The following is a 60,948-nucleotide window of genomic DNA, read 5'->3' on the forward strand; positions in this document are numbered from 1 at the left end:
GCCTATGTACTGCATGCTTCCATATGTGTTTTACATATTACTTGTTCTGTTATATTTCTGGTAGTTTTTGATGCATTTTTACAATACCAGGAAATGAGTTTACACAAGGAGGAATGTTATACGAGTGGCTTTGTACATGTTGTTAACCACATGACAAATGCAGGGAAATGATAAAAAGCATTTTTTTTCTTCAAAATAGTCTTGGACTGATTTTTGAAAGAAAAAAAAATGGAAATGGCAGTAACTTCAGCGAGCTTTACAGGCTCCCTCAGGTTTGTTTGACCCTCATATATCCTGTCTTGTAAAACGTTTAAACGCTCTACCAGTGGAGCCCAGCCCAAGCTCACCACAATGTGACCTGCCCACGTGCAGAGCAACCTCGTGAGTAACGATCGAATAGTTTAACAGCACGAGACTAAAAGAACATCAGAGAAATATTAAATTTTCCCAAATACAACTGTCAGCAGCAGCAGAACACGCGTGCCAACAAGGACACTCAATTGATTTTGATAATGTTGAAGTTCTGTGCAAAACTAACTACTACTAGCCAAGACTAATTAGATAATCTATCGATAATGAAAGAAAAAAAATACCTTAACCGTTCGGATAGCTACCGCCTTAGTGCTGCATGGAAGCGAATCATGAAATAATACATTGTTTAAATGCATGTCTACCAAGGGCAGCTTACTTCAATAGGGATTACCTTTGGTACGGCTATTTTAATACACACAATAGACAGGAAGGACAAGTTCAAAAGGCTTGCATAATGCACTTGCATAATGTACGTTGCCACCATAACCCCCCCCCCCCTCCTACGTGGCACAAGAGCGCAGAATTGTGGTCACCACATCTACGCCTCTATATAAGGAACGAAATAGTTAGACTTCTCCACAAATCTGGCTGTCGCCTGATGAAGCTAGTTGTAATTACTGGCGAAACGTCGTACTCAGTAAATGTTGTGGCTTGGCTCTCCAACACACCGGTGTGCTGTACTAGTGACGAATTGGCCACGTTCTGTTTACGTGACAAACCTTGCTAGTTGGCTGTGTCGGGTGGTGGCGGGTTTTAACGACACATTTATATATTTACGTGATCTAACCCAAAAACCAATATACTGAACGATCGAATAGCTACCTACAGGACCTTGCCATGGTCTCGGGCAGCACCGATGGGGGTTTATTGAATGTGCAATGTAGGATTGCCGACGCAGGGACCAAATTAGGCGCTGAGTGAGAAGGAGCATCAAAGGTCGTGAGTAATGGCGGGTGGCGGAGTTGCCGCTGGGCGAGGTCATTCATCACGGCGTGCGTCTTGGTGCGGAGAGGCTGCGGCCCTTGCGCTCGCTCATGCATGCGCCCGGGTATAGCTACGAGGCGGCAAAAGGAGCCGGCCACTGGAACTCAGCTAATTGAGACGTATAGCCATCGGATGCCCACGCCACCGTTTCGTATTCGCAGGCGTCGAGCGTGCTTGTTTTGGTGCGAGGAGTCACTTGTTTCACAAGCTGTGGTCGGTTGTTTGATAGCAAGAGTAAACGACCCTGCCGCTTGTTCTGCCACTGATTTCTGGACGTGTGAATGCCGCGTCACAGCAAGTTGCTGTGTCACGATTTTAAGATATTAACTCAATACTGCTAGTGATAATAATAACGCTGTAATAACAGACAGTTTGGTTAGATTTTTACATCGAATTCAACATCAGGACAAGTACTAAATATATTTGTATTTCAAAAGTATTCTAATTAAATATATATAGACACAAAGCATATTTTATAACTTAGTCATCATGGGCGACATCTCTTTATTTTGATTCATCCAAGTACTGTATAGGTTTTTTTCTATGCATACAGTATGTGAGCAGTGAGCCCACATGTAGGCTGGGAAGTGTATGGGGGGAAGGCTGGAAATCACTTGACAGTGATGAAAATCTTGGGACATTAATCCTCATCTGCCTAAAGAGCTGTCATCTCCTTTAAGTCGGTAAATGGGCGGTCGGGGCTAAGCTGTGACGGTGAAGTTGAGTGCAACTGCAGTCACTTTTTGTGAAGGAAATACAGAATATAACAGCAGAAATGTCCCTTTTTATAGGTTTCTGCTTTACCGTAATGCACTGTGGAAATCCACAGTTCATTCTCTATTATTTACTCTTCATGATGTTATGCATTGTTAATCAAGTACTGATCGAACAAGAAGATGCTATTTCTGTCCTTGATAAAGTGTGAAAATATGCACTGTATAAGGGCAGGGAGATTTTTTCAGCAACAATCTTCTTCTGTATATATAAAAGTCAAAAATTGTGTGTGGGTTTGTGTTTGGGTTTGTGTGTGGTCGCGCACTTGGCTCTCCAACGATGGGGTTAACGGAGACAACAAAATAGCCAGGCACCACGCCGTAAGCCCCGCGGTGAGCAAGCGCTATTCCTTTTTCACATCCGTCAACTTTTAATTAGTTTAATTAGCGATTTTGTGCGCTTCCATTTTATTTAGTTACTTATGATGTGGCGGGCCGGAGGCTGTCTCCTTGCGCGCCGTCTGCCAGCGGCGCACAGGAGCGAGTAGCGTGAGCGAGCCGTGCGCGGAACAAACAACAACTTACGTCTTGGAACGAGATGGAGCGGTGTTGATGTCAGGAGAACGTGGAGCTGTCCAGCCATCGAGAAATTTCCATATATATGTAGGGGTGTCAGGGGAAGGATTCCCACCAATAGGAGGGTTAGTGGGAGGGGTGATCGAGGAGATATAAGGGGAGAACGGGCGGGAAGAGGGGGCCTTTGGCGGGGACGAGATTGGGATGGCTGGGGACAGGTGTGGATGGGAGAAAAGGATTAAAAGACGATACTCCTGCTCTCCTTTACATATGTAAAAGTCAAAGTTGTGAATGTGTGTCTGTTCAAAATGTTTAGCGTACTTCCCGACATGCAACAAACTTGAAATTTGCTATGTGGGTACTTTCCAGACTGTCCACCATGCAAAAATTATGAAAATACACATTTTTGGGGGGGGGGGAGCTCAATAATGCATACATTTTTTGCACGGCAAGTGAGCTGTGACGTCAAATCTGTCATGTGACCCGCGCATTTGGAAGCGTATTGCATTATAGTGTAGTGGTTAGCGAGCCGCGCTACGAACCCGGCAACCCGAGTTCGATTTCCGCTCACGGCCACCACCGGTGACGATTATTTCAACCGGTCCTGGGCCTCCCCTAGGTCGACTCAGCCTCAAAACGAGTCACTGCTGTGGTGTGTGAACATCATCACTGGGGAGACAATGGCGGCCGGGCGTGGTGGATCCTAGTCCCGGGCGAAGCCAGATAGTACAGCTAGTAAGTAGTAAAGAAGACACAAACTACAGATCGTCGTCGAAGTGCTTTATTAAAAGTGGCATCAGAATGACTCTTGGAATCGGACGAAGCAGGCGCTACGACAATGTCCAAGCATCTCAAGAAAAAGAACCCACCTGCGCCGTCTTCTGACGACGATGACGATTCGCTCAACCAAGACCTACCGACCCCGGGTGCTGCGGACCTGGTTACTGTAACCGCGGCTGGCTCAGGCAAGGACGTCGGAGCGGAGACATCTTCGCCTCCAGCCACGGACGATGGCAGATCGATTCTTTCCGCGCGGTTCTACTCAACCTCGTGACGCTGGTCGCCTTGTCTGCGGCGCCGGGTCGGCCACAGGAAATGCTGCCGAGTGGAGACGAGCAGGGTCCCCTTTCGGGGGGTCTCGGAGGGTCCCTTCGTGCAAAGCCGCCATCTTGGGCGCGGCTGCGGGTGTGCAGTCAGAGCCCGCCATTTCGCCAGAGCCTCGTGGCGCGCGGACGGCGGAGGCAGCATCGAGTAAGGATAGCGGCGCGGGACGCAGCCATCGCATTCCCAACATAAAGGATTTTGTCGCGGGCGGCGACTGGAGTGCTTTTACTTGGCGGTTCGAATCCGCTTTTCGTTCATTGCGGTGGACGGAGGAGGAGGCGTTGGACGCCTTGCCTACTTCCGTGTCAGGGATTCTGTCTTGCCACTTGATCCTCAGCAGTTTCCTCAGACAGCTCAAGTGGAGATGGTTCAATTTCTTGGCATGGCGCTGGTAGACTGTCCAGGCTTCGCACCCATACAGAAGATTTGGTAAGACAACAGCCTGGTAGACCTTCAGTTTTGTCTCCTGCTTGATACCAGTCCTTTCCCATACCGAGTCACGTAGACGTCCAAAGGCTGCACTGGCCTTGACAATCCTGATGTTAACTTCATCATCTATGTGCACAGCATGAGCAGAGTACTGCCAAGGTAAGTAAACTTGTCAACGGCTGAAAGCTTTTGCCCATTCACAAATATGGTGGGCTCAGTGTAGGGTTTCCCAGGAGCAGGTTGGTATACGACTTTAGTCTTATTTGTGCTGATTGTTAGGGCGAAGTTGTTACAAGCTGAGGATAAGTGCTGATGTTGCTAGCTGGCATCTTAGCGTTTTGTGAGGGTTGCAGAGATTTCAGATCTTGCTACGTCTGTAGCGATGTGACTCAGGCCCTTGAGAGCCACATCTACTCGGGCAATGATATCATTAACTGATATCATTAAATAGTCGCTCCAAGCCTGGAGTGTGCCATTCAGACTCTGTCTACTCGACAGACCTGCTCTCCACCTGAGGACGGCTGCTTGTGTTGTGGCCAAAACGTCGTGAGAATAATTTTATTATGTTTTATTTTTATTATTTTATTATTTCCATTCTACGTGACTTTACCGAAAGAACCAAAGTTTTAAATCGAAATTTATACGGCATGTTGTTCAACACCATGTCTGGTGTGTTACTTCCCATGCTGGGAGCTTCTTCACGAAATCTATTGAAGCTCCCAGCACATAGAGCGATTTATTTCCTTCCCCCGCACCTCTGATTAGCACGATTGGTTACGTATGGTGCCAAAGAAGTTCAATATACATACAAACAACACGAAATATCAGCTGAAAACACATTGGAGAGCCATGATTTAAAAAAGTCAGCACAGTCACAAAAACCTACATAGTAGTACTGTGCAGAGTTAATGAACAAACCTTTTAACACACGTTTCACAGTCTACGTTTTGTATAAACTGCCGTGTCGTGTAAACAAGATATAGTGGATTCGCATTACACTCTTAGGCAGTGCCGACACCTGATATGATTTTTTAAAACAAAAACACAAAAATAGAGTACAGAATAAAATTGGGCTATTTCACAACAAAATTAAGCTGTCCTTCTAATTGCCTATAATAATTTACCTACGTGACTTTACCGAAAGAGTATGGATTCCTGCAGTCACGAAAGCTTCAAATCTAGAATAATTACCCCCTAGGAAATTAGGAGCAAAATATGCTGAATCATCAAATAATACATTATTCTAATGCATGCCTACAAAGGGCAGCGTACTTCAATAGGGATTACCGTTGGTAGGGCTATTTTAATAAACACAATAGACAGGAAAAACAAGTTAAAGGGCTCGCATAATGCATAATATACGTTGCCTCAGTTATCCCCCTCTATCACTTGTGCAAGAGCGCAGAAGGGTGGTCAACACATCTACGCCTCTATATAAGGAACGAAACAGTAAGACTTCTCCACAAATCTGGATGTCGCCTGATAAAGCTAGTTGTAATTACTGGCGAAATGTACTCAGTTTGTAAATGTTGTGGCTTGGCTCTCCAACACATCGGTGTGCTGTACTAGTGACGAATTGGAATGTTTTGTTTACGCGACAACCCTTACTAGTTGTCTGTGTCGGGTGGTGGCGGGTTTTAACAACACATTTATATATTTACGCGATCTAACCCAAAAACGTCTATTATGGATGATATTGGTCGCGAAAGCCTACTACGTGTTAAACTGGCTCTCTGTATTGTAAGCTTAACCCCTCGAAAAGGTATCAGTGTTCCAGTCGAGTTCATGAAGTTCATGCCGCATCTAAATACATCTCGCATCTATACCTACTTTAATCACCCAGGAATGTCTGTCCTTAACGCTCATGACGTCACTCCACATCGACCAGCCCCCCTCATTAATATTCATGAGCAAGTGACGTCACCCAGCATCGACAGCCCCCCTCATTAATAATCATGAGCAGATGACGTCCTCCAAATGGACACCCCCCTCATTACTATTACCTCCTATAATGAGCCAAGAATGTCTGTGTGTAACGCTTGTGACGTCACTCCACGTCGACCAGCCCCCCTCATTAATAATCATGAACAGGTTACGTCCTCCACATGGACCCCCCTCATTAAGAATCATGAGCAGTTGACGTCACTCCACATTGAACAGCCCCCCTCATTAATACTCATTATAAGGTGATATCCTCCAAATGGACACCCCCCCTCCATTCATAATAATTAGCGGCTGACGTCACTCCACATGGGGGGCCGAGGCGCCTCATCCCCCCCTCCTCAGCATCAACTTACAACCCTCACTACAAAGGCAGAACCCTCACATCACGCGATCTCCGTAACGCTATTGAGACATCAAAGTAAAAAGGACGTCATGATGAACAAGAGATTATGACCTTAAAATGAAATAGGTCTGTGTCACCGCGCCCTTACAAATTTCACACGCATTAATGCAATGAATATCACGTCGCGGTCTGCTTTTTGCTTGCAAGTTTAAGATTTACTGCAATACATCCGTCCTTAGACGGGCAAAGGCTAGTTTCCTATATTGTTTTGCGGGAAAGTGTGTCGTCTGACAAGTTGTAATCTGCAAATGCACCCCCCATAAACCAGACTGCTTAAATAAGTGTGTACTTCACATGCGAATTACTGACAACGTTTGACTACAGTGTAAATACAGATGTAATAAACTGGCTTAGGTGCACACTAACCGTTGAATTTCTGCTAAGTTTAAATGCTATCAAACCCATTGGCACTTTTCACCATTGTTTATTCAGCCACAGATACTAGCGGCACTTTGCTTTGCTGAGCTAAACTGATGGACAGCATAAAAGTTAAACAGCTGGGGCCGATTACTAACACTTTCCAAGATAAAAGTAAGGCGAAAAGCCTGTTTACATTCAAAATTGCTGTTTGGCCAAATGTTGGCATACCTTTAAAGAAAATGGACCACATGCATTGAGTGCGCAAGCATTCATGCAGGATGTTCAAAATGAACTCGTAGGCAGTGACAATCGGAGCAAAAAACCATAATTTTAATTTTAGTCTTTTTGGGAAATGTTATTCTATATTAGTCCGAGTTTGAACATCTTTCAGAAGCAAACTCCTTAGGAATTGCTCGGTTTTTTTTGCATATGGATGAACATAGGTGCTTAATGCCATCTGGATCGGCTTTAGGGCCAGGTTTCTGCATTGCTGACTTCCCTCTTGAGGCCATCTCCATCTGTATACATGAGCCACTCTTATTGTTCCACAATGACTGACTTGTGGGCAACTGGTGCTGTGTATGGGATTGGCTGACCTCCCACCCAACACTCCTTCTTAGTCATTAGAGTTCCAGTAAAATACACTTATCAAGCATTCATGCATGCATGTGTGAGTTGCTTTTATTAAGTTTTTATCATACATTATAAGCAAATTATTTTCTCCACAAGCAGTGGCATTGTGTGTTTTTATTCGTGATCATTGTCAGACATACTGGATAGGCAGATTTGTAATTTGAAGTAAAATATACTAAATAATCCAACTATTACATGTGAACATGAAAAACTGTGCTAATTGATCTGACAAGTCACGTGAACCTTATGGTTCTCGCATAAAGTCCGTGATGCAGTCATTTTTAGTCTGTTGATGGTCGGCGATGCGGCAATCAACTTATCTCGACGAGATGTACATGGTGCACAATGGTGCATACAGGCGTTCAGGGTTCCAGCGCAATCGTCCTCGCTGCGTTTCGACATCGCGAAGTAGCACTGATTTCGGATTGATTGGTATCCCAGTCGCGGAGTTAAATGCACCCCTGGAAAAAATAGTGCCCCAGAAATAAAGTATTTAATTGTCTCGGCCATTTTGTATTATTTGGTACCCCGGGGTACCGCCATAGGGATTACATGTAAATTACGATGCTACAATAATGTAAAATTTCATATCTTAATGCATTTAAAATAACCGTAGTGATTCAACATCGTAATTTAAACAATTTTTAAAGAAGTATTTTACTTTTTTCGTAGCTAAAAGAACGTATTTAAAGTGGTAAAACCATGGACTTTATGAGAACTCCTTTACCAGCGGCAAAATATAGTAATAGGTTTTTACCCTTTCAACTGGTACAAAAACTGACACCTTTATACAAGGCATCATGTTTGCAATAACCACAACACAAGCAATCAAAATGCAAACAAAAAGAAACAACTCTGATTATGATAATGATATGCACTGTCCTTGAAGTTGATTGGTCCACACACGAGACAGCTTTTCTTAGAGCCTAGTCTCCATTGGTGTTGGACCAGATGACGCCAAAAGGCGTACAACTCAAAGACAGCGCACTATCAGAGTATTGAGAGCTCGGGGTAAGCATTTACACTACGAGAACTCCTTTACCAGTGGCAAAATATAGTAATAGGTTTTTACCCTTTCAACTGGTACAAAAACTGACACCTTTATACAAGGCATCATGTTTGCAATAACCACAATACAAGCAGTCAAAATGCAAACAAAAAGAAACAACTCTGATGATGATAATGATATGCACTTGATGCCTTGTATAAAGGTGTCAGTTTTTGTACCAGTTGAAAGGGTAAAAACCCATTGCTACCATGGACTTTGTTGAACAAATTAGCAAGTCAATCGAAGACTTGTTCACATTGTTGCTGCAGGAAACTAGATAGCTGCCAATGCACTTAAAAAAAACATACATTTTATTAAATGGCCAAATTAAATTTGTGCATTATTATTTTGTCCACATCATAATGACAAGAAGTTGTTCAGTTTAAGGTTATGTCATACTAATTAAGCTTTTTGATTGACTTTTTTACTTCATGGAAAATCGGTAACTAAATATGAGAAAAATAATATTTCAAAACAGCTATGTGAAACATATTATCAGACCCTTGAAAATGGGACATTTACAACGAGAGCAAAGTTACATAAAATGACCAGCTCTGAAAATATGTCATCCAATGGGGCTAAGTTAAAGCATAATTTAAACAAACTTGGCTCTTTTCATTGCAAAATCGACTAGCAGCGACATCAACAGACCAATGATTGGGCCAGGGTTTGAGTCAGTGAGTTTAATCTAGCTTTAAAAAAAACCTCTGTTACCCTCATGAATATATATTCTTAAGTATTAAAGCCAGTCACGTTCCCAAATTAAGGTGAACATGCAAAAGGTCCATCTACAGTAATATGTGATACTTTGCTTACTACACATTTTGCCTCTTTAAAATGTTCGTCAGCTATACCAGATATGAATTACTGTATCTGTATTCTATTTAACGTTAGTGTCTATTTATGATCATAAACTTAAGAACAGCTGTTACAATACCCCAGATTTGGCTAAAAGTTCAGTCTTGATATAGTCATGGTCGTGTGTAGTCACGAGTGCGACTACAGAATAACTTTGCTGTAGTCTCTACCGTGACTTTAGATGTTACAGCACAACTCGTTTTTCAGAACTGTATGAAAGTGTAGAGTTTTGAGATTAATATGTGCCGCATTGTACTACGACATTTTTGTAAAAAAAAATCTGCCTGATATACTTAAACAAAGAGAATTCAAATTTCAATGGATATTTGATCAATTAGAGCAATTTAAGGCCATGGATGTTTTTATTTACAAGGAATTCTTATTAAAAATGCTTTGCATTGAATTAAACAAAAGTGGGTTTGACCTGCAAATTGAAATAAATCAACACTGTGCTTTATAACAAAAAGAGCTGATTAAAATATGGATATTAAAGAATAGAATATTTGGGGATAAGCCAACGATGAACAATACATTGTATTATCCTTGGTCTCCAGTCACTGTGGTAAGCAGAGGCCCTCTTTATGGTGTGGGCCGTTTCGGGTCAAGAGAGCTTTCTCAGCCCAGATGGAAAAAATCTATAAAAATATATACATCTTGCATGGAATTTTTTCCAGTGTGTCTAACTTTAGAGTATTAAAACCACCGTGCTTTATTCATATGCTGACCCCAATATGTCCTGATCAAGGAGCATTTGCCAACCACAACACGATGTTATATCGTCAATGTGCCAGTCGGAGAGAGAGTGCAATGGTCTCCTTTAAAGATTTTCTGTTTGGCCGTCAGGTTGTAATTAAAAACCACTAGCTGCCACTGTTGCATTTAATATCACCAGCGGCAAACGTGTCACCACAAAACTGTGCTGTCGGATTAATTTTGAGAAAATTAGCAATATGCAAGAATATTTCCGGATATGCATTACGCATAGTTCGGGTCTCTCGGTAGAAGTGCAAGGAGATCTGAGCTCGCCGCCTTTTCCAGTGCTGGAGCTTTAGCATTTGACATGACAAGCAGAAAATGCTTGCGGCAGTTCTCAATAAAGCCAGAGGTCAACCCGAACCCAACTAAGTCAAATAAATTAAGCTACACATGTGATATTAGTAAAATTACGTGCTATAAATGGAATTGCATACCTGTGCATTCTTATGCAGGAAAAACGCGGAATTCCTTTAATTAATGCAGCATGTGAATGGTTAAGTGTCTTTTTTACTTGCACAAATACAGTATTTGACACACTTGCTGACAGCTATAATTACATTAGTGCATTTTTTTAAGAAGGCATTATTTTAATATGCACTGTGACAATCCACTACCTTGTTTTTAGTCTCTGCTTTGCTGTGACAAGCATACCTCCTTAAATCTAGTTGGCATCTCATGAGCTCTCGAATTATTTTATTTCTGGGAACTGTAAATCTTTGAATTTCATGTCGGCAGGCTTGCCTTTATTGTGTTTCAGTCCTCTGTGGAAGCCTGAGTGCTTTGGATCCACACCTTGGACAGGCAATTGGAAAAATGTGAACTGTTAATTTCATCAAACATATTGCTATACTGTACAGTAAAAAATAACTGGGGATTGTATGTATGACTGTTTAATGCTCTTGGAATGCCTTTTAAAATATATATTTCTTAAAATTCGAAATTGTGTTTTACATACGAATCAATACATTTGTTTGTACGCTCAAAAGGGGACAAAAATACAATTTGCAATCCGAATGAAAGACCACTGATATTTTTGATGAAATACAAACATAAGGACAAGTCTGAACTTTTTTTTAAAATATTAGTGTTCATCGTCTGTTGGCTTTGCCAATGATGGTATAGTTATCATGAATCGTATGTCTTTAACGTTGTCAACATCAAAGGCCTGTGTTGTTATGGAAGCCGCCAGCCCCAATGATGCCAGATTGTAAGGGCCCCGGTAATTAGCTTTAATCACAGCTCATTGAGCGAAATAACACAGGACTTAGCTACCCATGCATCATCTGGAGGCAGCAAGCTGGTGAATCTGTGTCTCAGCTAGTTTCATGGTGTTTCTCATCAAAGTATTCCAAGTGTGATTTTGAGTTGAGCCAATATAAATATCCCATGCCATCCTCCTGCCAAACAATGGAATGTATTTCCTCTGGCAATGAGTTAAATGCATACTGTTTTGTTTGTATTGAGTTCTAAACCAGCCAAAAGAGTTGCATTCAATATCAACAAGCTTAAATGCTATTAAATTTGCTAATCATCAGCAGAAGTTCTGACATTCTTCTGATGATCAGTGTAGCTTGTTTACATATGGAGATGTATGTTATTTTTGTTGGAAAGCAAATTTCAAAGTGTATTGTGTGTATATGTATACAGAGGCATTTCTAATGAGGTGTATACATTTTTTTTCCCAAAAGCATGCCTTCAAAGAATATATGCTTCTTTGAAGACTCTTAAAGTTGGCTTTATTATCGTGAAAATTCCACTTGGCCACTCAGCTTGGCATAGCAGCCACAGATATATCATGATATAAGGAAGTGTATATAAAACATTCTTTAAAACACCAAGATTAAAGTTAAAATGTTCTCATTGGTATATATAGCCCTCATACTTTAACAGAAAGGCTGTAGGCATTCCGCAAGATGAGAACATGGACATGCCCAGTGAACCATACCGAGCTGCAGACAGTCCTGCAACACCCAGGGAGGTATATGGGTAAGGAAAGCACAGGTAAACTGTGGACTTGCTAAAAGATGCATAAACATACATAATGTAAATATTTTTTTAAAATCACAATTTGTTAAGAGTCATAATACCAACTGGTATGGCGGCGCACATCTGTAATCCAGAACTTTGGAGTCAATGGTTGTTGGATCACATGGATTTCATCATGTGAGGGAGACTCCCAAACATACTGGATTGTGAGATGGCCAAGTAATGGCAGTACAGCAAGTGGGATCTTGAACCCATATATGCAGACGTTTGATTGTTATCCTCTCGTATATGTGTGTGGTACTTTGGTTTCCTCTCCAATGCAAACGCTGATTAAACGGAAGTTGGCTCAACGTCATGTACGTTCGCAAAACCATGGAAGGTATATTTTGGAGGAACAGCTGAAAAAGCACCAGAGTACAGTATGTATATCTACGTATAACTTTTGGGAAAATGAACTAGATATTAAAAAACACCATAACAATGTAAATCGAGATTTTTTTTATTAGGGTATGTTACTTGAACTGACATATGGATCAGAAACATGCATGCTGGACAACATTTTTTTACATTGCGTGTTTGCTATGTATGTGGTAATCCGATACCTTGGACACCCTTGCAAATGAGATGGTCCATCTCAAGAAAGTTTCCTGATGAAACATTTTAATAAACACAAAAAGGCACAAATGATGATGCAAATATGCATGCTTGGAGATCTGCTTGGGCAAGATACATCGCTCATACCGGTGATGGCAGGTGGTCAAAATTAACGACATAGTGGTAGTCAAAGGACAGAAAAAACAAGAGGACAACCATGTTGGAGAAGGAGTCACGAGATCAGCTCATATGTAAGAGCAAAATCGATTGTTGTATCACAAGACCGGGAGGGATGGTAATGGCTCATGGAGGCTTTCATCCATCAGCATATAAAACAAGGTTGATTATGAGTATGGAAAAATATCGGAATTAAATACGCTTATCGAAACTTGCCTGACTAAATAAATATAGATTTAGATTTCAAACGAATTAACCCATTTGTTTGAAGGTAACAGTGGATTATTTTGTGAGTTTATCAGTATTTAAGTGTATCTTGGGTGCATTACAAATTAATTTGTCGCTCTTGCAACTACCATTGCAATAACTACCGTTGAAATAGCGACCACATACCACACCACTTTAACTCTGCCTGGATGAAACGGCAGGCATCACTAACAGTGGTCGCCCAAGCGTACATTTCATTCATTCCACCCCCTATCTCCCATCTCCTGTTCACTCGGGATCCATATAGCCTCACGGGCTTGTCAAGTTGGAGGGAGATTTGCCAGGGCACGGAGGACACGAGGGCACTGGGTTAGACAAGGATGCCCGCTGACGACTGGTGGGGGTAGTGCATCCCAGTGACAAACATTTAACGTGGCCTGAGAGGCCTGAGATGCAATCTGCAGATGTTTTTCCCCAAGCGTATAATTACAGGCTCAAAACGTTTACAGTGCTGGGCCAGAATACAGGGAAACAATTCTCACAATTATCACAAACAAGCTGGTGAATAGCTACCGTAGCTCCAACACATTGTAACTCTATAATAGAGTTTTTTTGGTTAGATCGCGGACTAACCCAAAACACCTCTATTATGGATGATATTGGTCGCGAAAGCCTACGTATTAAACATTATAACTCTACCAACTGTTACAGCATCCTCTAGTGGATGTGTTTGTAATCCACGTTAAGTTTGTAATAAACCTTCTTGAGACGGCTTCCGGAATCAGTCCTTTTTATTTTCAACTTCCACCGTTACACTTCACACACACTCTCCATTGCTAACAGACAACGGAGAGAGGGCAGACTTCCCGCCAAGTCCCCACCGCGCACGTGACTCCTGCTCTTCTCGTTCCCAAGTCTGCTCACGACTGCTCTCTCCCTCTCTCTCTTAATCCCTTCGTCACGTGGTACCCCCCAGCCAATCCTCCATAGACAGCGTTGACCGTTCCCGATGGTTCCCTGTCAATCCCGGGACCACGCCTCTGATCCGGCTCCCCATTAGCTGAGGCCCCGATTGGCCAGGCCAATCACCCCTGCTAACATGCGGTGATTACGCCGAGGCCATGCTCCCTGGCTCATCCCTTATTGGCTACAAAGCAGGACCGGCAAGCCAATCCCCACGTGAACCCTCTATGGCTGTTATTACAAGTTTATGATTTCTATCCAGTATGTTTCTAAACATAATCAAGTTTGCAAAAATAATTTAAATCCATTGTGGTCATATACATATGCAGACACATGCACACACAAACAATAAAATAATAATATTACATTGCATCTGCAGTGTTGTTGGTCTCCCTTCTGCAAAGTGGCATATTTAATGCTAATTCGCAAGATGTATTTTTTTCTTTAAATCTATTTTGGCAGCCTATCTTAACAAAGGAAAGTTTCCTGAAAGATCAAATGAATAACATAAATTCCTAGATTTTTACGCCATCAACCTAAGTCAGAATAAGCTGTCTGAGCTTTCACGGTTGTAATTGACGGCAAGACAGCAGAGCCTTTCATCAGCGGTTTGGAGTGTCGGTCGAGCTTAGGATGTTTTGGCATGTACGATATTCCAAGGCTGAATTTTTTGACACATCTACTGTAAATGGACCAGCCGGAGCACAAAGGTGTTCTGACCACTTTGAAAGAGGTTTTTTTCCTTCCAGTTGTATTCCAGACAATTAATATCCACTAGCTTGTTTGCCTGTCCTAGGACAGAAGCTGTAATATTTACGAAAACATTGAGCAGAGTATAATTGTACCTTGTGTACATTTAATGGCAGTGAATCTTGCACTAAAGTATGTCTTCAAACACTTCACTACATTTCACTGTAGCACTGTATTAATTGCAGTGAATCTGGCACAAAACGAAGTCATACAACACTTCACTGTAGTTCACTGTAGCACTGTATTAATGGCAGTGATTCTTGCACAAAACTACGTCAAAAACACCTCACTTCATGTCACTGTAGCACTGTATTTAACTGACCTTCAATTTATTCAAATCCACTGCTCTGATACTTTATTCTCTTCTACTTTCGGTCGCTGTAGTTGAGATAAATTGGAATTCCATACAATATCTGTAAAATCACCGAGAAATGTCTATTTTACCATAATGTAGAACCATAAATTAGACTTCCCTTTTATCTCAAGTGCTGAAGAAATAAATAAAGACACCAAATCCACTTTGTTGCTGCGTAGAATTATTTATTAGATTCACTTTCAATAAAGAAACGTGAAACTTAAAGCGAATTTGCGAAAAAAAATATTTCTGCTCGACCTTCTTTTGCGTGAGTGTAAAAATCCACCCGCTCATGAATATTAATGACAGGGGGGGCTGAGGCATGTGGAGTGACGTCACGCACGTTACACACAAACAGACATTCATGGCTCATTATAGTAGGGTGGTGCTGTGGTAAAAAATACTTACACAATAAAAATATATATTATGGATAAAACATTTTATCCAGCCCCATAATCAAATATGTACACTGAAAGGCAGAAACCAGTTCATTACAATACATTTATTTTGCAAGCAATTTTTATTTGGTTTCTGGAAGTGCTTTTTGTGTGGCAGTTTAAGAAACTGTAACGACAGTGTTGCTTTCTAGTAAAACGAACGTTGTCCAGCATGTTGTGTGTAATATGGAATAGTTTCTCAATCGAGGCGACAAGGGTTGTTTAAAATAATCAGTGATTTATTTTGTTTGTAATTACTATTTTACATTTTTGTAGTGCTGTCAAAACACATGAATTATGCTTGAGCAAATTCCCACATGTGGATATGTGACTCCAGGTTGCAGGGGCTGAGCAGGCACTGCTGTGTGTAGCACATGTGTGCACATGTCCAGGGAATTAAGACACACGATAGATCAGGGCTGGCAAATAATTATGTTTGCCTTGGATTATTTCATTTAATCCTGCTTTTTTTTCTGGTCCAGCGAAAATAATCTCTTATCATTGGCTCAAGTTACCAAAAGACCATGATAAAGTGACGTGGTTTCCTAAAGTAATAATTATTTTCACATGTTGAACTCCCCCCCCCCCTTATCCAGGGGCACTGTAGTGTCACGTATAGAATTCATATGGAGGTGTATTTGCATTATGATATTATCAGCGTATAAATACCCCTGCAAGCAAACGTAGAATATGTTTATGAAGTAACTTTGCACTGCTTTTTAAAATAACTGTCGAAAAATGTGTGTGTTGTTTTAACTCCATGCAAATAAATCAATATATTAAAATAATTCCTCAATTGCCTGAGGATTTTACAAACAAATAATATTTTGTGAGAAGCAAGTCAAGCTATTAAACACTGTGCTTGTGAAAAGTGACTTCACAATTGGCTTTAACTGTTATCTTAACTGTTTCACATTCTCACCATCTCAGGTTCATTATCTCTACGTAGACATGTAATTATCTGACATGTCACTGGATACAAAGTGAATTTAGACCAACGTATTTCCCCTCAGAAAAAATCGTATTTACACTAAGTGAGGAGGGGGTTCAAGGCATTCAATGGTGAGGGTGAAGAGTCGTAGGTGAATGCGACAGTTAGGCACGAGGAGTCCTGAACTATTTAAGCACAACAAATTAGCAATGTGGTGAATATTTGGTCGGGGCATGCGACAAGATGCCTTATACTTCATCAAGGCCAAATCATTTTGTAATTGTAGTGAGTCCAACTGAGTCACAGACGTTGTCTTGGGAGCAACACTATTTATTACATCAACTCAACATAACATAACCTACACTCGGGTGTTGAACGCCCATCTCACCACGCTACGGCAGAACTAGACACGGTCTCGCTATCCCGGTCCGGACCACGAGCTGGGTCCCGGACCGCGTGGTTAGAGGCTTCTTCAACCCGACGTGGATCTTCTTCACCAACAACCCGAAGAACCCCGAGCCCCTCACGGGGCCCCCGTTATATCGGCCCGGGCTGGGGCTGGCTCAGCCCCCTTCTAGATCCCTCTCACTCTTTCCCGAAGGCTCCCGAGAGCTCCTCTATACCACGTGATCACCCAGCGGCCCCCGTCCACTGGTGGGTCCCCCTCCAATATCATCCGGTCACGTGTAGGCAGGAGGTCAACCAGCGTATCATGCCCCTGGATGGCTAATACTCTCTCTCGCTCCCTCACCGGGAGCCCGTACCGCACACTATACGTGGTGCCTCTGCGCTAACCAGCACTCACCTAAGCCCCGCTATGGCCGGTACTACGCCCAGTAACCGGGCTGCACATAATTACACCATATAATCCGCCATGGCCTCGCAAGCCCGGCACCACACACTGACATTCAGTCACTACATAATCATTACAATGTGTATTTAACACAAACCAATGGGCAAAGATTGAAGTTATATTTCCACAACAGCATTGATTTGCAGCAAGTAATACATTGTACGGTATTAAACCAAATCAACTGCTTAAACACATTTTTCTAACAAAACCAGTATGTATTGTATAATATGATGATACTCATAATAATGGAGTAGCAGCCAAGGCATGAAATGTGTCTTTGAGGACATCCACCGAGGATCACGTGAGGTGGCGGCAGCTTGGTGAAGGCCTTCATCCAGCAGTGGATTAACTGTAGCTGATTATTAGATGATATGTTGATAGTGAACACAAGTAAATGGCTTCTCGAATTACTGTAAAGACCCTCTGCACAGAACTCATACGTATGTGATTTCTCAGAGTGGGTTACTGGGTTACATGTGATGGCTTATTTCACGGGCATTCTGCCAGGCATCTGTGCGTGTGACACAAAACGGTCGAACCTGATGACGTAATTCAGCACTAATATAAAGAACAGCCTATATCAGCTTCTGAAATTACTTGAGGGAATAGGCTGAATCTTGCTTCTTGTAAAAAAAAAATTGGCTGAACAGATGGTAAAACCGCAATTCTGATATCTAAAAAGCTTCAAAAAGTAGTAGTTGAGATCTCCATATGTTCTATAATTCACGCTGACAAGAAGCTGCTCTTCATTACGTATTGTCAATTAGATGTAGGCCTCTTATGAAATATGAACACTGAACCCTACATGCCATAAATATAATGTCCATGCGATTCGTTGTGTGTGGCATTTAGCACAATTCGTAATTGTTACACGTGTTACAAGGAGCAGTATTTTGCCACACGCTGCAAAGGATCCACCAAGTTCCTGATTTTTTATCCAAAATATATGTTTTACAGAACTTCTGGAAAGATGCCATTGGTGTTACTTGTTTTAAAAACACTTCAACGATTTTAATTTAAATTGGTATTAAAATAAGTCCACAAAGATGGCTTCAGAATTGGTTTGTTTTGGGTTAGGTCCTGTTAACAACTTGATTATGCTGGATGTAATCTCCAGCGAAACATCATACCCATTTAAATGTTGTGAGGTTACTCTGCAAGACATCGATTGTGTTGCTGAGCAGTCATGTATTTAGCGCGTTTGATTCACGTAACACTTTTATTAATTGGCTGTGTTGGATGGACGTGGGTTTATGACACTCATGTTTACACGACTTAACCCCCAAATACCCCAATTATAAATCATATTAGTCATGAAGGCCTACGTACAAAGTTGACTTTAAAAAACTATACTTTCAGACTTACCTGTATATATTATGCTTAGAACTACTGCACTCACAATGTAATTGCAGCTTTAGAGGAAGCCGTCAAAAGTCAGCGATTTCTTGCTCAAATAAACATTGAGGTGGCACTGATCTCCTGTATACTGCCATGAGCGATTGGTATAAATTCCACATTCCTATGCTGGGGGCGAGCATATCATAGGACAACCACTTGACTTCCCCACAAAGTGATACTCATTGGTAGTATTAAACGCAAACAAATATCATTGTTGCTCTTTCTCCATTTCGGCATGCATACATACTTAACTTGTGTGTCTGCTCGCCTGCTCTATGTGAAGCTGTGCGATGGAGCAGACCACAAATGAATCGTTTCCTACAGGCACCGCTGACACGTGTGTCAACAGAGGTCCTGAAAGCTTGGCTTGTCAGGAACTTGTGGGGCCGGGCATTTCGTTACTAGCTAGACCCCCGACCTGGACCTAACGTGATCCTACAATGCCTCCTCTGTCACGCGCGCAGCAAGCTCCTTATACCTGTAAATCAGTTTGTTCCCTCCGAGCTTGGGCTTTTGTGTGCTGCCCTATTCATTTTGTGTTATTGTGAAGACGAAGAAGAAAAAGTGAGGTTCAAGTTGTGCACAGCCGTTACGTTTCATTCATCACCAAACTTCCATGCTTTACTCTTTGGTTCTTTCGGTAAAGTCACGTAGAAAGAAAATAAATTAAATAATAGAATACGACATTTCGATTGCAATGCAAGCAGTCGTCATCAGGTAGAATTAAATTTGAGAGAGAGACAAAAACAGACACGGACACACAGAGACAGACACACAAGCAGAGAAAGACAACACAGAGGCACATAGAGAGAGACACACAACATAGACACACAGAGACCCAATGCCTCTGTGTCGTGGCCTTAAATAGAGAGAGAGGGGGGGGAGCAGAGAGAGAGGTGGGTCTGCTGTAGCAGAGAAATTAGCATGTCGATGAGAGAGCTGTGTGGAAATCCACCCCGCAGCGGCAGGGGAAGAGAAAGACCCAGCAAGTATGGTAAAATATTTTTTTAGAGAGAGTTGTGTTGAAATCCACCAAGCGGCCGGGGGAGAGAAAGAGCGAATGGACCTATGAGAACCTGGTAAATATTAGAGAGAGAAATAGGCAATTTGAGAAGACAAACAATTCACCCCGCCGCGGGGTATATATGTGTGTATATTAGTTTTCAGTTTCATTTATTAGGTATAACCCTGTGAGCCATGCGGCTCTTGACTCGGGTGCAACCGCAACAAAGCAAAAACATGAACAAGAAACATCTTAAAGTGACTACACGCAACAGAAAAATCCAGGAAAAAACAGCGAAGTCTTCCAGCAAAAACACCGTATTTCAAAGCTGTGTGCAAAAATCCCAGTGGGATGCAAGTCAAACAATAACAACCATAAGAAAATGTAGATCACAGTTATCAGGCTAACTCTGTACTACAACAAACAAACATGGCTAAACCTTAACGTGTTCAAAATCACCAATATAAAGCTATAAAAACAATGTAACAGTGATTCAAATTTAACAATAAACGATATACATAACATGTACGACCAAACTTTGCAGCCATAGCTGGCTGCATGAGTCAATACATAACAGCAGGAGTGTCAGTAGCAGAATCAAAAATTCTCAATACACCTTTAAAGATCAGCACACTATAATCAAAACTCAAGATCATACTTTGCAGTGGTCATCCGGAACGATACAATTGATTTCAGGCCATTCTGAATAGCAGTGGCAGCCAGGAGTGTACAACTCCTCTAGATCAGTTTTGAGTGAAGATCTCACAGGTAGTGATCCAAGTTGAAGTTTATTGGCGATAGCATTCCAAATCCTGGGGGCATCAATAGTAAGGCCCTTCCTCCAGTATTTGTACGGCAATAAAGAGTGTGAAGCTGGTAAATGAACGAAGACCTTAGGTCACATTTGTTCTTCAAAACAGTGAGGCGTCCAGCAGGTAGTCTGATTATATTTTTGTTAGTACATCGTGAATAAATAAGATCTGATGCACAGGCCGTTGATCATTAAGAGAAGTTTGACCTAATGTAGAGATCGCTGTGGTGGGTCCTATATGGGTAGTTCAATGCAAATCTTAAGGCCGAGTGATAAATTGAGTCAAGCTTCTTCAGTATAGTAGTGGGGGCTGATTTATATACGATGTCACAGTAATCAAGTAGAGGCAGTAAGGTAGCTTTTATCAATTCCAAGCGGAACATAGGGGTGAAGCAGTGCTTGTGTCGATATAGAAAACCAATGATAAATTTTGTCTCTTTACCAAAATAATCAATGTGATCTCATAACATATGTGGAAAGTGAAGTTTCAGATTTCATGGATTACACCCTCTTTTAAATTTTCTACTTTTGGGGTAAAAGTCAACTTCTGAAAATGTCATTCTAATTTGTTCATTACTGGTTGCTCAAGATTCCCTTCTCTTATTTTCTGTATAAACGACTATACTATGACTGTATATGTATTGACTGTAATGATTTTTTCCATTAAACAACTGGTGAATATTGAGGGATTGCCTTCAAGCTTGCAGTGCTTTAGTTGAACGGGAAATGAATAAAACAAGGCGGACTAAACCTTAAAAATAACAAACTTGAATGTTGAATGGGACTCGAATATATACTCTGTTTTCCCCAGTTATATCCATCCTGCAAGTATTATACATTGTTTGTGAATTTGTTTTACGTGACTTTAGCCATACGTTGTAAAATTATTAATTGTTATGTTTACACTATGAGACCTCCTTTACCAGTGGCAAAATATAGTAGTAGGTTTTTAACCTTTAAACTGGTACAAAACTGACACCTTTATACAAGGTATCATGTTTGCAATAACCACAACACAAGTAGTCAAAATGCAAACAAAAATAAGCAACTCTGATGATGATAATAATATGCACTGTCCTTGAAGTTGATTGGTCCACACCCGAGACAGCTTTCCTTAGAGCCTAGTCTCCATTGGTGTTGGACCAGATGACACCAGAAGGCGTACAACTCAAAAAACAGTGCACTATCAGAGTATTCTGACAGTGCACTATCAGAGTATTCTGATAGTGCACTGTTTTTTGAGTTGTACGCCTTCTGGTGTCATCTGGTCCAACACCAATGGAGACTAGGCTCTAAGGAAAGCTGTCTCGGGTGTGGACCAATCAACTTCAAGGACAGTGCATATTATTATCATCATCAGAGTTGCTTATTTTTGTTTGCATTTTGACTACTTGTGTTGTGGTTATTGCAAACATGATGCCTTGTATAAAGGTGTCAGTTTTGTACCAGTTTAAAGGGTAAAAACCTACTACTAAATTGTTATGTTTTTAGTAATTTCCTGTAGTTTACTTGTATTGGTTGTTATGACTGTCATTAGCAAGTCAGAGACGGTTAATATTTTTGGCAATACTGTTTATAGTTTTTAATTCCCCAATCCACTTTTTTTCAAAAATGCTTCCGATATCCTTGTGAATAACTGGTGAGAGCATATATCTTTGTCCGATTCATCAACTGATACGCATTATTACTGTCATCATGAAATGTCAGTGCATCTGTTTAGAATTGGAAACATGAACATTGGATGCATCCATAGAAGAGGGAACATGCCTGAGATGATCACCGCGGAGATGAAATGATCAGTTCACATGTAGGAGCAAATGGATTGTTACATCATGAAAACATGAAGGATGACGCCGTCCTAACTTATGGAGGCCTTCATTCAAACGTGGATAGAGCTTGTATAATGATGCTGTCGTCATTCAGAATTTGAATGCATTTTTAGCACATTGTATTTCAGAAAATGTAAGTGCAAACATTTTTAATTTAAAGTGTTGGAACTTAGTATTTCCAAGAGAAAGCTTTGAATGCGTTATGAAACAAATAGAATGCAGATTACGATATATGGGACAGCAATGTCATCCCATCCAATAATCTGTAATTACACCGCTGGCACATGTAACTAAAACAAATAAAGATAAATATATTCACGTTTATGGCACCAGCTTTGAAAATTTAGTTTTTAAATGTTTATTAAGGTATGCAAAACAAATCTCGATAAAAGTATCACTCATAGTACTGTTTTGAAACTATTGTACATTATCTTCTTGGTTCTTTCGGTAAAGTCACATAGAATGGAAATAATAAAATAATAATATTATTTCCATTCTACGTGACGTGACTTTACCGAAAGAACCAAGAAGATGAATCCCTGCAGTCACGAAAGCTTTAAATCGAAATTTATTGTACATTATATTATACATTGAGGCTGAAACGTAGAGTTGTGGAGTGGACATGTAACTGCGAATATCAGAGCACAAAGCAATCGAAGAGAGCCCTCTGCTGTATATTGTGTATATAAGTCGGTGCAGGTTCATCAATTTATAGATACCCCTATGATTTGGAATGTCCCTCTGTTAACTTTTTTTTTACATAGGCCAACTGTTGGACACAGTGTATCAGGTGAGTGTTAAAATATTTAATAAAAATAATTGAGATTGGTGAGAGATGTGTAGAGGCTTTGCAATACTTGTCTATATAGTACTGAATGTTTTCTCTATTTTAGTGGGGCACCTATAAATGGATCACCATGCATTTGAAGGGCCCTAATATGGAATTGCACGCCAATATTTCTGAAAGCAGTGTGCAAGTTAACATATTTTAATGCTGTTTAAAAAATGTGATTGGTACAAAGTCAACGTTACACTATATAACCCAGATTACAGTATCCAATGAACAAAGACAATGTACAAACCCAAATATTACAGCTTGTATACGATGACAAGATCACTAATGGAGACTTGATATAACATTGTTAATGCGTCGAAGCATCAAATATAACCTAAAAAGCATATATAGCATTCCAATACTCTTAGTTCTTTCGGTAAAGTCACGTAGGTAAAAAATGAAATAAAAATGAATAAATAAAAAATAAAATAAAAAATAACGTTTCGGAGGCAACACAAGTCTCCGTCATCAGGTGGGACCGTCACAGCCAGATTTTCTGCATCAAGTGAGGCAGGGATTCAAGATGCAAGCTCTTAAATACAAGTTAAGGGGGAGGAGAGGGGGGGGGGAGCTTATCAGAATGTGGTAGCCAATGAATGGAATGCATCGGGAGGGGGGGGGGCTAAAAGAAGGCACGAAGTGCTACGTAGAACGTATCGGGAGGGGGGGGGCTAAAAGAACGACAAAAACCAACAAGATCATCACGAGTTCGACTTCCCTAATCGAACCAACCAAACGTCCCTCTCTAAAACCCTCGGCGGCTAGACCTCCCAGACTCTATGGTCTTCCCAAGATCCATAAGGAAGGCACCCCGCTACGACCCATCGTGTCACCGATTAACTCCCTTCTTACAAACTAGCCCGTTTTCTATCAGATACTCTGCTCCCCTTCACAGGCAAGACCTCTTCGGCAGTACTCAACTCAACCCAATTAGTAAACAAACATAAGATCCAAGTCCGATTCAGTACAGTACATAAAATCCGTGATCTAATTCCATCCGTGAAGGATGTCATCCCTGACTTGCAATACCCTGGAGTCTATAAAATGAGTTGCAGCTGTGGTGACTGTTACATTGGGGAAACGAAACGTCATGTCTCTGATCGTGTCCGCGAGCACAAGTCAGATTTGAAACACAGCAAAATTGAGTCTTCTGCCGTTGCCGATCATTGCTACAACGCGGTGGGCTCTCATGATATTGTTTTTTCCGAGACTAAGGTGCTCTGCAAACCCTCTGGCTACCATCAAAGGTTTGTACACGAAGCCATTCAGATAAACAAACACGATATAATTTCAACCGTGATGATGGGTACAAACTTAGTAATCATTGGAAAGATGTTATTAACCATATAAAAAAGATTTAACTACACATGTTTGGACCATCTTATCTGACAGGCACTATTTTACTTTATCGAGTGTTAACATCCCCAGTGTTTAACAGTACTCTCTTTATTGTCAGCCAACACTGGTATAAACATGGGCATTTTCGTTCTTTTCTATCATGTGTATCAACAGGTGCTTGTACATATACATGTCCACGTACACTTGCACCCCATACTCTCTTTTAGCCCCCCCTCGTCCAATACGTTAGCATGTGCAACAATAGTTACTTGCGCACAAACACGTCCACGTCGCCGACGCCTACGTAGCACTTCGTGCCTTCTTTTAGCCCCGCCCCCCCCTCCCGATACGTTTTACGTAGCACTTCGTGCCTTCTTTTAGCCCCCCCCCCTCCCAATACGTTCCATTCATTGGCTACCACATTCTGATAAGCTCCCCCCTCCTCCTCAACTTGTAATTAAGGGCATGCATCTTGAATCCTTGCCTCACTTGATGCAGCAAATCTGGCTGTGACGGTCCCGGCTGTGACGGTCCCACCTGATGACGGAGACTTGTGTTGCCTCCGAAACGTCGTGATTTTTAATTTTTATTTTATTTTTATTTCATTTTTTACCTACGTGACTTTACCGAAAGAACTAAGAGTATGAATCCTTGCAGTTACGAAAGCTTCAAATCTAGAATTAGTTTGTTAAGTTGCAGCTGTGTAACTCTTTGGGAATAATAAAGCACAAGTAGCTTTACATTCACGTGTAAATTGTGAACTTGTGACCTACATTCCATCCATGGCACCTGTGTCGATTCATTCAAGGCGCTACAGATAGCAGATGGAAGCAGCTGTTTCTTTTTCTCACCCATGAAGCTTTCATTTTGCTGTCATGGATCGTATGTCACACAATCGACTGGCCAGTGTCATAGGGGAGAAGAACTGTACCTCACACAATACTCAACCAAACTCTTCATGGGAAAACATTACGTTAAGATTGTACACTTTTTATTTTATTGCCTGCAGTTCATTACGCAGCATTTGGATACACCACACCGTACTGCAGAGATGGAAGAACACAAACAAATTATTTCGTTAAAAAAACCTTGTAGGCTGCTTCCTTTGTTGGTTCGCTGCCAAGAATGAATTTGTCAATCTCATCTTTCCATTGGTTAATTTTATGACCTGTCTGTTTCAAGGACGTTGTGCAAGACTTTACTGGGCCTGTTGTGGCTATGCAGTTTTGTTTCTTGTTTAAAATCTTTGTCTATAATTAGTGTAAATCCTGTCTGTGTGTTTAGCTATGTAATTTACAAATTGATGCATGTGCTGCATGCCAATTTATCTGCTGATTTAGCATTTTTTATTTGGTGCTCAAAGATGTGTGTTCAATTCACATATATATCTATTCTTAGGTTTAATTTTACTTCGAACAATTGTTTATGAAGAAGAAGAAAAATGCCTTTTATAAGATATTGCATTTGTCATACTATACTCTATTGCACATATGTCTGCAGTACATATATTTTGAAAGTCATTCCAGGACAATATCTAATCTTGTTACTGTGCTGTTTGGGTTGTGGTTGGAACAAATCGAGTGCATCCTGCACTGCTGCCGATCGATGATGATTCATTAGATCCAGATCTTCCATTAGGCAAATTGGCCCTCAGCCTGATATACCTACATCTAGATATAAAGTCTCGTAATTATTATCAGTCATGTTGACATAGATTATTTGTCTAAAATACTGTATACTTAATCACCTCGTCTAAGACAGGAATATCTCATTTGGTCCCTCGACTTACAGTAAATCTAGATAATGATGTGCTAAATTAAAGCAAATACAGTACTGTACATGAGAAACATGCAATTTCTGAAGAAGAAATGCTGCACATTTTGTTTTAGGCAATCTTTGGAATGTGAACCAAAGAATAATTGTGTTTGGTTTGTCATAGCTTATTCTATGATCGTCTCTGAAGGCATACATGACAACAATAACTCAACACATTCGTCAATAACATTGCATTTAAAAGAAAAAGTATATTCTTCTTGGTTCTTTCGGTAAAGTCACGTAGAAGGGAAGTAATAAAATAATAAAAATAAAACATAATAAAAAAAAATAATTCTCACGACGTTTCGGCTACAACGCAAGCAGCCGTCTTCAGGTGAAGAATGAGACACTACCAAGCTAGGAGCTTATATATACGCGTTTCCACTCACTGGCATTGTATTCTCCGCAGGGAATGGATTCTTTGCTCCGCTGCAAGTTACCCCCCACGACTCACCCATTGACACGACGGTCAATTGTACAGTGTATAATAACAAATAGTATAACATTTATATGCTTAATACAATGTACAAAGTAATATATAGTATCGTAATTGTATAGTAAACATATAGCAGTGTGATACACATTAAGGTGGGTAGAATAATACATAGTGTTATATTAAAATGTTTTATAGCAATACAGTATATAATTTAATGTTGGGTTTATCTATGGCAGTATATAGTACGGTGTATGCTCGTGTGATGTAAGAGAATAAAGTTTAGATGGAAGCATATTATATAATTTTTACGACGTAGAATTGTAATGTATTACTTGCTGTGAGTAACTCAGCTTATTGTAGAGTATAGTAAGTACACTGATGGTGCTATGCAGTTTATACTTTAGTTTTTTATGTAGTTTATACTTTAGTTTTCTACGTGGTTGTTTAGTAACTGCAGCTACATACTATTAACATTCCTTTCCTTTGTTAATGCTACTCCGTACACCCTCCCTCGGTGCTGCTGATCCTGCATAATGCATGGGCATAATATGACTTTGAAACCCCCCCGCCCACCTCCTACGCATTTCCCATGAATATGCTAAATTCCTCTTCATATGCACATTCTTTTTGTTAAGGCGATATTCTTGCACCTCCAACCCAGCGTATATATAAGCTCCTAGCTTGGTAGTGTCTCATTCTTCACCTGAAGACGGCTGCTTGCGTTGTAGCCGAAACGTCGTGAGAATTTTTTTTTATTATGTTTTATTTTTATCATTTTATTACTTCCCTTCTACGTGACTTTACCGAAAGAACCAAGAAGATGAATCCCTGCAGTCACGAAAGCTTTAAATCGAAAAAGTATATTATGTGACGTTTTTTTCACAGCACATATAGTTACGTAAAATAAGCAATCACACGTAATTATTTAATTGGGTAAAGTTCATGCATTATGTATTAAGTACGTTGCTAACATTTTTTTTGAGTTTTGTGACAGAGGTTATATATACAGTGAGGGAAAAAAGTATTTGATCCCCTGCTGATTTTGTACGTTTGCCCACTGACAAATAAATTATCATATTATCAGTCTATAATTTTAATGGTAGGGTTATTTGAACAGTGAGAGACAGAATAACAACAACAAAATCCAGAAAACGCATGTCAAAAATGTTATAAATTGATTGGCATTTTAATGAGGGAAATCAGTATTTGACCGCTCTGCAAAACATGACTTAGTACTTGGTGGCAAAACCCTTGTTGGCAATCACAGAGGTCAGACGTTTCTTATAGTTGGCCACTAGGTTTGCACACATCTCAGGAGGGATTTTGTCCCACTCCTCTTTGCAGATTTTCTCTAGGTCATTAAGGTTTCGAGGCTGACGTTTGGAAACTCGAACCTTCAGCTCCCTCAGATTTTCTATGGGATTAAGGTCTGGAGACTGGCTAGGCCACTCCAGGACCTTAATGTGCTTCTTCTTGAGCCACGCCTTTGTTGCCTTGGCCGTGTGTTTTGGGTCATTGTCATACTGGAATACCCATCCACGACCCATTTTCAATGCCCTGGCTGAGGGAAGGAGGTTCTCACCCAAGATTTGACGGTACATAGCCCCGTCCATCGTCATTTTGATGCGGTGAAGTTGTCCTGTCCCCTTAGCAGAAAAACACCCCCAAAGCATAATGTTTCCACCTCCATGTTTGACGGTGGGGATGGTGTTCTTGTGGTCATAGGCAGCATTCCTCCTTCTCCAAAGACGGCGAGTTGAGTTGATGCCAAAGAGCTCCATTTTGGTCTCATCCGACCACAACACTTTCACCCAGTTGTCCTCTGAATCATTCAGATGTTCATTGGCAAACTTCAGACGGGCATATATATGTGCTTTCTTGAGCAGGTGGACCTTGCGGGCGCTGCAGGATATCAGTCCTTCACGGCGTAATGTGTTACCAACTGTTTTCTTGGTGACTATGGTCCCAGCTGCCTTGAGATCATTGACAAGATCCTCCCGTGTAGTTCTGGGCTGATTCCTCACCGTTCTCATGATCATTGCAACTCCACGAGGTGAGGTCTTGCATGGAGCCCCAGGCCGAGGGAGATTGACAGGTCTATTGTGTTTCTTCCATTTACGAATAATCACACCAACTATTGTCACCTTCTCACCAAGCTGCTTGGCGATGGTCTTGTAGCCCATTCCAGCCTTGTGTAGGTCTACAATATTGTCCCTGACATCCTTGGAGAGCTCTTTGGTCTTGGCCATAGTGGAGAGTTTGGAATCTGATTTGTTGCTTCTGTGAACAGGTGTCTTTTATACAGGTAACGAGCTGAGATTAGGAGCACACTCTTAAAGGGAGTGCTCCTAATCTCAGCTTGTTGATTTTGTACGTTTGCCCACTGACAAAAAAATGATCAGTTAATTAATTTTAATGGTAGGTTTATTTGAACAGTGAGAGACAGAATAACAACAAAAATCCAGAAAAACGCATTAAAAAATTTTATAAATTGGTTTGCATTTTAATGAGGGAAATAAGTATTTGACCCCCTCTCAATCAGAAAGATTTCTAGCTCCCAGGTGTCTTTCATACAGTTAACAAGCTGAGATCAGGAGCACTCCCTTTAAGAGGAGCACAGTTTAGGAGCACACTCTTAAAGGGAGTGCTCCTGATCTCAGCTTGTTAACTGTATGAAAGACACCTGGGAGCCAGAAATCTTTCTGATTGAGAGGGGGTCAAATACTTATTTCCCTCTTTAAAATGCAAATAAATTTATAACATTTTTGACATGCGTTTTTCTGGATTGTGTTGTTGTTATTCTGTCTCTCACTGTTCAAATAAACCTACCATTAAAATTATAGACTGATCATTTCTTTGTCAGTGGGCAAACGTACAAAATCAGCAGGGGATCAAATACTTTTTCCCTCACTGTATGTTTAGATTTACAACTGGTAAAATGCCATTCATCTAACAGATTAAAAAAACATCGTTGTAAGGTTTGACAGAAATCTTCTTCAATTTTCTCATAGCAAATTAGCCGAGAGGATGCCTTGATATAATTAGTGAACACTGTCATCTTCATTCGGACCTAAAGATTCACCAGTAATAGCTTAACGGTGGCTGCAACACAAATTACTTTCTGATTTACAGCACATGTAGCAAATGGTTTCAAAAAGACAGTAAACATTAAGCAGTATTAAATTGTGCAAAAGCCTACGTGCTTTTGCAACCAACATTATACAAAAGAGAGTTTTTTTTAAGTTAAATTCATGTAAAATCAATCAAATTATCTGGCATTCAGCATATCATAGAGTGCATACAGTGCCACACACCCACAACAGGCCTAGCTTTTCACGTTACTTAAGGGTTATAATATGGCGAATTTGTTCAACGCAGTGTTGCAGCAAATTTGTTCATCGCTTATTCCAAGTTTGTGATTAGCGAGTTAATGAATATGAATAGATACCCTTCAAGCTGGGAACTGAGCATTATGTTAATGTGCAAATACCACATGTATACAATGGATGTGGTTCCTTTAAAGCCAGTCTATGAATAGCTTTTGTGCAGAATTGATGCACAAGTGTGCCTTTTTAAAAGAATTATCACACTCTAAAAGGTACACTTATTTAAAAAATATATATTCACAGTCCAGTATTTGTATAAATAACATTTGCTAAGACATACATTGTACTTTAGCCTAAATACAGTGATATCTTATCGGCCATCGTACATTTATGCGCATCCAGCAGTGGCTTGACAAAGAGCTGAAAACATCATTTAAAGTAGAACCTCTCCTATCCGCAATGTGGGGGATGACCATCACAGATCCTGCTACGTTATCTGCATCTCCCCGCCCCCCCCACAAAAGATACAGATTACAGAGAATAGGAAGCATATGGACACGGATAGTAGTATTTTTGCCAGAGTCGTGTGTAAAATAGGGTCGCGGGCAAGATGAGTTGTTCTGTAAATCCATTCTCGTGTATGTCCTCATAAAGTCCACAAAATAAAGGCATGATTCACAACTGGCAGTATGAGCCACCTATGCACCCCCTGATAGAGAAGGCGGGGGCGGTGCCTCTTTGATTGACAGCCCAGGAGGAGCTCCGGGCCATCCCACGAGAGGGCAACACCGACGACGCGGCTCCTTCACGAACTATCTCGTGTGGATAGACAGGCATATTCGGAAAGAAGCAGTTACCCAGTTGCTTTGTTCACAGGCTGTGTGTAAATAAAAGTACAGACTACGCACCGCAATAGCCATCTTTTGTTTGGTTTGTTAGAGGCATTTCCACAGGGAGGTCTTGAGCGTGTTCCTCAATGTTAATCATCCAGAAGAGTTTGGTATGTATGTATGCTTTGATATATATCCAGTAGTGCTGAGCGTTGAATTGTTTGATTGTACTGTATTGTGTGACACGACCTCTGTGTGTAAGAGAGAGTGTGTATGTGCCGATTGAGCGTGTGGCGTGAGTCGCAATGCGAAATTGTGCTGAGTGTACAACCAGCTCACAGTCGTTTTCTTAAAGTCTCAAAGTCACTTTATTGTCAAGTGTGTTACATGCATGACATACAACACAGATGAAATTACAGTCCTCTCTCTTGGTCCCACGGTGCAACCAAGCAATTAAAAAATTAATCACAATTAACAGACATAAATAAACAATAAACAATCGGCGATCAACACAAGATAAATAATCAAAAATGTAATAAGCTTAAAATAAACAACAGTCAAGAATTTTTAAAATGTAAAATATTATTTAAATAAAGTATTTGAGTATCGTACGATGTTTGTCATGAGCTTGTTTTGAAAGGGTAGGAGAGAAACAGGTTTGACGACATAGAGGGATCCGTGTGGGCAATATACAGTGCCGAATATATGGATACTCAATACAGGTTGTTTTGGGTTAGATCGCGTAAATATGTGTCGTTAAACCCGCCACCACCCGACACAGCCAATTGGTAAGATTTGTCACGTAAACAGAACATGCAAATTCGTTACTAGTACAGCACACTGGTTGTGTATTGGAGAGCAAAGCCACAGCATTTAAAGTATGAGTACGACGTTTCGACAGTAATTTCAACTAGCTTAATCTTCGTTACTAGTGTTGTACTAGTAATGAATTGGCAAGTTCTTTTTACGCGACAAACCTTACTAATTTGCTGTGTCGGGTGGTGGCGGGTTCAACGACACATAGGCTCGGATAAGAAGATAAACTAAAAGACAAGATGCCGTTACCTTCTGCGACAAATGCACCTTATGGCGGTACCCCGGCTCTCGCACAATGTCCGTGATGCAGTCGTGTTTAGTCTGTGTTGATGGTCGGCGATGTGGCAATCGACTCATCTCGACGAGCTGTACTCAGGATGCACCACCACGGTGAAATACCGAGAGGCTTCAGGGTTTCAGCGCAATCGTCCTCGCTACGTTTCAACATCGCAAAGTAGCACCGATTTCGGATTGATTGGTACCCAAGTCACGGAGTTAAGTAACACCACTGGAAAAAATATTGTCCCAGAAATAAAGTATTTCATTGCCTCAGCCATTTAGTATTATTTGGTATCCCGGGGTACCGCCATGAGGATCAAATCCCCAACCCGAGTTTTTGTCCCGGAATCTGTGGTACTGAAGACTTTCTGTCGGTCCAAAACAGCAACAGTACGTATATGTGCATAGGATTGATGTATGCTTTGTTTATATATATTTCCTGCTATTTTTATATATTGAAATAGCCCAGGTGGAATTTGTATTACCGCCTGACAAGAGAGAAACTCCAAGCTGCATGTTATGTCTTTGCATTTGGAGGCTTGCCCCCTCTTTTCTCTTCGTGCCTGATGAAGACCGCTTGTGTTGCGATCGAAACGTCGTGGGTTTTTTGCTTTTATTTTCAATTTATTATTTAACATGTTTATTTAATTGAATTTTATTAGCTTTTATTTTCGATCTACGTGACTTTACTGAAAGAACCAAGAATATGTTACGTCTGTTATGCCTGGATTATTGGTCAGATGTGCAATGGGTTCGATTGAGGCACACACTCAACTTGGAGGCAACACTATTAACCCATAACAACCAACGGGCACGTTATACACAGGGTGGTGACCACCGTTCCTAATCTCACTAACACTCGGGGAGGGAACACTCCATAACGTGACCAGGGCAGGTTAACTGGCTGCCTGGGGTCACGGACGAAGGTCGGAGCCTGGAGGAGCGTTGATGGCATCGTCATCCCAGGGTCGAACAGCCCCGCTTTCTGTTCACGCCCAGCTTATAACCGCTGCGGCGTGGCTGGCTCCGCCCCAGGCCACGCCCCCCTTCTAGATCCTTCGGGAAAATCCGGGCCCCCAACCACGTGACCCCCAAGCTCCCCCCCTGGAACCCCTAGCCCCCCTTTATCGGGTCACGTGTCCTGTTGGGTTCATGCAGTGTCACGGCCTGACACGACCCCTGTGACACCCGCCTACAGCACCCATATCGAGCCAACACAGTAGTGACGTCATATGTCCCTACGCTCGTACAGTCCCGACAGTAGTGACGTCGTATGTCACCCATATCGAGCCAACACAGTAGTGACGTCATATGTCCCTACGCTCGTGCATTCCCGACAGTAGTGACGTCGTATGTCACCCATATCGAGCCAACACAGTAGTGACGTCATATGTCCCTACGCTCGTACAGTCGCGACACAGTAGTGACGTCGTATGTCACTCCAGATGCAAGATCATTTAAACGGAATTCAAGAACTAATCCCTGCTGGCATTAAAATTAGACTCAATTTACAAGAGCAAGTGTAACCAATACGTTGTTGTCCACATTCGCACACGAGAATACATCAATTGTGCATGATAACATGAGTGGGATACAATGTACAGGGTGGTCCCGATGTCTTGTGACCCCCCCCCCCCCCACCATTTAATTATCTAAAACGTAATATGTTGTATACCAATAGGTGTGAAAATATAAATCAATTAGCATAAGTACCCGGCGTTGCCCGGGTGAAAAATATATTTCTTAATAACCTTACATATATACACAGATGGGCTGCTACCCCTGCCCCCCCCAGCCACGATCTCCTCGGCCGCTGTGCAGTAATATGTACGGCTTATAGTGTGGTGGGGTGTCGAGGCCTAGTACCGTGCAGAGCCTCTGGCCTCGCCTAAATTGCCCACCCGGCTGAGGCTGGGTACGGGTGCCGTTCCCCCCCCCCCCCCCCCCGCGCTACAATAATACTGTCTAATCGCTATAATTTTATTATCTACCGACCCTATAATAGTAATTGCACACATTGGGGTGGGGGGGGGGGGAGTGAAGAGGACGTGAAACTTTGATTAATTTACCTCAGAGTCGCGTGTTAATGCGTGCGCATATTTTTAACGGGAATTAAAAATGACGTCCACCCCGCAGCGAATGCGTCGCTACCCGTTGCCAGGGGCAACCGCCGTGGAAAACCAAACGGACCAATCGTGTCTCGCAAATCCCTCACGTATCGTCCAATGAAACTGCGTATGGTCTGGCGACACACACACACACACACAGACAGACAGACCGACAGACAGACAGATTTGCGATTTTATATATATAGATAAGCAAAATAAAAAATGCACGGGGTCAATTAAATGCGGGGTCACACGACATCTGGACCATCGCCCTGTTTACATGGCCTACTCCACAGGGCCGCCTCAGTGCTGTGGATCTCTGAACAACCACCATTTGTTGACTGCTCTTGTTGTCCAATCAGGAAAGCAGCTTGCAGTGACTTCCAACTGTGGCAAACTGAAAGCGAAATATAACGGCCCTGTTATCACAGGGCAATGCGGTTATGCAAAGATCAATAGGCCACTGCAGCAGAACACTTTTGTTAGATGTGTGGATGGCGTTTATGCACCTGGGGGTAGCTCGGGTTCCTGTTTGTGTTGTAATGGGGAACTCAATGCCTCTTGCGCCCAGGAGACGAAGTTGTTATCCTTTATTTAATTGCCATTTACATGGAACAGTTTGCACATAGGGGCCGTCCATAAATGACGTCACGTACCTGGGGGGAGGGGGGGTCAGACATTTGTGATGATATGTGACGAGAGGGGGGGGGTTGAGAAATGAGACGTCACATCAAAATGCGCAACTTTAAATAAATATAGACAACACGTTCTACTCAATTAAATATACTTTTTAATAAATGTTTTCTCCTACAACATCAGAGTGCAGCGCCACATTAAATACGCACTACAATGACAATAGTTTAAAGGGATTTGAAGCATGTTTTATTTTTGGGGGGGGTGGGAGCAGAGCTTTGTGACGTCATATTTGAGGGGGAGTCTGACTTTCTGTGACGCCGCGTGACGAAGGGGGGGGTCCAAAATCGTGTGACGTCATTTATGGACGGCCCCATACTCAGTGTTGCAGCGTCAGTTGGGAATTGCCCCATGTAGGGTTTTAGAGCAGAGTGCACGGTTTAAGTGCTCTTATTGTATGAAAATATCTCGCCAATTTTCCCCTAAGCAAGTACTTTCTCGTGACCGTATCGAATGCCTCTTCAGTTAATCAAGAACATTGTGATGCTGCGTTTTCATTGGCGCGCAAGCCCAAACGACGAATACTCAACGCATTCGTCAATAACACTGCCCTAACGAGGAAAACGTAGTGTACATATAAATGCTGTAATGGGCGATATTTAGACGTGAAATATGAATGGCCGTTGTTAAAATCATCGCCGAGTGTATAAGTCAATAGCAACACTGCCTTAAAGTGGAGACAAAATATAGTAGGTGACGTTGTGGTAAAATGTGCCCCTTCATCCCTGCTATGTATAAGGCCCTGTTATTTGTTTTCCGCTCTAGGGAAATGTTGACAAACGTGTTGAGTTTGTTCCCTTTTCAGCTTCTATGCAAATGGGTATTTTAGTGTCACGCCTTGAGCAGGGAGGGGAATGCAGAGCGTGTGGAGGACGGGGTGCAACATGCCATCGCCAAAAATAGAATGTCCCCCTGGGGTTTTCAATAATGGGAGACAGCAGTGCAGTTTAACGAGTGCAGTGCGACTTTTACAATGCAATTGTATCATCATCATGGCTTGGCTTCGCGAACGAAGATCTAGGAAGGACATCCACGTCTTCTGCAAGCGCGCTGGTGGCTGACGAGGCCTATGCGGGACAAGCAGGTCCTGCCACAGCGGCTGCAAGTATAGGTCTGATCTGGGATGGGTGCTGAGGGATCCATGGTTCTTCCTCCTTCTCCTTTTCTCCTCCATACGGGCCCTGCGGGTATCTTCGAAGAAGGAGGTGGCCTGGTGGACTGTGTGCCGCCAGGAGTTTCGATCAGCTGCTTGTGTTGCCCACTGACGGTGATCGATGCAGCAAGCAGTGAGGGACTTCTTCAGGGAGTCTTTGTATCGCTTTCGTGGTGCCCCTATGTTGCGATGGCCAGAGGACAGTTCCCCATACATCACAATCTTAGGTAAGCGGTGGTTCTCCATCCTGGCGAATTGCCCTGCCCAACGAAGCTGTATCTTGAGGACCATGGCCTCGATGCTGATGACCTCCGCTGACTCGAGGACTTCAGTGTTGGCGACGAAGTCACTCCAGTGAATATTGAAGATTGTGCGGAGGCAGCGCTGATGGAAACGCTCGAGGAGACTCAGGTGACGACGGTACGTGACCCAGGACTCAGCGCCATACAGGAGAGTGGTCAGCAATACAGCTTTGTAGACGTTGATGTTCGTGTCTCTTTTAAGGTTGCTGTTGTTCCAGACACGTTTGTATAGTCTGCCGAATGCACTGTTTGCCTTGGCCAGCCTGTTGTCGACTTCGTTGTCGATCTTGGCGTCAGACGAGATCACGCACCCCAAGTAGCTGAACTGGTGGACAGCTTTCAGTTCTGTTTGTTCAATGAAGATGTTTGGTGGATGATGCTCCTCATCGGGAGCGGGCTGATGAAGAACTTCAGTCTTCCTCAGGCTACGACTACAACACATCCATGTATTTTTCCCCCGATAAACTAATTACACTAATAACGTGATGTATTATACGTTCTACTAAATCTTGATATTGTTGTAATTAATGGAATTTGTAATGTGCAATTGTATTAAGGGACTGTGTTGTTGTCTGTGGATTGGGACTGTTGTTGTTTTTCTGCCTCACCCAAGCTTGCATGTATTGTTGAAAAATCGGCAGAAATGTATCTACTCTTGCGATTTGTACGTACTTCCATACTTATTTTCCACGTATTAATGACTTGCTTACCCATACATAATTTGCACTCCTATCGGTTTTTGTATTGTGTTAACTTTCTGACCTGCCCCTCCTGGACATCTGTGAAAAGAGCTTCGTAGCTCATCGAATTCCTTCAGTCTAAATACAGATTAATAAATAACATCTATAAGTACATATACAGTAAATGCTATGAAGCAAAATCCAATAAACTTTTGGATCCATAATAGAGGTTTTTGGGGTTAGATCACGTAAATATGTAGCGTCGGGAATGCACATTGTATACCGTCCGTATATACACTTACCTGCAGTTGCGGGCACAGGCCCATAGGGGGTGGCACCCTGAGCTGCGGAAGGCCAGGGAGAGCCGGACCATTGAGGGGGCAGGTTCGCCCCCCCCCCACCCAGACCCCAGGTAAGGGGTTTGGGGGTTCTTCCAGAGTCCCCTGGAAGGTTCCAGAGAGGGGGCGGTACCAGGGGCGGAGAGTCCCTGGGAGGTGTATGAAAGGGGCACCTCAAGCACAGCTCGGAGCAGTGTTCTGAAGACGAAGAAGGAAGACCAGCCTAGCTAGGACCCTGGAACCCCGGGACCCAACATCCTTGTAAGGGCCGGGGCCGCGCGCGGACCAGTGGTCAGGACCTGTACCTTGGCTGGGTCGGGTCAGAGTATCTCCCTAGCTAGGACCCTGGGACCTCGAGCCCAACATCCTTCTAAGGGCCGGGCCGAGCTCAGACCAGTTGTCAGGACCCGTACCTTGGCTGGGTCGGGTCAGTTAGCCTCCCCTAGGGCACAGATAGCCTGAGGGCTGAGAGCCAGGTTAACCCAGTGTGAGGGCACGCTAGCCCGGAGGCTGAACCTCCATAGATAGTGGGAGTTAAGGGGAGTCTTGTTAAAGTTTATAAATAAACCATGTTGCCTCTAAGACAACGTCTCCATTCTCCATGAAACCCACTACGAATATATAAATGTGTTGTTAAAACCCGCAACCATCCGACACAGCCAACTTGTAAGGGTTGTCACGTAAACAGAACATGCCAATTCGTCACTCGTACAGCACACCGGTGTGTTGGAGAGCCAAGCCACAACATTTACAATCTGAGTAAGACGTTTCGCCAGTAATTACAACTAGCTTCATCAAGCGACAGCCAGATTTGTTGAGAAGTCCAACTGTTTCGTTCCTTATATAGAGGCGTAGATATGGTTACCACACTTCTGTGCTCTTGCGCTAAGTGGGGAGGGATTAATGAGTCAACGTACATTATGCCTGTGCATTATGCGAACCCTTTGATCTTGACCTTCCTGTCCATTGTGTGTAGTATGGTGCCCTTCATATTCATGGAATTAAATAATGTATTATTTGATGATTCGCTTCCACGTTGCACTAAGGCGGTAGCTATCTGAACAGTTAAAATTATTTTTATTTCTTTCATTTTCGATAGATTATCTAATTAGTGTTGGCCAGTAAGTAGGTAGTTATGCACAGAGCTTCAACATCAAAATCAATTGAGTGTCCTTGTTGGCACGCATGTTTTGCTACTGCTGACAGTTGTATTTGAGAGTATTTAATATTTCTCTGATGTTATTTTAGTCTTGTGCTGATCATTCGTCCTGTTTGCTCAACGTAACATTTGCCACATGTGCAGTTAATCCTGTACACAGCTTCTGTTGATAGCTTCGGTAATACATATTTTGTACCAGATATAAATTTCTGTATTTTATGTACCGTGCCATATCTGACTCGGATGTTTTGTTTTACCAAACATAATGCTAGTTTTCATCAGTTACTCCCGCAATGTACGATATTTTGATCATTTTAATTACTTGTGCAGTTTCAATGCTCGTGTTATTTGATTTGGTTTTGGCATTCTATGCCCTGTTGATTTGTGCATAATTGTAACTGTTCAATTGCAGTGCTTGTTTAACATGCTGAATTTCACTTCTCAGATTGTCACCATCTGACACTTTTTTAGCTCATGAATGAGCATCTTGATAAGAGAAGATTTCTGTATGGGGTGATGGTGTGACTCTGCATTCAGATAGGCGTCAGTATGCGTTTTCTTCTTGGTTATTTCACCATTTAGACCCCATCCGACCAGAATATCTAGAAATTGTAGACTTTTGTCAGCTTCATCTTCCATGGTGAACTGGATGGATGGGTTTTGCAAGTTGATATGATTTAGAAATGCGTACAGTTTATCTTTGCCATGTGGCCAGACCACTAATGTGTCATCCACATATCTAAATCAAGCAAAGGGTTTGTGTGCTTGAAGCTATTGCTTTTGTTTCAAAATATTCCATGTATAAATTCGCTATTACAAGAGACAAAGGAGAGCCCATTGCTGCCCCTTCCTTTTGTTTATAGAAGTCACCTTTCGAATAGGTTTTCCCCTTTTTTCTGGCAATAAACAGGTGTTGAGATGTTAAAACACCAAACTGAAACCTTTTACAAGGAATCATGTCTGCATTAACCACAATACTTGTGGTCAGAATGCAAACAAAACCATACTCTGATAATATATGCATTAGGGGCTTTGGGCCTTCCAAGGCGGACGAGCCCAACTCGCCTGGAGGCCCAGCATCGTGGACTCGCTCAAAGACTCGATTTGCATGATCCCCGCACAGTGCACACTCCCACACCGTCATGGGTTGTTGCACTCGCATGAGTCGTGGCAAGTATTTGGCTGATCCTGCTCGCCATCGAGCTCACAGGCGTTGTTACACGTTGTGGGTGGGAGATGTTGATTGTGGGGATCTTGTATGACGCGATTGTTGGGTTCTTAATTGTTTTGGCTTTCGTGTGTTTTTTTTATCTCGGTGTATATATTGTACAGTTGGGGTTGGGACATTTATTGCGCTGTTGTGTTATTGTTGGAGCACACTTGCTTGTTGTTTTTTTTATGTATGTCCGTCGGTTGCTTTCTTGCGGGGGAGTTGGCAGCCGGGACGGCTGGATGCTACGGAGGGGGGGGGGGGTGAGAGGAAGGTTATTGACTCAGCAATAATTGGAAAGATGTCATCAACCACTTTGGGTCATGACTTGACAGCCAGCTATGGCTGCAGGGTTTTGGTAGTACATGTTGTTTATGTCATTTTTTGTGAAAATTCTGTCAGTTCCTATGATCACAGTTTCATTGCTTTCATAGCTTTATTTTGGTGAGTTCGAAAAGTTTATTCGTTTAGCCTTGTTTGTTTGTTGTGGTACGGAGTAAGACTGATGGCCTTAATCTAAGTTGTCTTGTAGTTGTTGTTGTTTGACTTGCATCCCACTGGGATTTCTGCACACAGCGTTGGTGTACGGTGCTTTTTCTGCAATATTTTGCTGTCTTTTCTTGGATTTTCTGTTTGCACTTAGTCACATATTCACTTTAAGATGTTTACTTGTTCATGTTTTTGTTTTTTGTTTGTTGCGGTTGGACCCGATTCAAGAGCCGAATGGCTCACACCTAATAAATGAACTTGAACTTGACTTGTGTTTACTTGTCGATCAACCTCCACTGTCACCAGAGTGATGTGGGGAGCGCGGTGCAGGGATTTTTGTTGCTGCATTGGCATTCTACCGCATTAGCATTGTTGCTGCATTGGCACTCGTGGAACACCGATGTTCTTGGTGCTGTTGATAGCTACATTGGCATTGTTGCATTGGCATTCGTGGCACCACCCATACTCCTGGTGCTGTTGATACACTTGGGCTACGCCCATTCCCAAACCTTTATAAACAGCTAGCCTTTAGAGGCTGACTCCTTTGCGTGATGACGACCGCTTGTGTTGCGATCGAAACGTCGTGATATTTTTATTCACTTTATTTTTTTTATTTCTATCTTCTTGACTTTACTGAAAGAACCATAGAATAGTTGTAATTACTGGCGAAACGTCGTACTCAGATTGTAAATGTTGTGGCTTGACTCTCCAACACACCGGTGTGTTGTGCTCGTGACGAATTGGCATGTTCGGCTCACGTGACAACCCTTACTAGATGGCTGTGTCGGATGGTGGCGGGTTTTAACGACACATTTATATATTTACGCTATCTAACCCAAAAAACCTATTTCGGATATTGGTCGCGAAAGCCTACTACGTGTTAAACAAACTTAACACATTAAAACATTGCAATATGTTCTTTGAGTCTTTTTTTTGCAAATAATTTGGAAACCTTATTAGAGCCTTTGCCACAAGTTGGTAAAATACAATACAAAATCATAAAATAGGACTTCCATTACAATACTGTATTACAATTATGGTCCAGTAGTTAACACACTTTTCTGAAGTTATTTGTTTTTTTGGAACAAATACGCTTAAATGTGTGGCTTGCTAAAATTTTAACAATTTAACAAATGCAGATTCCCTGTGAAACACATTTTTGTGATACTGCATTGGCAGTGGTGCATAAGCACAACAAAAAACCCCTCGATAACACAATTTGAATAGAAATGTGCTATTAAGTAGTGCCATTATACCTTAAACGTAGCCTGCATTTGTTTCCTTTTAGGGTAGTTTTTTTTACGAATGTATTCACTTACTGTTTCATATAAAGGCATCCCATATCATGCCATCGCAGATGACAGAATTGTTTTTAGATTGGAAGGCCATAAGTTAAATAGAGATGCTTTCCAATGATTTTGCTGTTAACTAGAACATGTGCTTTTAATGATGGGGCTAAAAGCATTCGAGTCAATCCTGCTCAAGACTTGGATTTTCTGTGTGGTATTTAAATGCATGTTCGTATCATTAACCTGATGCTTAAATTGATATTGTTCATGCAGTTTTACATATGAACCTTATGGCGGGACCCTGGGGTCTCATAAGCCCCCGGCTCTCGCATAAACATCTTATAATGTAAACAAAAACTTTGCTCTTTTTCACCAATGGGTTTGAAGGATGGTGGCAAGTGTTGTCTTGTTAAACTATGCCTTTAAAACTGAAAACTACTTACCTGCAGTACCTCTATTTAAATAAACTATCGAAAAAATAATTGACACCCCTCTGTCAATCATCGTGTTTCTCAGTGTGGATGTGTGAACACACTTTGTAAACAGTAAATAGTACGCGTTTTCAATGCGCTGTTCATATTATAACAAGCGTTTATACCAATGTTACTCTACAGAGTAGTGGGTCGTCGTTCTTATCCGCATTGATATTTGGGGACTATGGCTTAACCGCAAAAAAAAACCTATCAGCACAGATGCATACGGACAAGAGAAGTATCAAACAGGAGGAATTAACGGTGCAACGTATCTCATCAGTTAAATATCTGCAGGTAATAGGATTGTCATCGATTGATCCTGGCTGCAGACATTGGTAGGTCACAATAATGAAGATAACAGAGCAGTTTCACTGTATTATGCTTACCGTTATGACAAATATAGGACTTAAGTCGCAGAGGTGTGGACTCGAGTCATGTGACTTGGACTCGAGTCAGACTCGAGTCATGAATTTGATGACTTCAGACTCGACTTGGACTTGCATAACAATGACTTTGTCCCACCTCTGAGGTGTGGACTCGAGTCATGTGACTTGGACTCGAGTCAGACTCGAGTCATGAATTTGATGACTTCAGACTCGACTTGGACTTGCATAACAATGACATTATCCCACCTCTGTTAAGTCGTGTAGGCAGTTTGAGCAGCTTTGGATAAGACTTATGATCCTGCCCATCCACGAGCATGGAGTGCATTTGCTTGTTCAGCTCTTCTGCGCATTCGTCCTTGCAGCGCTTGGACGACATGACAACAGAATGATCCGCGCCAGGTGGGGCGCGGCGTTTATGTGCGTGGTGGGACGGAGTTGCCAAAATGTTATTTATTAATTACGATTTTGACTTCTGTTTATTCGGGTCCCCGGGGTCCCTCCATAAGGTTCATATGTTCAATTAATGTCTCCATTGGAGCCACCTTTATGGATGTTATTTTTTTTGTTCTTAAGGGACACAACAGTTATTGATGCTATATCTCACTTGGTTTTAGCTTCAGTTATGTCACCGTGGTTTTCAGGCAGTTTTTTTTGTTATCAAGTTTCTTATATTCTATTTAGCAGTGTGTGCCCAAATGTACATGTGGCTTGCTTTGTGTTTGTTCAAGTGATACCAGATAAAATGTGAAACGTATGCTTCACTGCAAACTGGTGGCATCCGTTCTAAAAGCCATGGTATATGTGCAGGCCTTGTCTTACTTTGTAGCTGTAGTAACTGCATTTTTTTGGCCTGCAAAATTACAAAATTAAGACGTAATTCCAGCGGATAATGTTTGCTGTCTGATGGATGCACAGGACATGCAAACTTGCACCTAAAACGAGAGAGGCATGATAGAATCCATCCCAGCACCTACAATAATTATTCAAATCACAGTTCCTGAGCACAGACCCATATGTCAAAAATGTCAAGCAGCCAGCAATGCAGGTGTAATAAAATATAAGTGAGTTCGTTTCTTAAATTAAGCAAGGTTATAAGAACGATGGGATGGGATGGAATTCCATAGCACTTAGTATGCAACATATTCCAGTTAGGTATTGGCAGATTTCACATCTTCATGCATGTTTTTGTTTCGTCACTGCAGATCTTGATGTGAACGATCACGAGGTGCAGCAGGCCAACGTGCAGGGCTTTGTGGGCTGGCTGTCTCGTGTTCAGTTTAACTCTGCTGCTCCACTCAAGGCTGCCCTGAGGCAGCGATCGCTGGACTCCTCTTCGCCTGCTCCCTTCGCCTCCCCAGTGTTTGTGCAAGGGTGGCTGGTGGAGTCCACCTGCATGGCATTACCCATGACCACCGTGCCCCCCACCACTAGCACGGACCTCTGGTCTCTGCCGGGTAGGCGCCTTTACCCTTGTAATGTGCTAGTGTAGCACACTCGCCTCTAAGCTCTCCAACCTTGGTTGTGCTCGCAGGATACTTTGATGGACAGCTTGATGACTGTCACCCCCCCCCCCAACCACAAAACATACTTATTTAAAGATCATGTTATACAAATCGTGCAATCCCAGCTTTGTAGATTTTCAGAATTACTACTGTAAAGCAATTATCACAACTTTACATTTAAAGCCAATTTTGATGTAATCAATATCAAAATTGCTGTGTTGATGTCAGTTTATGTTGTTTAATAGGCATATACAGTGTCTCGTTCGGCAGAGGTATGTTTAGCTTGGTTGTGATTGGCTTTAAAACCGAAATGCTCCTTATTTTTATTTCACTTTTAAATTTACAAGAGTAATAACCAAAATTAAATCTTGCTGCGCTTGCTAATGTATTCCACCCTGATTATAAGCATTTTAAATGTGTAATATAATAAATTATTTAACACACATGAAACACAATGAAAGCATACTACTTAGGATATTCACCTACTAGTTCATGAAGCCTGTCTTCGCCAGGGAAACTTTTCAATAAATATAATTAACCTTATATGATTTTTTACAAATTTTATCTACGATCAGACACTACTAACAACTCCAAAAATTAGTATTTTTCCGCAAAAAAATAACAAAAATTGACGACCATCGTGAGGTGCTAAATTTTTAGATTTCGTAATTTTTGTATTAGTTAGAATAACAAATATTGAATGTAATACTCTCATGAGGGGCAGCTCCTGTCTTTTCCAGTTTTCGAATTATTCAGATTTGAACATCATAAAATGCTATTTTTTTCGTTCAAACCGGCTTGAATCCAAAATATCTCAAAAACAATAAACGATAGAACCAATGGTTTTCGCTTTAATTATATTTGCTGCTTAATGCTCTATCAAACTTAAAAAAACGCAATCTTATATTTTAAACGGTTTTTAAATGACATGTACAAACATGTTTACGGAGCAATTAAAATCGAGATTTGGGGGCCTTAAAGTGAAAAACTTCGGATTTTCAGATTTTTCCTATTGTGTCCTAAAAGCTACCTATGTACAAAATTTAAGCTTTATACCTTGTCGGGAAGTACCCTAGAGGTTTTTGAGACATACAGATTAAGGTCTTTATTTATCTAGATTATTTAACCAAATTGTTGGCGAGACGTTAAATACCATGCCTGGTATGCAGGAGGTCGTGGGTTCAATCCCGACCCTGACGCTTGTTTATTTGGAGTTTGCAGATTCTTCCTGTGGCCGCGTGGATTTTTTTCCAGGTCCTCCGGTTTTTCCTTCCCCATTTAGAAACATGCTTTTGGAGTATTTGGCTGCAATAAATGTCCAGGTGATAAGCCACTTCGTGGAGCTATCATTTCTGACCAGGTCGCTTCTAAAAAAAAGCTATATACAGTGAGGGAAAAAAGTATTTAATCCCCTGCTGATTTTATACGTTTGCCCACTGACAAAGAAATGATCAGTCTATAATTTTAATGGTAGGTTTATTTGAACAGTGTTCCTTACGTTTCCATTCTGTCATCAGTCTTGTATCTGTTGTCATCCTTCAAACAATGCGTTCTGTCAAAGCCCACTTGCATTTCTTAAGTCAACATGATGCCTTGAATCTGCTCTCTATCCCCCCATGTGTTTCTTTTTCTGTCTCTTGTCATGTGGTTTGCCCTCGTAAAAAAATGGTTAATTTCTTCATACATTTGGTCTACTTCTGCGTCTTCATGGTGTGTTGTTGTAGCCTTTATTTGCATTATCTCTAACTTTCAGCACAAAGTATGACGGTATTTTTCATTCCAAATTTGGCATGTTCTTTCACTTTTCCTTATGATTCAGTGACAACTTCATTTGTGTCAGGAGGAGATGGGAAACCCCAGAGCAGCCCCATCAGCAGCAACACGGCCATTGTTGGTGGTAAGGCTTCAGACACTCGTACATAGGCACAAAAACAAGGAGGATCTCACATATCAGCAGCTTAGACTGCGGTACGCATACCATTTTGTGGTGCACTGTCTTTTTTGTGCTGATAGCTGCCGTCAAATTGTTTTCACTTTTCTTCTGCTTTTTTTTACAAAGGAGTCATTGCCATGTCCATCCTGGTGATCCTGTGCATGCTCGTGGGCATCGGCCGGTACCTGTTTCACCACAAAGGCACCTATCGCACAAACGAAGCCAAAGGCCTGGAGGCTGCCTCTGCAACGCTGCAGAGTGAAGACTCCAATTTCCCGGAGAGCCTCGATGAGAGTAGGAAGGAGTACCTAATTTGACGAACACTGACTCTCATTCTAGATTTGAAGTTTTCGTGACTGCTAGGATCCATACTCTTTGGTTCTTTCGATAAAGTCACATAGGTAAAAATAAAATAAAATATAAAATAAAAATAACTAAATCACGACCTTTCGGAAGGCAACACAAGCTTCAGTCATCAGGTGGGACAACCACAGAATTTTTTTTTTACTGTAGTGGGCAGAGAGAGGATGTTATTAATATGATAATATCCTAATTGCCTCGGGGCTACAGTAAATAACAGCTGAACCCCCACCCCCGACTCGATACGGCACCCCCCCCCCCTGCATCCCTCCTCCCTGGCTCTTACCCGAAATAATCACTTGTCACATACAGCTCTCTCTGCTCACTACAGTAAAAAAAATTGTTGTGGTTGTCCCACCTGATGACGAAAGCTTGTGTTGCCTTCGAAACGTCGTGATTTAGTTATTTTTTATTTTATTTTTACCTACGTGACTTTACCGAAAGAACCAGAGTACTGACTCTCATTCAACTTCTCCCCTTCCACCAACTGTATTGTCCCTATGATGGCTTTCGTGTCACCCACTCAACCACATGCAGTTTCCCTTCTCTCTTGACACTCTGCACTCTGCACCTCCATCTCCGTGGCATTCTTTTCCCTTTGCTAAGGATATTAACTGTGTATTAAAATGAAGTGCTATTGTGCTTTTCTCATGAGATTTTGAGCAAATGTTTACTGTAATTTCTGAAATGTCCCCAAATGCATTTTGTTATTATAATGTTATCTAGTAATAAATAAACAATATTTGTTCATCAGACATTGCACACATTGTTTTTGCATATCACAGATAATCACAGATCCACCAGAACATGAAAACATTTTCGCTTGCTTCATATATGTGTATCACTTAAAGGCCTCAATAAAAAATCAGACATTTTGCTCCTGTTGTACCAATACCACGAAACCGATTTTCCTCTATAAGATGCCATCATCACCGTTGGAAGTTGTAGATCTATATCCACAAAATGATAGTTTGTAATGTGTAACCTTAAAAGTGTTACGTTCGAGGATCCTTTTAACTTGCGTATAAAGTATATATTTTAATCTCAAATAGGTCATAACAAGGTTCATACAATCAAAAATAATATTTTAGCTACTAAAGGTTGTAGAATAACTTGTTTTGTGTGTTTAATCACGATTTATTTTTAATCACACACCAACCTAATCTGGTTTATGCCAATCTATTTTTACATCCATTGCATTCAATATATGAAGTAAGATTTGTATTATGCAGAAATTAGGTTTATTTTGACCATTCACCTCACCTCTTCCTGTAATATTACTGCACAAGCAGCAGATATTCATGGTGAACACAGATCAGGTATTCATGGTGAATACAGATTTTGTCGAAAATATGGGTGAGAAAAATTGCCATTTTAACGAAGTCTTGGGTCTGGTTATAATTTTTATTACATGGTTTCTTATCGTTAATATCAGCAACTGCAGATTCAGGGTTTTAATTGCAACTAATCGAACAATAAAACAATACTTTCCAAAAACATTGCGATCACTAAAATAACTGGACCCATGACTCAGGATCTTCGTTGGTATAGCCTTAAATATTTGCTTTTTATTTAGTAGAATTGTCCAATTGCTTTAAGACAAGTTATGTACTTAAATCTGCTATCTGCTGCTGACTTTTAGTCATTCATTTTCATAATTAAATGTTGGACGGCACAAGAGGTGTGGTTGTTGCACTTTTGTTGAGTATACACGAATACATTTAAACAGACATGTTTAAATGAAAAATGCATACGCAGTCGTGTAATGGGTGCTCATGAATAATTAAAATAACAGGATTTACCATGCATCATCTGAAAAGCATGTTTACATCAACTTAATTTGTTTCGAAGATGCTTCGATAACCGCGTGCAATTGCACTTACTGAAGCAATATTCACATGTGCGTGAACTGGATTAACTTGTGCTGATTGTGACACATTGGAGTTCATCACTGCGGAGGCTCTGGTGCTTGTAAGTGGGTAGTCGAAGCAGAGTTCAGTGTCCTGCTGGTGTGGCCATCACTACCAGTGACCACATCCCATTGGGTCACCAGTAAAGTTAAGGCAATTTGCATATAGAATGTATGTGTAAATGTATTCAGAATTTATCATGCTAATTTCTCAAAATTTGTTTGCCAATTGTTTTATCACATGTTTAATATGGTAGGTGTCCTATTTATATTACATACTAGCAGAAGTACCCGGCGTTGCCCGGGTGAAAAATATATTTCTTAATAACCTTACATATATACACAGATGGGCTGCTACCCCTGCCCCCCCCCCCCCAGCCACGATCTCCTCGGCCGCTGTGCAGTAATATGTACGGCCTATAGTGTGGTGGGGTGTCGAGGCCTAGTACCGTGCAGAGCCTCCGGCCTCGCCCAAATTGCCCACCCGGCTGAGGCTGGGTACAGGGGCCGTTAACCCCCCCCCCCCACGCGCTACAATAATACTGTCTAATCGCTATAATTTTATTATCTACCGACCCTATAATAGTAATTGCACACATGGGGGGGGGAGTGAAGATGACGTGAAACTTTGATGAATTTACCTCAGAGTCGCGTGTTAATGCGTGCGCATATTTTTAACGGGAATTAAAAATGGCGTCCACCCCGCAGCAAATGCGTCGCTACCCGTTGCCAGGGGCAACCGCCGTGGAAAACCAAACGGACCAATCGCGTCTCGCAAATCCCTCACATTTCGTCCAATGAAACTGCGTATGGTCCGGCGACACACAGACAAACAGACACACAGACAGACAGACAGACATACAGACATACAGATTTGCGATTTTATATATATAGATATCATTTGGATTTTCAATATGAATCATTTGAATGTTTCTAACATCGAAACATTTAATCATCTCAAGATATTCTTAATGCCTTTGCAAGGTGAAATTAACACGTTTAAATTGGAAACAGGCATATATCCAATGAATGGTATGAAGTTTATGCACGTGTGATGTAAGTATGCTGATTAAGCTCGGCTTCGTTGTCTAGGGTGGTATTATCAATCGGGATAATACAATGATTCTCGCTTTAACTTTGACTGATTATGTCTTAGTGTTTTTATGTCAGGTCTCCAAATTCAGATCTCTTCGCAGAATACAGTTCTCATAATCAAGATTATTATGCATGAACTTAGGAAAGCACCACTCAGACACTTCTGAAACATAGCACTCTAATATGCGAACTCTTATGTTTGGAATGTCAACACAGTACTCCTGGAGATGTCCTCCTCATTGCTCCACACATTTAACCCTCAATGATCACGTTTGTTAAACTGGATAACAGAACAATCGGTTAGTTCCTCAGAGTAAAGTGAGCATACACGGCGATGGGGAAAAGTTCTTAAAAATGAATGTGACAATATTCATGCAAACAGCAATAATTAATTCATTGGTACAGTTATGCAATTAACAAAAAGAATGACTAAATACTTCTAAACGACCATATCCACGTAACTCAATGGGCAGCAATGTTTCATGATCAGCTAATAGTTGACGCACCACCTTAGGATGGCCACCCTTTTTGAAACACAGAGATAACTTTGGAGTACTCTTATTAGTCCCGATATGTGTGTTATGTGTGTGTGGGTGGATTGTCTCCTTACTCAACTCTTCTCGTTAAGCAGACGTCGAGGTTGGGCGTTTCTTGTACCAAAAATGTGTTCCCTGTGCGATGAGTGGTGTGTGTGCGTGTCATACACACGGCGCTCTCGCTCTCCGCGTCAGCTGCAGCTGCTTGTCCACTGCTGGATGAGCCGAGTCGGCACGACGCTTGTCTTTGAAGGTGCTCTATCGCGCTCGCCACTCGTCCGCAGGTCGCTGGGGCTGGTACTTTTGCTCGGTGCTCTCTGGTGGTGCACGATTCCATCGCAGCTCGTTCGCTGGTGGCAGACACCTTTGCTCGGTGGAGCTGGTTGCGCTGGTTGTGCGCTCTCTCCGGCTCCGTGCTTTATGGCAGTGCACGATTGTGCTCGCAGCTCGTCCGCTGCGGCTGGTCCTCTGCAATGCTCGCTTGGTCGATGCTTGGTGCTTTCCGCCCTTTCTCCAGGTTGATTTTTTGTCGTTGCTCGTCACTTATTTCTCTTTCTCTCTTGCTTTCCCCTTGATCGTGCCACTGCTGGGTGGGAGCTGGCACTCAATGTAGAATAAACTTTGAGTGATACTTCGTCTGTCAGCGCCGAACTCGTACTCGGTGACACATCGCGACTCGGCAAGCCTCGCCATTGTGATGCCGCCGCCACGAAGCCGTTCAGCAGGCGCCCCATCTACGACCTCGCCACCACCAAGCGACGGAGCCGACCCCGTGTCCCCCTCACCTCACCTCACATGAACACACCCGCACGCATTCCCCCCCCCCCCCCCCCCCATAGAGCTCCGAGGGGAGGTCACCTGACCGACCGGTTTTTATCCGAGGAGCCCTTATCGGGATTAACTTTCACGGTTTCCGGCGACCAGGGAATTGGACGCCCTCCCCCGACGCTACTTTTCACCGCAGCACCGCGACCGGCCTTAAGATGGTATGGTCGCAGCGAAGGGCATTCGGCCACCGCGGTTGAAACGCATCCCCCCACACACACCCCCACGGGTCGACGAGACAGGCAGAGGAGGGACGGGGCGGCATAGTTTAGTGTGCCAAAGCGGGCTCGAGTGCGTAGGTGCCATTGTTAGGGAAGTTAAAGGATAAGGCAGGAATTGCAAATAATCAGAGAGGCGACTCGGGCGCATAGTGCGTAATTGATGGGGCAGGTGGTGGAGACATGCGGAGGCTCCGCGCTTAACTTCCACAGCAGGCCGTTGTGATGGACGCCGCTGCATAATGTGCATGACCAAGGCGCCATGCATGAGAAAGGGATTAATTAGAATTACCGCCACGCACGCAGCGCATCTGATTAGCATAGCAAGGGCGCCCAGAACCGCCGCACGCGCGCTGACGGGCACACGCCCATTGTTAAAGAAAAACTGGGAGGGGGCCGCCACCACGCTGGGAGCCGCATCCCTTTGATGTAGGAAGGATAAAAAGGGGGCGCAAAGGGGAGATCTGGCTCTATTACTCCAGCACCAGGTGACAAGACGCTCTCCAGCCCAGCGACCCGGACGTCCGTGAGACGCATCGAGGTACACTGCGAGCACGGGATCAACGGACCGCCGTGGGCACCTAACAGTGAGTAAGAAGGCGAATTAGGATCATAGCCGATAAATAGGGAATAGGTCCAGGGGTAGTAGAATAGGCCAGCCTCGTCGATTCATACTGACTCAACAACCAGTCCCAGGTAGCAAACAATAAATCATTAATAGCCGATCGTGTCCCCGTGTGATCTCGCTGAGAAGTGGGAACGCGTGTGGTGCTGTGTACACAGCGGTTCGCCACGTGGGAGCGCTGCGTAGAGCGGCGCACGAGTGGGTGTCGCGTGTGTGCAGGTGTGTGCGCTCGTAGCGTGGGGGAAGGGGTCGGTGCGTCCATAGGTACCCGCTCCGTCTATAGCCGGAGGGACTCGCGCGGTGTGAGGGCAGCGTCATTCGCCCTCCGACCCCTGACCCCCGTTTAGAGCGCGTGATTGGTGGAGAGACAACGCAGCGTTTGCAGGTGAACGAGAGCGGGCGGCAAGCTATGTCTCTCACACGAGCTCGCGGAGGGACGGACCAGGGAGGGGAGCCGTCGGGCGATGAGCCCAGCGACGGCAGCAGCTGCTCGCAGAGCAGCGAGGGGTCGGCGAACGGCGGAGCCCCTGCCATAGGCACGGAGCAGGAAGGGACTTCGGGGACCAGCGGCCCCAACACCATCCTTAGTCGATTGCAGGGCCCAGCCCCGGAGCTTTGCCGCAGCAAGACTCAACTCTTTGCGTTGACTTCGTAGACTCAAGGCTTCTGCTGATGCAGCTCCCTCCTGATGTGCCTGTCACGGGGGAAGATTCCCGGAGCCTGCCGCTCGCAGTACTGAATGTGTGTGTCGTGTCTCTGTTTATATGGGAAATTCTCTACCCTGGCTCGCCTTCTCACAAAGGACCGGAATCCCTTTGATTTCGCTCTTTGCTGTGGGGGCAGTTGTTCGTCCGGTGTATGTGTAAGTATGTGTATGCGCTAACAGCACTTGCCCCTACAGTCTGTTAAGGCTATATGGGGGATCTTTGATCTTTGATGTTCTGATTGATTAAGCAATCTGTTAAGTCTCACCCTAAAAGCCTGGTTCCTGTCCCCCTCCTCAAGCCACCTTTTCATCAGTGGAAAACAGATGCTGCAAATTGCCCTTAGGTGTTTTCCTAGTTTTTCAACTTCTGTAATAATTAATCTGGAAGCAGGGAAGGTGTTCCTTTTGCCCGGTTGTATTCTTCCACCCCTCTTACCTCGTGGCTGGGTGTTACATTTTTGTCTATCTCTCCTGGAAGAAAAAAATCGGTTGGGAGGCTCTCTCTATGGAATACATTTTATCTTGGTCTTGTGTGATTGACCTATTTAGCCTTGTATCTCTTCTGGATGACCCTCGGTTTAATACTTCATAATTATTATTTGGTTTATGTTTCCCAAGATTTGTGATTTACCATTGTTATTACCACGTATATTCCTAGGGTTTTATTAACCTTTGTTCCCCGTCTGTATCCAGGGATCTGTGCTGTTTATACTCGAGTTATATTTTGATATCCTGAGGTTGGAGATATAACTAAGTTTCACTTAAGCTTTCTTGACTGCTGGAATTCATATTCCTTGGTTCTTTTGGTAGAGTCACGTATACAGCAAGATACAATAAGAAACAATGTGAGGTGAATGAGAGTAACATAAGGTAAGTAATAATGCAAGGCCACCAATGTGGACTGCAGTCTGGTTTTTAATCTGGGTGAGTGTGTTGGCAGACTATGATGTCGACTTATCCTTGTCGCTAAGTTCCGAACTTTTACCATTGTATTAAAAGAAACGAAAGAGAAAACAATAAAAAAAATGTTGCCCTCGTCCGGGGAGATTTGTGGTCCCCGCTGTTTTGGGTATGTGTGTGTTTGTTCTAATTTTATTGGAGTGATAAGTTGTTTCATCAAGGCCTGGCTCCTTCCTTCACGGTTGGGGTTTTATTACATGTTATGGTTTATCTCTAGCTGCCTTCTTGTATGGTTTGTGAGGTCAGCGGGTGAGGGTGTTTTGTTACACCCTTTTTTGTACCCCATGCTACACCCCGATGGATTATTATGAAAAAATATAAATATTGGTAGAATTATACTTAATATAAATTTTGGAAAAAGGCCTATACAGTGAGGGAAAAAAGTATTTGATCCCCTGCTGATTTTGTACGTTTGCCCACTGACAAAGAAATGATCAGTCTATAATTTTAATGGTAGGTTTATTTGAACAGTGAGAGACAGAATAACAACAACAAAATCCAGAAAAACGCATGTCAAAAATGTTATAAATTGATTTGCATTTTAATGAGGGAAATAAGTATTTGACCCCTCTGCAAAACATGGCTTAGTACTTAGTGGCAAAACCCTTTTTGGCAATCACAGAGGTCAGACGTTTCTTGTAGTTGGCCACCAGGTTTGCACACATCTCAGAAGGGATTTTGTCCCACTCCTCTTTGTATATCTTCCAAGTCATTAAGGTTTCGAGGCTGACGTTTGTCAACTCGAACCTTCAGCTCCCTCCACATATTTTATATGGGATTAAGGTCTGGAGACTGGCTAGGCCACTCCAGGACCTTAATGTTCTTCTTCTTGAGCCACTACTTTGTTGCCTTGGCCGTGTGTTTTGGGTCATTGTCATGCTGGAATACCCATCCACGATCCATTTTCAATGCCCTGGCTGAGGTAAGGAGGTTCTCACCCAATATTTAACGGTACATGGCCCCGTCCACCGTCTCTTTGATGCGATGAAGTTGTCCTGTCCCCTTAGCAGAAAAACACCCCAAAGCATAAGGTTTCCACCTCCATGTTTGACGGTGGGGATGGTGTTCTTGGGGTCATAGGCAGCATTCCTCCTCATCCAAACACGGCGAGTTGAGTTGATGCCAAAGCGCTCCATTTTGGTCTCATCTGACCACAACACTTTCACCCAGTTGTCCTCTGAATCATTCAGATGTTCATTGGCAAACTTCAGACGGGCATGTATATGTGCTTTCTTGAGCAGGGGGACCTTGCGGGCGCTGCAGGATTTCAGTCTTTGACGGCGTATTGTGTTACCAACTGTTTTCTTGGTGACTATGGTCCCAGCTGCCTTAAGATCATTGACAAGATCCTCCCGTGTAGTTCTGGGCTGATTCCTCACCATTCTCATGACCATTGCAACTCCACGAGGTGAGATCTTGCATGGAGCCCCAGGCCGAGGGAGATTGACAGTTCTTTTGTGTTTCTTCCATTTGCGAATAATCGCACCAACTGTTGTCACCTTCTCACCAAGCTGCTTGGCGATGGTCTTGTAGCCCATTCCAGCCTTGTGAAGGTCTACAATCTTGTCCCTGAGATCCTTGGAGAGCTCTTTGGTCCTGGCCATGGTGGAGAGTTTGGAATCTGATTGATTGATTGCTTCTGTGAACAGGTGTCTTTTATACAGGTAACAAGCTGAGATTAGGAGCACTCCCTTTAAGAGTGTGCTCCTAATCTCAGCTCGTTACCTGTATAAAAGACACCTGGGAGCCAGAAATCTTTTTGATTGAGAGGGGGTCAAATACTTATTTCCCTCATTAAAATGCCAATCAATTTATAACATTTTTGACATGCGTTTTTCTGAATTTTGTTGTTGTAATTCTGTCTCTCACTGTTCAAATAAACCTACCATTAAATTTATAGACTGATCATTTCTTTGTCAGTGGGCAGACGTACAAAATCAGCAGGGGATCAAATACTTTTTTCCCTCACTGTATTTATGTGACTTTACCGAAAGACCCAAGAATATTAGTCAAATGGTATAATTTGATTAGCCTTTGTATTTCTCTGGCAGCCCCTATGATGGTTTTCAGTAAATTGTATGGCTCTATAGTAAAATGTAACCTATTGCATATGTCTACAATTAGGCACCAGCTGATTCGCATCCTGTCTGCTCGTATGGCCCAGTAGTGAGAGCTCACAGCCTTGAAGGTTATGAGTTCATATTCCAGTCAGGGACTGCCTCAACCCTTTATCCTTCCAGAGTTGATCAAATTAGAACTACTTCGCGGCATATCAACAGTGGTTGTTATATGGAAAGATACCCCTGGTATAGAAATGTAGAATTTCCCTTCGTGCTGTAAACAAAATCTAATTATTCATCATTTTAGTTAGAAGCTACATTGATTTTACTTTTTTGGGATTAAATCTGTTATCCCATGAGTAGCGGATGTGTGCTAGCTCATTGTTTATTATAATTAAACCTCAATTACATGGGTCATTAGGTAAATGCTTGCAAATGTGTACCCCAGTTGTCACAGTAGCTATAATTTGTTATTAACTAGTCTATTAATTAATTATGCAGACTGTTTCACCAGGATGCAGCGGTTAGATGCAGCATGTCCACAGTGTACTTTATGGTGACAAACTTGTCACAAGCGAGTCCTCCATCAATTCATATTTATCATCTGCTAAAAATCTCCAAATTTACTTGGTGCCAAAAATATTTGACAAGATAGGTGAGCCATAACTGAAAACTTGAAGAAACTAAAATAAAGTTAAACAATGCTAAGTGTCATCTTAATCTATCTAGTGTGAATTTGACTATACAAACATTGCAAGGTTTACACTTTAAAAATAACAAACAATGGTACTGGAGGTCAACAAAGTCTGAGTGTAGTGTAACCCTCCAGCATAGGCAGCAGAATATTTTTCTTCATCGCTGACTTAAAAGGTTTTCTCTCCCTTATTTGTGTGTTAGAGCTCACTGAATTCATTGTCGGGCTCCTGCATCGTGAACATTTCTGGTTCTTCCACGGTGTCCTCATTCTGGGGTTTGTAGCTGCCCTTATGGCGCACTAATGGTGTGACGATGATGACCACCAGCAGAATAAGGACCAGAATAAATGCGACAAAGCCTGCAATGGAAAAATAAAAGACACCAAAAAAAACCAACTCATTGCATTATTTTCCACTCGGCATGCACATTATCAGATTTCAAAATACAGTACAGTGGCAGACCCCTGCTATTTATGAGAATTCCAATGTCAGATTTTACTACAGAATGAACTTTATACAAAAAATATAAGAACAACACTACAATTTAACGTGGTGAATGTGTCAATGGATTGTAAATAAAGTGCACACTCAAAATACAATTGTAGGATTTCATAAATAAGATCGGCAGATGAGTAACTTGTGAGTGTACATTTTGTCGAAAATATGCTTTCCTTACACGCAAGAATAACGTTGTTCATGTGATCCTCTTCTGTTGCTGAAAAACAAAAATGAAGGATGCTTATGTGATCAAATGCAAACAACGCTTTAAGGTCGTGAGTGGTGTTAGACATTCATATTCAACTCATTTTTGTTACATCTTACAAACAACATTACAGATTAATGATTTCATCATTAAAACAAATCCTTGTCCAATTACTTTGAGGAATAATTAGCCTTTAATTTTATGAATGTATCTGCTGTTAGCTTGCAATTCACAATGGATTATTTAGTTATATACTTGATGAACAAAACACGTACAACTAGAAGTTAAATTTACATTCACTGGATGCATTTCCATCACCTCCGCTTACACCAAAAAATATCTATTTGCATTACGAAATGCGGTGCGAAAGAAGTCCAGCATACATACTGTACATACATCTTAATCATGGCACTACAGCACTGTTCACCTGCATGTTGAGAGACCTGAAAAGGGAATTTTGTAGTGTTGTGACTGCTAGTAGGATTCCCGGTAGGTGTCACGTTGGGCAACATTGAAAACGTGACCTCCATGGTGGACGGCAGCGTGGTGTGGGCTCATACGTTTCAGTTGGATGCAGCGGTTGAGTCTTACTGCGAATGGGCACAATACTATGCATTAAACTTAAGGTCAGTCTGTAAAATACCCATCAGCCGATATGTTTAACGCATTAAAACAAGAATCACTGGTTTCACTACACTTAGCGTAACACACGTTGTATTCAAGCTGTTGATTAATGAGGGGAATCTATAAAGGTGTGAATACATGATTGCTAATATTAAGCACTCACACAAATATTTTCAGGGGGGAGTGATGGCGCAGTGGTTCACACATTTGCTCGCACATTTGTGCTGTGAACCTGACTACCTGAGTTCAATTCGATACCACCTAACACCAGTTGTCATTGATATGTCAACCTGTCATCGCTGCCCCTTTCACCTACACACAGCACTGATCAGCGTGTTGAACTATGATCAGACAACCTCCATGACTGACAGCATGTGGACGAGGCTTTCATCCAGCAGCGGTTTGACAAATGGTGGAACTAAGTTCACATATTTTAGCTATGACTGTGAAATACATTGCAAACTATTTCCAAAAGCAGTAAAAAAATCAAGCCACTTTCAATACAATACATGTGAAAATATCGTTTCTGGCAGTATTTTCATAGGACTTATGGAACAAATGTTTATAACAGCAACATTTCTGGCGTTTAATATGAAAGGCTTTCTGAAAATATTTAATTCAGAATAAAACACAAAAATGCGCTTTTAAGCGTTAACAAAAACATTATTTTACAAATACTTGCAAAATCTAAATTACAATATTGTTTACAAGCGAGAAAAAACGAAGATAGGAATTTCACACATCGATGTAAAACATTCAACTAAGCTTGCAATGAGAAAAACCCAAGTGTTTTCATAATATATTCGGTATTGCTCTTCTATATTTTATACTCTGACAAGACAAATCACTAAATCACGTAGTAAAACATAACAAACAATGATTACAAATTGTCACGTGTAATACATTAACAAAGTTTACTTACTTGAGACCTCTGTCTGTAATCCCCTGCTCAGACAACTTAACCCAAATGGATGTCGCAAGTTCTTATATGCTGATGAAGCCTTATAAGAATTAAGATTTCATCACATTCCATCGATTGCGTAGCTGCACTGTTGCTGCAGTCATGCTAAGTACGCAATAGCCTGCTGCTTACGGATTCCGTTTAGAAAATGCAACAAAGTAGTTTGAGTTATAGTTCAATGCAAAATTTTGAATTGCAGAATTTAATTTATCAACGATAGTGCTATACAGTATTCGTAATGTTGCATTCTTTATTCTGGGTGATGCAGTCATTAGCTCGCTGTGCTATGAACCCAAATCACCTCTGTCCAAATTCTAGCCATGGATAACATCAGCGTTGAGTGATAACCGCTCCTTTCAGCAGTCTGCACTGACCAGTATGGTGATAAATGGTCAGACAACCCCTGCTACAGACAGTGTTGGGAGGTCTCATCCAGCAGTGGATTGACAAAAGGCTTTACATGATTATATTTTAAACAATAAAATCATGCATGCCTGTAGAAAGTGAAAGATGCACTTTTTTTTACACAAACAGGACTTAGTATATATTTTTTGCATATATGGTGAACTTCTTTCGTACGTTGCCAAACGTGCAACAACGAGAACAAAATAACAGCAACGATGAACATAAACTTAACATTTAGCAGTGCACATGTGTGTACTGTGTTAAAACATGTAGCATACATTTATATACTTTATGGTGTAAAATGGATTTTATATTTCGATTTAAAGCTTTCGTGACTGCAGGAATTCATCTTCTTGGTTCTTTCGGTAAAGTCACGTAGAAGGGAAGTAATAAAATAATAAAAATAAAACATAATAAAATAATTCTCACGACGTTTCGGCCACAACGCAAGCAGCCGTCCTCAGGTGAAGAACATGTCTGTCGATAAGACAGAGTCTAAATGACACGTCTTAGGCTTGGAGTGTCTATTTAAGCTGTGAGGGAGGAGGAAGAGAGCCTTGACAAAATAATTTGCATTTGAAGAGGAATTTAGCATATTTATGGGAAATGCAGGAATGCGAATAGTGCTAATTGCGAAATGCGTGGGAGGTGGGCGGAGGTTTTCAAAGTCATATTATGCCCATGCATTATGCAGGATTAGCAGCATGAAAGGGAGGGGGCAGGGGCAGGGGCAGCACCAACAAATGGAAGGAATGTGAATAGTATGCAGCTACAGCAACCAAACAACCATGTAAAAAACGAAAGTATAAACTTCATAGTATCATCAGTATAATAAATATACTCTCCAATAAGCTGAGCTACTAACAGTAAGTAATACATTACAATTCTATGTCGCAAAAATATAATATGCTTCCAGCTAAACTTTTTTCCCTTACATCAAACACAGAGACAATTTCAACCGAGAAGATGGATTCTGGCTTAGCAATCATTGGAAGGACGTAATAAACCATTTCGGATCTTAACTGATTGTGTTCACGTTTACGGTGACTCTCAGACCGCGTTCCACTCACTGGCATTGTATTCTCCGCAGGGAATGGATTCTTTGCTCCGCTGCAAGTTTTCCCCCCACAACTCACCCATTGACACGACGGTCAATGGTCCAGCGTATAATAACAAATAGTATAACATTTATATGCTTAATACAATGTACAAAGTAATATATAGTATCGTAATTGTATAGTGAATATATAGCAGTTTGATATACATTAGGGTGGGTACAATAATACATAGTGTAATATAACAATGTATAAGGTTTAGGGTGGTGTATAGTAATACAGTATATAATTTAATGTTGGGTTTGTCTATGGCAGCATATAGTACGGAGCAGACCTGTTTGATGTAAGGGAAAAAAGTTTAGCTGGAAGCATATTATATTTTTTGCGACATAGAATTGTAATGTATTACTTACTGTTAGTAGCTCAGCTTATTGGAGAGTATATTTAGTATACTGATGATACTATGAAGTTTATACTTTAGTTTTTTACATGGTTGTTTGGTTGCTGCAGCTGAATATTATTCACATTCCTTCCCTTTGTTGGTGCTGCCCCTGCCCCTGCCCCCTCCCTTTCATGCTGCTAATCCTGCATATTGCATGGGCATAATATGCTTTTGAAAACCCCCCCGCCCACCTCCCACGCATTTCACAATTAGCACTATTCGCATTCCTGCATTTCCCATAAATATGCTAAATCCCTCTTCAAATGCAAATTCTTTTGTCATGGCTCTCTTCCTCCTCCCTCACAGCTTAAATAGACACTCCAAGCCTAAGACGTGTCATTTAGACTCTGTCTTATCGACAGACATGTTCTTCACCTGAGGACGGCTGCTTGCGTTGTGGCCGAAACGTCGTGAGAATTATTTTATTATGTTTTATTTTTATTATTTTATTACTTCCCTTCTACGTGACTTTACCGAAAGAACCAAGAAGAAAAATAGATTTTGTTTTCAAATACCATGTAACGCAAGTAAATTCAATTGTAGTTCTTCTCAATATATTCCTAGTATAGAAAGTACTTCGGGCTGATATGTTAAAGGTGCTATACAAATGTAGTTATGATAGACTGACACTGAATTGTGTAACATTATTACACTAATTTTAACCACAGGATCATACGTTTTATCGTTTCACTATTATCCACAGCATCTGCTGAAATAACAATCAAAACGGCAACAGTAAAGAGTTATAGTCAGAGAGATTAACAGAGTACATGATGGGTGCAAGATGTTAGCGCAGTTACATTTTGGGAACGGGAATAAATGTCACATCTAATTAAATTAATTTGGGTCCTATTTCTTTTATTTTTTTTATTCTGGAGATAAGGCCACTGTGCCATTTGCTCAGACGTTATTAACATCTAACTATTGGATATGTGGTTCTGTCTAGTTGACTTAAAATATCTTCA

At 41.8% G+C, this 60,948-nt stretch overlaps 1 protein-coding gene and 1 long non-coding RNA gene across 4 annotated transcripts; one reads left to right on the forward strand and one right to left on the reverse strand.

Moving 5' to 3' along the window:
- The first annotated feature begins 30,929 nt into the window (after window positions 1-30,929).
- Window positions 30,930-47,711, forward strand: LOC133344970 (glycophorin-C-like). Of its 3 annotated transcripts, none has more exons than XM_061555300.1 (4): window positions 30,930-31,164; window positions 43,572-43,823; window positions 45,691-45,768; window positions 45,931-47,711. In XM_061555300.1, exons 2-4 carry the CDS (start codon window positions 43,763-43,765, stop codon window positions 46,119-46,121), a joined length of 330 nt encoding a protein of 109 aa, XP_061411284.1. In that variant the 5' UTR covers window positions 30,930-31,164; window positions 43,572-43,762; the 3' UTR covers window positions 46,122-47,711. The 3 variants fall into 3 exon arrangements, with proteins under 3 accessions (XP_061411284.1, XP_061411285.1, XP_061411286.1); XM_061555301.1 differs by lacking the exon at window positions 30,930-31,164 and adding an exon at window positions 35,769-36,463; XM_061555302.1 differs by lacking the exon at window positions 30,930-31,164 and adding an exon at window positions 37,577-37,624.
- A 5,816-nt stretch (window positions 47,712-53,527) lies between these two features.
- On the reverse strand, window positions 53,528-58,088 carry LOC133345087 (uncharacterized). Its single transcript, XR_009755406.1, has 4 exons — window positions 58,043-58,088; window positions 56,924-57,086; window positions 56,470-56,508; window positions 53,528-56,152 (listed from the first exon to the last, which is right to left on the reverse strand). It is a non-coding gene; the product is annotated as an uncharacterized LOC133345087 (long non-coding RNA).
- Between the last annotated feature and the right edge of the window lie 2,860 nt (window positions 58,089-60,948).

Source organism: Lethenteron reissneri, chromosome 21 (genome assembly GCF_015708825.2).
Source record: "Lethenteron reissneri isolate LAM-NWPU_2019-01 chromosome 21, ASM1570882v1, whole genome shotgun sequence".
Taxonomy (NCBI): domain Eukaryota; kingdom Metazoa; phylum Chordata; class Hyperoartia; order Petromyzontiformes; family Petromyzontidae; genus Lethenteron; species Lethenteron reissneri.

Coding starts and splice junctions, on each gene's coding strand:
- LOC133344970 (XM_061555300.1), top strand. CDS start 43,763: ATGGCATTACCCATGACCACCGTGCCCCCCACCACTAGCACGGACCTC. Junction 43,824..45,690: donor GGACCTCTGGTCTCTGCCGG/GTAGGCGCCTTT, acceptor CTTATGATTCAG/TGACAACTTCATTTGTGTCA. Junction 45,769..45,930: donor CAACACGGCCATTGTTGGTG/GTAAGGCTTCAG, acceptor TTTTTTACAAAG/GAGTCATTGCCATGTCCATC.